Raw genomic sequence first — 56,447 nt, 5'->3', positions numbered from 1 at the left:
GAGAAAGTGAAAATGTGGCTTTGGGATCAAGCATTTGAGGAAGTGCAATAGGATATGGAATATGTGCAATGACTACTGGAATGGCCCCGGATTAGGATTGTGTATGGCGTGGTTTTTATAATGGATGTAATGTTTTTAACTGTTTTAATGTGTATTAATTTTAATCTTAATTTAAATGTTTATTTTAATTGTATGTTGTTAAGGCATTGAATAGTTGCCTATGTGTAACTATTGAGTCACCTTCGGGTTAAGAAGGTATAAATATAGTAAATAAATAAATATTCCTTCTGCTATGTATAAAACAGATCAGGGCTCTTTGAAAGGAAAATTTGGAAGTACACAGTGGTTTGTGGTTATGATTCACACACATAATGTGTGCCACTACAACACAGCTGCATATTTTCCTTGTGTTTGCACACATGCCTAGTTAGAATCATATTCCATGACATTTAAAAGCCCAGTGAGTATGAGAAAAAATTCCAAACTGGGATCTTGACAACTGTAATGCAAAAGAAGAATAAATTCAAGCTTCACCACCTTCAGTTCCTCTGCTGTCAAAGAAATTCGATCGCCTTTATAGAATCTACAAAAAGAAATTTTTGTCATCCTTTGGGCTAATGTAGTCATTATTAAGGCAGAGTAAAACATAGGAGAACAAACACTTTCTTCCTCAATTGCAAGTCTAGTTACCACATCAGTGTTTTAGAATTTTGAGCAATCTGAAAGGCTTTCATGAATTCCACATTTATCTAGAGCAGGTCTCTAAATAAACAGTTCAGGCCCAGACTATTTGCAGAACTGCATCTCTGTATACAAACTGGCTTGAGCATTGCGATCTACGGAGGTGGCTCTATTCTCGGTCCCATCCGCGTCTCAAGCATAGCTGGTGGGAATGAGAGAGGGGGCCTTCTCCATTATCACTACCCCCCTCTGGAATTCCCTTCCAGAAGAACTAAAAACTGTCCCCACCCCCTCGCCTTCAAAAAGTTGCTAAAAACCCATCTATGTACTCTGGCATATGGAGAGGAAGGCCAATGCCTTGACTTACACATTCACCTAGATATGTTAAATCTTGTCTAGATACTGGAATTTATTTTAGCATATCATATTTTTCTATAAGCTTTTAGTTATTAGTTTGTAGATGTTTTTTATCTAGTAATAAATTTATATTATGTGTTTATGTTGATATGGGTCATTTAAGTTTTCATCTTTGGATATTTTTGTCTGTTATTAAGTTTAAAGTTAGGTTGCTTTTATATTGTGTGATGTGGTCTGTTTTGATGTAATTTGTTTGTATGTCTTTTCTTTTTGGCATTGAATATTTGTCATATATGTTGGAAACTGCCCTGAGTACCTTTGAAGGGATAGGTCGATCTACAATTAAAGTTATTATTATTATTATTATTATTATTATTATTATTACTATCTTTACAACCTGCGTTCCTCCAGATGGGAGTCCAACTTCCAGAAGCCCTAGCCAGCTTATCCAATGTTTAGGAATTCTGGGAGCTGAAGTCCAAAATACCTGGAGGGCCATGGGTTGTACAGGCCTGTTCCAGGGGATAGGGAAGTAATTGTTCACTATAGGCATCACACATTTTTAATTACTTCTTTCTCATCATTCTGCTGTTCAACATTTAATTTATAGCCATGTACCATGTTTTCAACCCTTCATTTGGTCTTTTGATCAGATGCTGGTTTTTTCCTCTCATTGGGCTTGGTACACTGGGGTTCTTTATTCCCTCTCAGCTTACTTGACCCCATCTAGTTTTCAGTCATGCATTTGCAAGATTTTTTTTAAAAAAGACAGGGTTCCATATTTCAACCATTTCTACTTTGGGACTGTCCCTAACCAGTCTAATAATTAGCAGATACCTGTACATTTCTTCACACCAAGAGCAACAAGTAATTTCAGCAATTTGCTTCCCACCATGGGAAAACCTATAAAAACAACACCGTTTTTTAAACTATTTGCAATTTGGAACTTATTTTGTGAAAAAGCCCACATGGTTGTTTTGCACAAAAATCGGCATTTTTTGCATCAAAAACAACCGTTTCTGCATGGAGAATAATATGTCAATGCAGAAATATTAATTTCTGCATTAAAGGGTATTTTCTGTGCAAGAATAAATATTTCAGCACCTGGGATTTGAGGGGGGGGAAGGGTAAGGAGAAGAAGAGCAAGGGTATATAATTTATTACTAGTGGCTCTTTTTTTCTAATTGCAGTAAATAGTAAATACAGTGGACCTCTGTATCCATGAATTCTGTATCTGTGGGATTCAATCATGCAGCTTGAACATATTTAAAAAATCCTAAAAGCAAATCTAGATTTTGCCATTTTATATAAAGAACACAATTTTACTACCCTATTTTATGTAATGGGAATTCCACAAATTTCACCATCGACAGGGGGTCCTGGAATTAAACCCTAGTGGATACCAAGAACCCACTGTATCTTCTATTCGACAAGAACTGTCTTCTCGGCTGGATGTTGCCACATTGAGTTTTCTTCTTAATCTTGCATAATAATTGATTGTACACAAATTTACATAGTTCTTACAACTGTTTTCAATATTCTTTTGCTTTGTAATTTATATGCAGCTTTTCCCTAATACAGCATTAATTATGTATATATATTCGTTGACAGAGAAAAACCAAATATGAACAGAAGAAGATCCATATCCGTGTGATGACTATATTATGCAAGCACTTCAGAGAACACTGGAAGCAATTTCACAGTTGTGACAAGATGAGATAAACAGTAATGCTTGGTTTTTCCCTCTCTCTTTTGTTAACTGAAGAAAGACTGAGGCAAACATTTTTCATTTGTAGCAAAATAGGTTATCATTTTGGACTGTGACCCTTGAGGGTCTCTGCTGCTGTAAAAATTGTTCATCTGGATCATTGGAATAAGAGGCATCTATTTCTTCATTTCCACCTTTTTCATCACCCCCTTTCCGGAATTCATGTGAATCACTGAAATGACTTTTTTAATGATTGAAAATAATTTTCACATCGGTACAGATATATATTATGCATGTTTAGTGAGAAATAAGTCCCACTGCATTCCGTGGGGCTTACTCTCTGGTAAGTGTGCATAAGATTGCATTCTTAGTAGAAATGTCTAGGGAAGTAGCTGTGTTAGCCTGTTACAGCAAAAACAATGAGTCTTATAGCACTTTTAAATATTAGCAAGTTTTATTAGGCATAAGTTCTTATGAACAGGAGCCATTTCATCAGATTCATGGAATTATGTCTGAATTGGTAGATTATTGTTAAAGATCTTGGTTGTGTTTGTAATCAGCGGGGCAAAAGGAAACAATGCAGAAAGTAGAATTCGTGAACATTTTTAACAGTGATCGTTAACAAACCCTGTTGGATGGCAACATATTTATAGCAAATAAAACTTGTTAGTTTTTAGGGTTCCAAACAGCACTTTGCTATCCTTAATGGATTGTTTTCAAATATTACTTTTGGTTTCTTCCAAAGCCATAGTATTATGAATTTGATCTTTTTTATCTTTGTGAGTCTTTGCGCGAAATGTGCTAGTAGGGGAATGTGAGGTATTAGTCATTAAACTAAAAATTATGCATGGACCTCTTACTGCTTATGTGGAGCTTTTTCAATAATATTGCAAGCCTGGTTATTTTCAATGTGAAGAGAGCAGTGCATTCTCACAAACAGCTGAATAATGCCATTTAACCTTTCTGAAAAAGCTCCGCATGCAGAAATAATCATTGAAGGAAATTGTGCATGTTACTGTAGTACCATTTTGTATGCATTTTCTGCCAGGGAGAAATACGTATTGGTAACCCAAGCTAGATGAGGTTATTTCACTTTAAATATAATGGTCACAAAAATCTATATAATGTGAATTATTTTAAGAATGTATTTTTAAAAGGTTTGTTGTATTTATTTCATTTTACATGCCATTCCATTTTCTTAGTAAGTTTGTTATGCTGATAAATGTGCCTTTAATAATAATATGTACAGAAAAATATTTCCAGTGGATGTTAGAATAGCAACCTGTTTTCACGGGAATATGAAATAAAGAGCATTTTACAGCAGAAAACAATTTGGGAAATTTATGTTATAAAGTTACTATGAAATCTAACTATTTTCTTACATTATAGATTTATGAGAAGATTATACTGTTGAAATATGGAAAATATGATAGCATAAATATGGAAAAATATATAGCGTAAATAGACACATGATTTTTAAAAAGCCATATTTATCCATGAGCCTTTAAATGAGAGCATTTTGAGTCAGAACTGGTGTTTCTCATTCCATGCTACTGAACTAAATCAAATCAAGCACTGTGCATTATCCTATCTGAGAATAGTAGTGACATTTATATGTAGATTCAATAAGGTTAATCAAAGTATGCTGACTTAAAATTATGTAATTATGGATATATTAAAGAATGTGCTTCCTAGCCTATTCCAACCATCTCATGTGGTATAAATACAACTTTGCAACTATGAACAGAGCTTCATGTGCTAAATTGGACTTTTCTGTTTTTTCCTTGCTGCACCTTCCTATGTTTTACAAAAGCAGTGCCCTTGAGAATTTGGGTTTACTAATCACTTTTTCGTATCAGTTTTGTTAATGGTGATGGGATGAGGAAAACATTGTGTACATTTAAGAAATAAAATTACTTTGTACAGGCAAAGACATAGAACTTTCAGATACTTTTTTTTCTTGTCTGGAAAGGCTCAAAGTAGACTTCTGGTCATTTCTGAGGTGCCTTTCTGACTGATTTTCAGAGAAAACCAGTCTTTGCTACAGTTTGCTTGTCCTTGTTATACAATCATAGGACACTGAGACTGATGTGCGAAATCAGAAAGCTCTTCTTCCACAGGGTCACTTCTACTTGCACTAGATCACTGTTGGATACCAGACAATGTTTTCTTTTGTGCTTTCTTAACTCAGTAGTAGGCAGCTTGTGACTTCCAGCTGTTGAACTGTAATCATTGCCAATACAAACAAAGGCTGGCAGGAGTTGCAGTTTGATAGAATCCCTGGATAGATGCATATTGCCCATCTACTTTAGACAGAAGAGTAAATCGGCCAAAAATACTTTAGTCATGTAGCACATGATATTATACAAATGTGTTTTGTTTAGCTAATGCCTGTAACACAAAACAGTTTTTAAATTGTGTTCAATTTTATTTTTATTTCAAATACTTAACAAAATGAATAATACTTGCCAGTCACTTAATATTATTGAAATTAACAATGTATAATGTCATTTAGCTGTTCATTACAGTGAAACCAAGTGAAGAAGTTATGAGCTTTGCAAGCCAAAAATTTTAGTAGATAGATGTCATTATTCTGGTAACCTGATTGGGTTATAATCAGACACATTTTTCTTCATATATTTGCTCTATGGATCAGATGACATACTCCATGAAAAAAAAATATTCCTACATGATGAAGTATATGCTTTCATGCACATAATACCACACAATTAGTAGCTTGGATGATCTCCCTCAGATTCGCATTTTTGAAAATATTAACATAGGCACAGAGCTACTGCTGTTCTTTCTGGATCATAAAGTACTCTAGTCCCCCTCCACATCCGAGGAACCAATATCTATGGTTTAATTTATTCATTTTTCACTTAGGGCCTCTTGTACAAATGATCCCCTCTCAACACCTCCAGTGTTAATTCTTATAATCCCAGTAGGGATTGCTTTTTGATGGCTAAAGGCCCAAAACAGCATACATAATTTCTTTGTGTGTGATTTCCCATTCCCATATTTCAGAATGGTTAGCTATTCTAAATAAGTCATTGTACTTTTAAAGAAGGATATGATATAATCAATGATTGAGGAGAGTTAGGTGTGTGGAGGTGACAGTGTATTTTCAAGTAATTTCTGAAATATGACAACCATTAAACAATCCTGTTCTGGTGTTTTCTTGGCGAGTTCCCCTGAGAATGCTTATCATTACTTTCTTCTGAAGCTGAGAATATAATGTGCCTGAAGTCACTCAGTGGATTTCCATACCGAAAAAGGATTTAAACCCTTGTTGCCACATTCCTAGACCAATATCCAAACTACTATTTATTTGTTTGTTTGTTTGTTTGTTTAGAACTTTTATATCCCGATCTTCTCACCTCCGTAGAGGGACTCAGACTGGCTTACAGCAAGGATTCAATGCTACTAATACAAGTTAAAACATCATACAACAATACAAGATTAAAGTACATATAGATATACCAAATTGCCAAGGTAAAATCATGTTCTTCTCAGTCCGCATATGTGGTCACTCACTTTGGTCTGTAATCAGTCTCAGCCATTATTCTGGGAATGCTTCGTTCCATAACCAGGATTTCACTAGCCTCCTGAAGGACAAGAGGGAGGGGGCAGATCTAATCTTGCTCGGGAGAGAGTTCCATAGCCGAGGGGCCACCAGAGAAGGCCCTGTCTCTCGTTCCCACCAAATGTGCTTGCGAAGGTAGTGGGACCGAGAGCAGGGCCTCTCCGGAAGATCTTAATCTCCTTGATGGTTCATAGGCAGGCTGGCCCTCAACATTTCTCTTTAACTGTTGAAAGCTTGTTTTTTTTTTGTGTGTGTTTCTTTTCAGAACTCAGCAGAGTTGTTCAATAGCATTTTCAGATTAAACAAGCCTGAGAAATCAGAATGGTTTAATCAACATAAAGAGTAAATCATGTATCATAGAAAAGATTCTAGTCCAGTCTTTTCCCTGGCATGCTGTTGTTCCTCACACAAGGAGTTGTGCATAACCAATCGTAAACAGTTCATAGCCCAAGTAGACTGGAGCAGAACCAGATCTTTGCAAAGAAAATATTCAAGTCAACCTTACACTCATTTACAAATGGTAGGAAAACAGCTTGTTTAAATTTCTGCTACTCACGATTTCTTAATTATTAGTCATAAGTGTTTTAGGATCAATATCAATAATTTTGCAGGGTTATATAAGAGTATATGGCAGTTTGTGTAAAACTACATCCAGCAATTTATTTATTACAGTCAGCAGCTCTTTTTTATTTTTACAGCAATGAGAATCAAATTATAAAACGTGCGGAAATGTTTTGAAGTTACAAGAAAACATTTCCTAACATTTAATGTAATTCAATGGAAATAATCATAAAGGCTAGTTGGATCCCACTTACTATCAGCTGATATGTAATACTGGCCCATTTAGCCATTCTTTTTCCTTCTAAGTTTACAAACAAGGAAAATAGAAACCAAAATAAAACCATGCATCTTCAGAGCATATACTTCTTTCCCTTTTTTCTTTGGTTCAATAAAGCCCTTTAGATGTTGAAGAAAGAATGGTGCCTGAATCTAAGAAACTGGGGTGTATACCTTATAACAATCCCAATTTGAAAGGGAAAGTACCAATTAATTGCTCAACCCATTTCTGCAACTGCTTTTAAATTGCCCTGCTTTCTCCTCCTACTCTCCCTTTTGGTTTTTAACTTGTTCCAGTTGCTCAGTCAGCTGAGTTTGAAGTTAGCTCAGCAAGGGAAATAGATGAGGGGGCTGGAATCTTACTCTTCCCTAAATTCTTAGGCCAATTGCAATATTTAAAATATTGTATAAAATTACCTTGACGCCATCTGCGTGAAGCATATAAGAAGCAAAATTGTTTTTTGTTTTTAGACCTGATATCTCATTATGTATATGTAAATTCAGGCATTCCAAAATCCAGGGGGAAAAAACTGAGCCCAAGAATTTTGAATAAGGAATGCTAAACGTGTATTTGGTCAAACAAAAAGGCACAAAATGTGTGCAAGTGTTATAAGGTAAGAATTGGAGCTAGCAAATTATGGTACCAAAAATCAATAAAACCTTAAATAAGATCATTGTGATTTTTTTTTTTTTTTTAGAGCAAGTTGAGGAAAAAGGTGGAGGAAAAGATTGCTCTACATGTCATCTTGAAACATAAAGAAGGGGAAGGATCTGTAGAGTCTAAAATGGGCTAACCAGGTGGAGTGATGTTATGTAGATCTGACATGACTAGCTGAGCAAAAATAGGAACAGCCAACCATTGATAGTGTTCAGAGTATACTAAAGAATGGCCTCTGGGATATAACCTAGAGAGCCTTGTCTGTAAAAGAGTGTGTTAAGACCAATCAGAAAGAATTAAGGCTATTAGAAAAAGAAGAACTGATAAGATCTGAAAAGAGGTTTCAGAACTGAGATTGTGGAAGGAGTTCAGGGAGATGGGTTTTTCAGGTTGAAAATGAGCTGTTGCTGTGTAGTATGTAGAAACAGCCTAATGCTAGTTGCTTATTTATCTATATAAATAAAAATGTAAATGTCAGTTTGTGAATGACCTCAAATCTCCCAAAATTCTTCACCGATTGCTTCAAAATTTGGATATAATGTAGCATTTGAACAGGTGAATGTTTTTATGTATCCACATACTTACTATTATATAGATGTCACACCTGTGTCAGGGAAAAACATGTATGACATTAAAAACAATGCCATCTGCTGGACGTCCAAGCAACACATTGTGAAGCGACCCTGTCAGGGCCAAAGCCGCCATTACAGATCCATGGCCTGGTTGCCCCCCACCAAGCCTGCCTGCCTCCCTCCCTCCTTCTGGAACAAAACTAGGAGGAGAAGAGTGGGAAAAGGGCAGTGGGGCAGGTAGGGAAATCCAGGCCAGAGGGAGGGGCAGGGGGAGGGCCCAGGGGGGAAGGGAAGGAGGTAGGCCCAGCCCAAGCCCTGGGCTCCCATAGCCTCACGCCCTGCCCGTCTTTGCCTCACGGCCGCGTCTCCAAGAAGACTGGAGGCTCAGAAGGAAGGAAGGATTGAATGGTAGACTTGGCACTTCTTAAAGCCATCTGTGCTTGGCGCTTGGCTCTCCTCCTCGCAGCCTCCATCCCCGGTTCTTTCTGCCCTGCCTCTGGGTCCAGCCAGAGCTACCATTTGGGATCCATTGCCTGGTCGCCTCCCACTGAGCCTTCCTACCTGCCTCCCTCCAGAACCGAGAAAAGATGAGCAAGCAAAGGGTGGCTGGGCAGGGAGGGAAATCCAGGCCAGGGAGAGGGGTGGGGAATGGGCTGAGGGGAGGGAGGGAAAGAGGTAGGCAAGGAGGTAGGCCCAGCCCAATCTCCTGGCTCCCATAGCCTCATGCCCTACCCGGCCTTGCCTGGCACCACCTCACGCCAGAGCCTACAGGAAGACTGGAGGCTCAGAAGGAAGGAGGGATTGAATGGTAGGTAGGAAGAACTAAATAGGTGGGATCCCATATAATAATGAAATGATACTGATCATTATTATATAGACCAGTATCATTGTTATTATTATCATTATTACATACACCAGTATTGTTGTTATATAGATTATATAGGCCAGTATTATTATTTACTCCATTGTTATTATTATTTCACAGACAATGGAACAACAAAAAATATTGCATACTTCCAAGCATTAAATTATATACATTAAAAACTAGCTCTTTCTCTTTTCTTTCTTTTCCATTTAACCAGACTGGGCCACAGCAACGTGTGGCCAAGTACAGCTAGTTATGTAAAAAACCTTTACTGTTTTTAATTTGTTCTGGATGTTTTAATATAATGATTAACAAGCTCAAATGGTCGCACTTTTATCACACTGAACCTGCTGATCAACATAGCCACTTGTACAGTATACAGGTCACCCTGATGCCCCCAAATGCTCTAAAATGTCCACTATGAGTGTAGAGTATATTTCTACCACATTTTGTGGAAACCCCGCCCCCAGAAGTGGCTTTGTTGTAATCACAAAAATGCCCCTAAAGCATCTAGACACTCCTTATTTATTTATTTATTTATTTATTTCGGGCATTCTACCCCACCCTTCTCAACCCCCTAGGGGGGACTCAGGGCGGCTTACAACCGGTACAATTCGATGCCAACAATTCAACAGATAAAATACATAACAACAATAACCACAATAGTTAAAAACATTCAATTAATGCAATAACAACTAAAAAGCCAATCTAGTGGCCAACGTTCACCGAGTTCTAAAATCCGTAAGTCCATTCAGCATTACCATAATCCTTTCCAAATTCTGGTCGTCATTACCATGTCAGTCTGCCAGATTACCCAAAGGCCTGGTCCCATATCCATGTTTTCAGCTTCCTTCTGAAGGAGAGGAGGGATGTTGATGACCATAGCTCTATATCAGTGTTTCTCAACCTGGGGGTCGGGACCCCTGGGGAGGTGTCGCGAGAGGGTGTCCGAGGGGTCGCCGAAGACCATCAGAAAACACAGTATTTTCTCTTGGTCACCTGGGTTACGTGTGGAAAGTTAGGTCCAATTCTATTGTTGGTGTGGTTCAGAATGCTCTTTGATTGTAGGTGAACTACAACTCCCAAATGCCAAGGTCTATTTCCTCCAAACTCCACTCATGTTCACATTTGGGCATATTGCGTATTTGTGCCAAATTTGGTCCTGATCCATCATTGGTTGAGTCCACAGATGTAGATGAACTACAACTCCCAAACTCAAGATCCATGCCCACCAAACCCTGCTAGTGTTTTCTGATGGTCATGGGAGTCCTGTGTGCCAAGATTGGTTCAGTTCCATCATTGGTGGAGATCAGAATGTTTTTTGATTGTAGATGAACTATAAATCCTAGCAAGTACAACTCTCAAATGATAAAATCAGTCGTCGTCGTCCCCCCCCCCAACCCCAATAGTATTCCAATTTGGGCATATTGGGTATTTGTGCCAAGCTTGGTCCAGTGAATGAAAATACATCCTGCATATCGGATATTTACATTACGATTCATAACAGTAGCAAAATTACATTTATGAAGTAACAATGAAAATAATTTTATGGTTGGGGGTCACCACAACATGAGGAACTGTATCAAGGGGTCGCCGCATTAGGAAGGTTGAGAACCACAGGGCCGTAGCCAGAAAAAAAATTCGGGAGGGGTTGACATTTTTGGGGAGGGGGGGTTGAAAATGTCACGGGGGGGGGGTTGAAACCTGCCTGCTAGCTCACGCTGAAGCCAAGAGCAGAGCAGGGGGCAGAGCAGCCTTCAATAGTCTGCAGCTCCGCCCCTGTCAACCACCTCCACCAAGTCTGGCCTCCTTACTGAGAGCATTCAAAACACACACCCCACAATGACAATAATAATAATAATAATAATAATAATCCTTTATTTGTACCCCGCTACCATCTCCCGGAGGACTCGGTGCGGCTTACAAGAGGCTGAGCCCAAATACAACAGTAAAAACAACAAAAACAATACAGCAAAATAACTTAAAAACAAGGCAATAACATTAACAACACACCATGACACAATTAAAATCTGTGGCAGGGCCAAATGTAATAATTAAAATTAAAAAGTGCTGGGCATGACCAGGTGAAAAGGGTAGGTGTTTGGAGGGGCATGGGCATGCAGTTATCCCGGCTGGGGCTTGCCTGATGTCCTTAGGGAGAGAGTTCCAGAGTCGAGGGGCCACCACCGAGAAAGCCCTATCCCTCGTCCCCACCAATTGCACTTGCGATGCAGGTGGGATCGTGAGTAGGGCCTCTCCAGATGAACGAAGAGATTGTGTGGGTTCGTACACAGAGATGCGGCCACACATGTAGGCGCGTCCCAAACAGTGTGAATAAATTGTCAATATTTGCCTGAGATAGTGCTTGCAGTTCTGGAAGGACTCTTAATTTTTTGCACCTCATAAACTTAGCATGGGGATTTGGTTAACCAGTTAAAATTCATGAGTAAACCAGGTTTTTTAAAAAAATAGAAACATTTCGGGGGGGGGGTTGAACCCCTAACCCCCCCCCCCCCCCCCGCTACAGGCCTGGCTCTATATTCTAGTATATGAAAGCAGAAAATACCACAATATGTGTTTTGAACTGTGTTATCTGAGTCCACACTCAGATAATGTGGGATTTTCTGCCTTGATCTTCTGGGATATAGGGCTGTGTGGAAGGGCCCACTGTCCACACTATCCCAGTTCAAAGCGGGTAATATGGGATTTTATTCAGCTGTGTGGAAAGGGCCTCAAACACCAAGAGGGGCAGAGAACTAGGGAGGGGGGTACCTTGGCGGGTAGCCAGACTCTCCCTCAATCATGCCCTGCTGTTATTGGGGAGAGGGGAGGGACCCTCCCTTGATTTCGTGAGGGATTCTGTTGGGTTCCCACCCGGAGCAACGACTCCTGAGGGCGGGCCCCGCCTGCGCGCCTCCCTCGCTCGCTCGCTCGCTCGCTCGCTCTCTCAGCGCCTCAGAATGTGGCTCTGGCAGCTTGGCGGCGCCAACGGGAAGCAGCCCCGGGCGGGACCGCGGCCCCTTCTCCTTCCCCCGCCTTCCCTGAAGCCGAGAGGCGGCTGAGGAGGAGGAGGAAGAGGAAGCGGCGGGGAGGAGGAGGAGAGGAGGAGGCGGAGGCGCGGGCCTGGCCCAGCGGTGGGGATGTGCGGCCTGAGCGAGGGGCCTGAGCCTGAGCCGAGCGCGGGAAGATGGCGGCGCCGGCCAAGCCCTCGGCCCCAGCGCCGGCTTCCACATCCGCGAGCAGCGGAGGCGGCGGCAGCAGCAGCAGTGGCGCGGCGGTACCACCAAGCCGAGGCCGCAGCCGGAGCCGGACGGGACGCGTGAGGCGGCGCTGCCAGTGGCTGGTCTCCTGGGTGCCTGTCTTCTTCATCGCCAGCATCCTGGCTTGGTCCTACTACGCCTACGTCGCCCAGCTCTGCATCCGTGAGTCCGCGGTTGGGGAGGGAGCGAGGGAGGGAAGGCATTCAGCTCGGAGGACGGGCCCTGGCATCCGGGCCACGTACCATTTGGGGAGGGAGGGGGTCCTTTGCCCAAAACTTGGCTGCCAAACAGGTAGGGAGGGAGGTAGAGATGGGGTCCTCTGAGAACTATACTGTATTCCTTCAGATGGATACATAAATACATATTGGGCGTCCTATAGGATCTATATATCTATACTGTCTTCCTTCACATAGATAGATAGATAGATAGATAGATAGATAGATAGATAGATAGATAGATAGATAGATTATTGGAGGTCCTCTGTGATCTATCTATACTGTATTCCTTCACATAGATACATAGCTATTGGAAACCTCTGGGATCTATCTGTTTATCTATCAATCTATCCATCTATCTATCCTGTCTTCCTTCATATAGGTACATAGATATTGGGCGTCCTCTGGGATCTATCTATATTGTATTCCTTCACATAGATGCATAGCTATTGGAAACCTCTGGGATCTATCTATCTATCTATCCTGTATTCCTTCATATAGATATGGGGGTCCTCTGGGATCTATCTATCTATCTATCTATCTATCCTGTATTCCTTCAGATAGATACATAGATATTGGGGGTCCTCTAGGATCTATCTATCTATACTGTATTCCTTCAGATAGATACATAACTATTGGAGGTTCTCTGGGATCTATCTATCTATCTATCTATCTATCCTGCCTTCCTTCAGATAGATACATAGATATTGGGGGTCCTCTGGGATCTATCTATCTATCCTATATTCCTTCACATAGATATATAGATGAATATTAGGGGTCCTGTGGGATCCATATATCTAGACTGTATTCCATCAGATGGCTACATAGATATTGGAAGTCCTCTGGGATAGATCTATCTATACTGTATTCCTTCAGATAGATACATAACTATTGGAGGTTCTCTGGGATCTATCTATCTGTCTATTATGTCTTGCTTCAGATAGATAGATAGATAGATAGATAGATAGATAGATAGATATTGGAGGTCCTCTGGGATGGATCTATCTATACTGCATTCCTTCACATAGATACATAGCAATTGGGGGTCCTCTGGGATCTATCTATCTATCTATCTATCTATCTATCCTGTCTTCCTTCAGATAGATACACAGATATTCGCAGTCCTTTGGGATCTATCTATCTATCTATCTATCTATCCTGTCTTCCTTCAGATAGATAGATAGATAGATAGATAGATAGATAGATATTGGAGTTCCTCTGGGATCTATCTATATTGAATTCCTTCACATAGATTCATAGATAGATTCTGAAGGAATCTATACAGTATTCCTTCAGATAGTATACCTACATACCTATTGATATGGAGAGGATCCACTGCCTAAAGCTTGGCTTCCAAACTGGGATAGAAAGGTAAGTAGGTAGGTAGGTAGGTAGATATGTAGACATCTACTGTATTCCTTCACCCATAGGAATAGGAATAGATAGGGGGACCTCTGCCAAATTGGAATGGATGGATAGATGCAAGGGTGGGGTCCTTTGGGATCTTTTCTCTATTTCTCTCTGCACACACACACACTGATTGGGGAGGGTCCTCTGCATAATGCTTGGGTGCCAAACTGGGATGGATCGATGGATAGATAGATTTGAGGAGGGGCGGGATCCTCTGGGATCTCTGTGTGTGTGTGTGTGTTTGTGTCTGAATAGATGGTTGGATAGATAGATAATTGGGGGGTGGGGGGTGGGGGATTCTCTGCATAAAGGTTGCCAAACTGGAAGGGAGCTCGTAGATTTCTCTTTATCTGGAAGCATACCCCATCCATCCCCTCAATCTAATGCACTTTTCACAGCAAACTTAAAAACCTGCCTCTCCCCCCAGCCCCCGCCCCAGATTTTCAGGTATACATTGAGTCTCCTCCTCCAAAATGCTTGAGACTAGAAGTGTTTTGGATTTCAGATTTAGGACAACCTGTATTTTCAGCTACAAACATAAGTTTAGAGTTGGGATTCAGGTCTAAACACAGTCTGATGGTTATTTATACCATATGTTTAAATACTTTCTGCAAAATTTGTGCATGTTCAACCATTCCACACCCTTTATCTGCAGTTTTAACAGGGTTGTGTTTTCTCCTTCCCTTGTTGGCTTGCAACAGCTAACACACCCTTTCAGAGATCAATCTTTGAGTCAGATGCTTTGAATTTGTGTTTTTTGATACCTTTTGACAAACACTGTTTAAATGGCTTGTATGTGGGATGGGGGCCCCTCTCTCTTTCCTCCATAGTTTATTCAAGAGGAAAGGGATGGAGAATCTCCATACAGTAAATCCCTTAGGAAAGTCACCCTTGACACTCAGCTGACAAGAATCCTTTCCAAGGCTGGAAGAAATAGGCATTGGAGACTTATATTGACAAGAGGGGAAAATCTGGTTTTCACACTCATTTTTGTTATTTTGTTGTAACTGACTCACGATAAGGATACTTAACCGTTGTAATCAGAATTTTAAAATGGTGTTTTGAAATATGGCTTTCTTTGTATGTTTTAATGCATGGTTAATATTCTAAACCATGTAAAAGATTGTGCCTTAATAATGTTTAGTTCTGGGTTATTTAATGCAAAGGAATATGATCCAGTTGTAGTTATGGGTGGTGAGAAACCATGGCATCACTTCTGCTTTGCCTTAGCTTAGGAAACATTGGCTGTGGTTTGTTGTTTACATGCTAAACGTTTCTTCAGTTGAGCCAAGTAGAATTTCTCTCTTTTCAATCCCACCCTTTTTCCATGTATGCAGCACAATATCATTCATATTAAAAACCTATTTTAACATAAAATATGTGTGAATAATGTGAGACTTAAAACGAGCACACATGTATACTCAGCTTGATTTCTCTTAGATCTTATTGTGAGTGTTTCTGTTTAATGTTTATATTTTCTAGCTGAGGGCATGCTGCTTATTACAAGTGGGCAGCTTCAAAAATCCTACCCTCTTGCCACTGTTTTGCAAATCCTCAAGATCGTTTTTTATTGCCGTAGTGTTGAAAGGAAATTGGGAGACTATTTGTAAAGATATCATGGTTTCAGTGGAATTGTAGCAGCCTAACGGAGAAGATAAAAGGTTGAGAGCTGCTTTGCCTTTTGAAAGGTAGATAATGTCTCCAGCGGAACTAAGCGTTAGCATGCTTTAATCTAAGTCCTAGTCATGACGCTAAAATAAATCTCCTTATGCATGCTGATTTAGTATAGTGGCAGTGGTGATTATCTGCAAGACAGTAAACAACTGACAGAGTGGCACACATTTTCCATAGTTCATCTGAAAATACGCTTTGAAATTTCAGTAAATAAAACCAAATTTAAAGTGAGATGGCTATAGATGTCAATCATTGCTATCTCCACCATATGTAAACTCGAATATGTTGTAAAAATCTGAAAAAAAGAATACAGGGCACTTTGTTTTTCCCTCTTTCTATAAACGGTGAGCAAGAAATCAAAATGCGGTTCATTATAGCTGCGTGGCTGCAGTTACACATACATAATTTAAAAAAACAACTTGAATGTGTCAGTTGCAGAGCTGCAGAATGATCTGAGTGTGCTCATGGCTGGCTGCCATTTAAATGGTTCCAGTAATAACATTTTAATATTCATGTTGATCGAAAGTGACCCATTTGAATGTAATGTTTCATTTTCAGTAGAGATAGTAAATTGAGTATTGGGGTACCATATGGCAAATGTTTAAAAGACTGAGAAGCCATATTAAATATTTCCTGTACAACTCCTGGCTGCTTTTTCAAAACAAGTGTCCTACAGATCAGATCTGTAGTAGTAGCACTGCTGTGATAACAATAGTTTTTTCCAGATCTCTGCCAATTTCAGCTTTGAGACCCACTTTAACACTCCATCTGCAGCAATGGGATCTACTTGTAATTTGTATCACGTCGTTAATGATGTTCTGTTTCTGTCGATCTTCTATTTCTCTCTTTCATATTTTCCTTCTATTAAATATGCAAAGTGTATGTTTACTTCAATACAAGAAAATGGCATACTTCCCCGCACCCCACCCTTGCAAACCTGTTTTGGGTCAGAATATGATCTGATTCCAGATCACAGCTATCACTTTGTAATCCCAGTGTACACTAGAATGCAAATTGTTTGGTTGGGTTGGTTTTGTTTCTTAGGCTAGAGAGTAGGAAAAAGCACAGTGTGAGTGCTATAGCCGTATTATTTATCAGTAAGTATTTGCTATTCAGTAATATACCTTATTTTAATAGGGATGTTGCATTTAGCAACTAATTTGCCCAGGGCTCTGCATATAAGTGTCCAATGCTGCATAGAGGGTGACAACCGCCTTGGAATAAAAATTCCAATAGCTGTCAGTGTATAGTAAAAAAAACAAAAAAAAACCACCACCATGATTGGAAAGGAGGAGCTGCTAAAAAACATATGCACCCATTGCCTATTTTTCTCACATCTGTTTTCCTTTTAAGAAAAAAAATGGTTGGATTGTTGATACATAAGGGAAGCTCTTTCTTTGCTTTTGTCTAATACTGATTGGGAAAGTAGAGCTACATTTGTTGCTACAGTTATAACCTCCCCAAACTAACCATAGTTTGTGCGCTCCTAAAACATATTTATAGTCATTGATAGATCTATCCTTCATGATAACTCCATATCCCATAAAATACATTTGTTGATATAAACATTCTTTTTCTTTTAGAATTTGTTTGAAGATACAGATTGACTAAAATAAATTCCTTTGACTCCTTTCTTTGGAAGAGTTAGTGTGTGCTTAATGTTAGCATGAGCATTGTTGTTGTGTACCTTCAGTTGAACTGACCCTCAGTTGAACCTGTTATGGATTTTTCTTGGAAAGATTTATTCAGATGGAGATTACTATCTTCTGAGGCTGAGAGAGTGTGGCTTTCCCAGGCTTGCCTAGTGGGATTCTATAGCAGACTGTGGATTTGAGGCCTAACCTATTAGTATGAGCATAACTCGCAGTATTTGTAAATATATGTTTGAATCAGAATCTGTTGTGATTGGAACATCAGTGAGATGGACCAGTGAGATTTGATTTAGACATTTCTAACTCTCTTGATTTGAGTAATTATGGCTAAATTTGACTCCAGTGTCTAGATTTTGAATGCTCAAATGTAAACTGAATTTCCTTGGCTATTAAATTGCTTTTTAAATATGATGGTCTTTATCCCTCCCCCCAAGCTATCTAATGTGGTTGACCAGTAATTATTTTTTCCCAATATACCTGGGACAAATACTGTATTTATGCTAATTGGCCACATTTATATGTTTCCTGGGAAAATCACCAGGGACTGTGAGTAGACATCAGTCCATGGACCACCACTTTGAATAGCACTGACACAGAGGATTTTAGGTTTAGCACATCATATTTAGGTTTGTTTGTGATGTTCTGTCAAATGCTCAAGACCCTACACAGCTTTTGTTTTATAGTATAAATCCCACGTGCTTATGTGATGCCCTCTTAAACGTTCCAAAACTGTGTGAGAAGAATTATGAAAGAAACTGAATATAATATTTTGAAGAACTTACTGGTTTGGTTTGGTTTGGAAGTATGGGTGTATGAGACAAGTGGTGGTAGGATACCACATGAAGGAACATGTGGAACTACATCTTAAAGACATCAACATATTGTGACTTTTGATGCAGTTGTACTTGAAGTTTGGATAAAAGATTTGGAGTAGCCCAAACCTTTGTGCAGTATTCAAATCCATTGAATGTTTGATTGTTTGTTTGTTTATTACATCAAATATAATTGGCATGGTACTGTTAGGCCTTATAGTTTACTGGGGGGGGGGGGGGGGGGGGGAATCTGTACAGATCTGTAATAATTTATACATAGTTTGGCTTTTGTGACAATTGTTGATAATATTTTTGTACCAATGAAACATTGGGGTGGACACTACTGTGGAGGTCCATAGGAAATGGTTTGGGACTAGGATGGCTTAGACATTAGCTTTGGCATTTCCATACCTCAGTTTTTATCGATTTGGCAATACATTGAACATTTTGGTATGTTCTTATAATCAAATGACACTGATTGAGGTTCTGTGGTTGAGTGTGATTTCAGTTGGACCAGAGCTTGTTGTAGGTGCATTATCCTAGCTCATTCACATTGACTGTTCACATGGGAGCTCTTGCTTGATAATAGTATTTATTCAAACAACTTCTTTATTTGAACACCTGGCTGTGTCATCTCATAGAAGTTTGAGAGGTCTGGTATACATTCTGAATAAGAACAAAGCTTAGTTTGCAGTACATGCTCTCAGGGTTTTTTATTAATATGTATATATTAATATACATATTAATAAAATATTTCAGCTATTGTTGGTTGGCCTATTGACAATATCCTTGACAGAATGTGGCACCCAAATTAGACATTTGGGTAGATTATAGTGCTATGACAAAAGTGAACAATGTGCAGTGGTTTGGGTATACATATCTCTCAGACCTTAGAGGACTAAATACCCTAACTTTTTTTTTAAAGGGAGGGACTTCATATCCTCCAAAGAGAATAGAGGATGGTTTTGCTATACCCCTCTCAGAATGGTCTCTTTTGAAGAAAAGAAATGTCAGATATCCCAGCTACTGTAGGAACGACAGAAGAAAACAGAGGGAAATAGTTTCATACCCTTTATAGTAAAGCAAAATAACCTAACTTCTAGTTAGTATATCTTGCATAACATAGCATAGCATGAATTCAACAGTGATGGAGAGCCACATGTTAGTCCTTCATTAAGTCATTGATTGCTCATAAGGTTGTGATTGTTGCACGGCCACCATTTTTTAAAATCTCTTTGGATGTAGACGTTTCTTCAAATGACATCTATCATTCACCTCATTAAGTAAGCATTTTTATCCTGGGCTCATGGAGTAAAAGACAGAATAACACATTTCTGGTTCCTCTGACTCAAAACTTTTTTAAAGAAAATTTAGTAGCTAGTCTTCACACTTTCCAGTACACAGTTTTAGACTTAAGTGCTTGACTCATGAGGAGTCTGAACAAAGCTATATTTTAGACCTTTAGCAAGCTGTGTACATTGTCACAGCCATAGTGCTATTACATTTGTTTAATGTAGACCTTAAGCATATATTTTAGACCTTTAGCTTGCTGTGCACAGTGTTACAGCCATTGTGCTGTTACATATTTTTAGTTTTACTGCATCTTTCTGGGAAATTGGCCCTATACATTTTTTCTAACTTTTCTTCACAAAACAGTGCCTTTTTGTTTTTATCAACAGTGGTTTTTTTGTTTTCCTGTTTTGGGGGCTTTTTTGTTGCTGAAGAATAAAACATTGGCCTGTCATTTTTAATAATAGTTCTATTAAGCTGCTTAAATGCTCTCTCTTTCTCAGCTTCAATTCTTCTGTCATTTACTATACTGCTTCTGTGTCATTTACTATACTGCTTGCTTCTGAGGACAAGGAAGAACTTTAATGTCAAGTGCAAGCATGGTGTGACCGGCTGGAGCAATTTGGTCTTCACCTCAACTTCAAAAAGATGGAGTACTTGGCGATCAATGAGGAAGAGACTGGTACCATCCAGGTGAATGGGGTGGATCTCCCAAAAGTCAATACCTTCAAGTATCTCACATCAACAATAACTTCAGATGGCAACCTTTTTGACCAAGTCACCACACGGACTAACATGGTTTAGATGAAATGACACTTGGTAGCAGGTGTATTTTGCAACAAGAAAATGACTGATCATCTAAAATCTAAAATCTATTGAACTGTCGTAAGGTCTTCCCAATATATGGATCTGAATGTTGGCCGGTGTCGAAGGAAGCAGAACGCCACCTCGGTGTTATGGAGATGAGGATGCTGCGATTTACAGCTGGCATCACACGCCTTGACCACATCTACAATGATGACATTTGGCAACGCTTTGCATTGCTCCAATTGCTGACAAACTACAAGAATCACACCTCAAATGGTATGGTCATACTCTCCGAGGTGAAGACAAGTCCATCTGCAAAATTGGTCTTGATTTAGAAGTGCCTGGAAAGAGACCAAAGGGACAACCAAAGCAATGGTGGCTCGACACATTGCACTATGGCCTGAAGACTGCTGGGATACACCCTGATCAGGCTCACGACTGATGAAATGGGGTTAACAAACCAGTAAAGTGGACTCTGACATCAAGCAGGATAAATGCTGAGGAAGATTTACTATACTGCCTAAAGAACTATCTGTTTACCCGTGTATTTACAACAGTTGTACCCCAACCCTTTATCCAAGGATTTCAATTTAACATTCAGTTAATGCACTCTTTTATCTTTACTACAGTTCTGGCAAGTTGGTTAGGGTGGATTTCTTCATGAGTCTCTTGGTTCCTTCTTTAGCACTCTATACGAGACCATCTCAATCTAGTTTTACATTACATCTCCTCTCACTGTTGTCCACAATGATCATATTGGTTGAGAATTATGGGAGTTGTTGACTCCTTTAGCCATTACATTACATCATTCTTTATTATTTCCCAATTCAAATTTATATATATATATATGCATATGCGTATGTGTATATGTATATGTATGTCCTGGATAGTAAAGGTACTTAGCTAAAAGGGAGAAAAGTGTGCTGACAGATAGGGAAGTGCCTGGGAAAATGTGAACGTACTCACACGAACTGGAGTCCTCCCCCTCTTCTCTTTCTTCCATCCAATTTATGGCAGTGGTAGAAGAAGGACTCTTTGACACAAAAAAAACCTCAGTAGGTGCTGGCTAATGGCAAAAGGTTTTATTTTAGGGGTGTTTCAGATTTCCAGGTAAGAGAGGTGCAAACCTGGTTTAAATAAAATTTGTTGTTGGGGTGCGGGGACAGGAGGTCGTACAAAAAGGTAACAAAGGAGATATAGGCTGGATCTACATTGCCATATACAGACAGTCCCCAAGTTAGGGGACTTCCTGTAGGTTTGTTCTTAAGTTGAATTTGTTACAAACAAGATGGGTTCTATAGGTTTGTTCTGTGCCCTTGTTCAGATTTCACCTCACTTTCTCTCCCTGTGGTAATTGGATTAGAAAATTGGCTTGCCATAGAAACAAGGATAGGTCAGAAAACTTCAGTGGAGACACCTTTTTCTCATGATAACTCTTTCAGGAGTGAATTTTCCTGCCGAGGGGTAGATTCACTCGTTTCCTGTTGTCTCACCCCCATTTGTAACTGTGAGTTGTTTGTAAATCGGATATTTGTAACTGTAATCCAGTTCAAAGCAGATAATCTGGATTCAGAAACTGGATTATGTGGCAGTATAGATGGGGCGATCGTGACAAAAGTTTGTCAGATTTTCTGCACATTCACCCAGATATGCACTCACATCATGTTCACACACATTTCCAATTTTTCAGGGAAGCTATTTCTCTGGAAGTAATTTCTCTGTAGCTATCTGCCTGTCAAAAAGCATTAGTCTTCTTACCATCCACTTCTAGGGACAGAGTTGAGTGTTATAACATCTGATGATTATGCTAAAGAGTACTAAAAGGACTGCTAAGCAATTTAAGAGATTCCTTATAGAAATCCCTGTCCCAAGCACCAAAGCACTTAATTTTCTAGGAATATCATGCTCTTGAAAGCTCTTCTGGTTCAGATAATTTAGATGGGCTTTGAATACAGCTGATAACGTCTGTCCAGATACTATCAGTACAACTGTCTTTATGGACTTCTTTTTTGGGAACCAGAGCTAAAACACTTGGGAAAAATTGTCAATCCCCTGGGCATTTATTGACCTTTCAAATACCTTTATTATTATGTCCTCTCTACCGTCTACATCCCCCCTAGTGATCAAGGATGTCTATCTTCTTAGAAGTATTCCTTTAGTACTTGCATCTGTGTTTCCCCATTCCACAGCATTTTAATCCATCCCCAAACAGGAGGCAACAAAGTGGATGCTACTTTTTCTTGGGAAGATTTAGAAAGAATCCCAGTGTGAGAGAAACATGAGAAAGATCATGCATTTTATTTTGAACACATCTCAAACTCTGGACGATAGCAACATCTTCAAATGCCAGTTGCCTAACTCTGGATTAGTCTATAAATTGTGATTGACTATATGTATTTTTTGTAAATAATAATAATAATAAAGCCTGAAATGGGCACTCATCTTTTTTTCAGGTGGAAAAGGTATCATCATAGGAAGAGGAGGAGGGACAAATTAGTGATGAGGAGGGATAGGTTGGTAAAAAAGAGTTTTCCCATTTCATATTGAAATTACCATGGGTACAATAGCATGAGAAAGGAAAACTACAGATAAAATAAATCACCAAAGTTGAGGTGTTAAACGAGACTCTTAAAATGTCACTTGAAGATGTATGTGTTCAAAATGATTTTCATCCGTCTGTTTAGAGAAAAAGTCCCCAAGAGATCAATATATGAGGTCAATAACTAAGAAGATGAGCTCTCCCTGTAGGCTTACAGTCAAACTGAAATATCACTGCTTCAGGTCACACAGTTCTCACAATAGTCACATTTAACGAAACAGTTCAGTAAGAAGAGGATCCAGGTAAAGCTGATGTTCCATCAGATCTTACAGTGGAGGTGCTGCTTATTATCTATTCAAGTGAAATCATTTAAACTAGTATAATTAGCAAAATCAAATATAATAATATCCATCTACTTCTTTATCACCAATACAACATAGTTCATACATGCTTAAATATAATAGTTTGTCCCAATCATATTATACCTGTCGAATCAATGACAGATACAGAAATGTTGATTTACTAAATTCCCATTGATTTTGTCCTACTTTAGGTGGAGCTAACAAATAGATTAATACAGTTGAATTGGCTTATTCCATGAGAAAGTATGAAGTGAAATTGCAACATTGGTGGATGAATCTGGTGATGAACTATGAAAGCAGTTGTCTTCATTAGTGCAAGGCTACAATAATTGCAGTTGGGTGTTCCGACTCTCTCTGCCATTGATGTTCACTAGATACATCTCCAAAGCTTTTACTTCTCACCTAAGAACCAGGACAGCAAGAACTCCATCCATACCTCGATCACTCTTAGGCCCCTTCCACACAGCTGAATAAAATCCCACATGTTCTGCTTTGAGCTGGAATATATGGCAGTGTAGACTCAGATGACCCAGTTCAAAGCAGATATCGGCCATGGTGGTCCACGCCTTGGTTACATTTAGACTGAATTACTGCAACATACTCTACGTTTGCCTTTGCCTCTTTTCTTTCAGAAAGAGATGAAGCAAAGAGCCAGCAGTTTATTGCCATCTTTTCCTCTTGTGTCTGGCAGTTGCTTAGAAACCTTGCAAATCCAGCACCAATATTATCACAAGTTTTATTCAAAGGAGATAAGTGATGTATGAACATTGCAGTTTATAAAATATTTAATAGTATTTTTCACTTTGTTTCTCTCTCTTTCTTTCTCTCATAGTAACCATGACAAATATTGGAGAAAAGGGTAAGTATTTATTTAGTTGGTTTGGTAGCTCATTGTATTCTGTTTGAATCCTAGGCAGACATTCACTAGACCAGTGGTTCTCAACCTGTGGCTCCCCAGGTGTTTTGGCCTACTACTCCCAGAAATCCCAGCCAATTTACCAGCTGTTAGGATTTCTGGGAGTTGAAAGCCAAAATATCTAGGGACCCACAGGTTGAGAACCACTGGACTAGACCAAGAAGGGCAGTTTCTTGTGGGCCACGGTCTGCAGTGCCCCTCCCCAGAGCAGTATGGCTGGCAATATTTGACATTGCCATTAGCCAAAGTTCAAAGAATTACAGTTGCCACTGATTGGCTGTATCTGCAAGATTAGTAGAAATATACTGTGGTTGAGGAGGGAGGGAGAGGAAGGGTGGGAAAAATATAATCTACACCAGTGTAAATTAGCATAATGTCTTTAATATTTGTTGAATTACTCAGGATTTTTATGTGTAACACTTGGAATTTGGCTTATTGATTTGTGTTTATAACATAATATAATATGTTTAAAAATACAGTTGCCACTGAGATTTATATAAACTGTTTTAGTTCTCTATGGTGCAGCAATACAGGAAAGAATAATATTTTTTAAAAAACTGTATTTGTACCCTGCCACCATCTCCCTGAAGGTACTCGTGGCAGGTCACAAAGGCAGTTCAAAGTGCTACACATAAAACTAACAATACATAAGCCTATAAAACAACAAAATAAATCTATAAACAATGAACACACATAAAACCCCATCTAATAAAATTATAAAATTCATAAAACGCAGTGGAACTTGCAAATAAAACTGGCTGTCTACAATTAACAATCCAAGGTGCTGGAATAAAGCAATAGCTGAGTCCTCAATTCTGACCATAAATTACACAAGGTCAAAGGCTTGTCTAAAAAGCCATGTTTTTAAATTAGCCCAAATCACTTGGAAAATGGGGGCTAACCTAATCTTTCTAGGGAGGGTATTCCAGACCCAGGGGACCACCACCGAGAAGGCCCTATTTCTCACCCCCACCAACTGTGCTTGAGACAGCGGTCGGACCGAGAGAAGGGCCTCCCAGGCAGATCTCAAAGCCCACGGCAGTTCATAGAAGGCGGTGCGGTCTCAAAGATAGGTTGGACCTGAAGCGTCTAAGTAAAGGTAGGATCTAACCAAGCAGAAAGAAAAGAAAAATCAAAAGACTGGAAATAAGTGATGCTGATATAAACAATTATAAACATTTTAAGTGAATAAATTAAAAAAAACAACAAATATATAGATACATCCAATTACAGAGATAACAATTTATCAAAAGAATTACTGTATATGGTTTGTTATAAATGCCAAATTTTTAAACACAATCCTGTGTATGTGAAGGTCTGCTTCAGAAAATGTCTGCACTTATTGGAGACTATTTTTTTTAATGTGGATGCATGTACGGTTTGAGAAATGTCAGACACGTTAAACCTTATCTAGTTGTCTTCAGCAGCTAATGTGGAAGTCCTCTATTTTGGGCAGTCTTGTGATTTTTTTTAATACATCAGAACCTGAAATAATAATTAAAATAATCAGTTTGACAAAAATACAGCTATTAAACAACTTCATTTCAAATCTCACCAAAACATCTATACTCTATTTTAACTGCCTTGTGCTTTCAACAGCTAAAGCCTTATGTCTTCTGTTTTTATAGTCTCCAACCATAAGTAGACTAAATGTTCTCATTAATTACAACATACAACATGATATAAAAGGTCCCCATTTGAGTCCAAAATCTTGCAAAGTCTTCTGTTTAGTGAGGAATTGAGCAGGCAGCCCCATATTGCGTAGGATCTGACAGGCACATTAGGGCCGAGAGCACATAATATTTATGCCCAATCTTCCAATAGCTAATTAAGGACCTTGATGTTCTGCTCTGCTGTTGCTCCTTTCTTCTTTTTTCCTCCTATTGGGAATAACGTTTTCCCTTCAGTATCTTTGGGTACATTTTTCTGCCTTCTGCAAATCCTATGATCAAGGGCGTTATTCCCCTTCAGGATATGTAAAGTTATCTAAGCAGTCGGCGCTGTCATTCAAGAAAGAAAGAATTAAGCCTTCCCTGGCTTCTTAAACTTTCACTTAAACTTAAACCCAGAACAACACGTCAGTAAATCCAACTGTCCAGTCTGCAGGTAGGGCTAAGAAAGAATCCTAGGTGAAAATTGGCTTTGTTGATGTCAGTGATTGTCAATAGTAGTGAACTGTGCAAAGACTGGAAATAAGGCCGCTCCATACGTTCTCCTATATCAGTTGTTACATTGAAATTTCCTCAGGACAGAGATCTATCTGTTGCTTTCTATGTGACCTTGATTACATCAGACTCATGCAGCTAGGGACTCAAATATGGATGTTCTGGATAGAGGTCATGGATTCTAATCCATAAAATCGATTAGAACACTTTCTGATAGTGCTTACACAACCTCTTCAATTGCTTATGCTTTATTTTATAGTTCCGTTGATGTCTTGATAGCATTGTTTCTTATTGTGAAGACCTTAAGAATGTTTGGCTGTTTTATGGGTTGTGTGTCTATCTGTCACACTACTACACAATTTCTGCCATTTGTCTAATAAATTAATTTATCTTGTTGTTGTTTTTGTTTTAGTGATGTGCCTGATAACATACCATATATTTATCGCGATGTTTTTGTGGTCTTACTGGAAAACAATCTTTACGTTACCAATGAATCCTTCCAAAGAAGTAAGTTATTATTGATATAAGAAAAGAAACTGCTAGTATTTCACATACTTAGTGCCTTTTCTCTATATACTGCCTTCTTCTAATCCATAAGAGTGACATATACAAGAAAAATCAAACTTTTATGAGATAATGTGTTGCCGAAGGCTTTCATGGACAGAATCACTGGGTTGCTGTTAGTTTTCCAGGCTGTATGGCCATGTTCCAGAAGCATTCTCTCCTGACATTCACCCACATCTATGGCAGGCATCTTCAGATCTTGAAGGATCTGTTGGAGACTAGGCAAGTGTGTTTTATATATCTGTGGTATGTCCAGGGTAGGAGAAAGAACTCTTGTCTGCTTGAGGCAAGTGTGAATGTTCCAGTTGGCCACCTGGATTAGCATTTCATGGTCTTGCAACTTCAAAGCCTGGCTGATTGCTGCCTGGGGAAATCTTTTGTTTGGAGGTGTTAGCTGTCTCTGATTGATTCTTGTCTGGAATTCCCCTGCTTTTTGGGTGTTGTTTTTTATTTACTGTCCTGATTTTAGAGTTCTTTAATACTGGTAGCCAGATTTTGTTCATTTTCATGGTTTCCATTTTCATGTTGAAATTGTCTACATGCTTGTGGATTTCAGTGGCTTTTCTGTGTAGTCTGACAGTTGTTAGAGTGGTCCACGATTTCTGTGTTCTAAAATAATATGTTGTGACCAGGTGCTCTGCTATGGCTGACTTCTCATGTTGAATTAGTCTGCAGTGCCTTTCATGTTCCTTGATTCATGTTTGGGCAATGCTGCATTTGATGGTCCCTATGGAGACTTGTCCACCATGCATGGTATACGGTGGACTCCTGCAGAGGTGAGAGGATCCCTCTTGTCCTTTGCTGAACGTAGCATTTGTTGGATTTTCTTAGTGGGTCTGTAGATAGTTTGTACATTGTGTTTCTTCATCAGCTTCTCTATACAGTCAGTGGTTTTCTTGATGTATGGTAAAAACACCTTTCCTCTGGGTGGATCTATGAGATGATTTGGATTGTGCCATTGAGTAACCCCTATGGTTAGCTGATTTTGCTCTCTGAATGAATATGTGCAGTTTAATGGTAACATTTTTCTATCTTGATTTACTAAGAGCAAGAACCATGAGATGACCACAAATCTTAAAGAAAATACATTTTAAAAAAAATCCTCCCAAAAACGTTGTTCTCATTGTTAAGTTTCTCTGGAAAAATTAGCTGCAGACGTCATTTCCCAAGCTGTAATCACAGTCAGGTTGCTGACAGAGTACAAAGTAGGTGTTTGAGGTCATATTCAGTTGTTCTTGATCGGCAATTAAGATATTGTAAATCCATTTTATGATATTGTGACTGCTCAACAGGATACCTGCCAATATTTCTTTAAGGGATAGCCGTCAACTTTCTAGTTAATTTTATTTAACAGTAAGGAAACAATTAGCTATTTTCTTGAAATTGTGCAAGCATTGAAAGCCTGTCTGGTAAAAAACATAACTAGTATGAAATTGCACAATTTGGTACGGGCAGTCCCCAAGTAAGAATAAGATAGGTTCTGTTCGCTTGTCATGGTGATAAAGCTTCAGTGGAGACACTGCTTCCCCATGATAACTCTTTTAAGAGTGAATTTCCCTTCCTAGGGGTGAATTTCTCTCACTTCCTCTTGCCCATTCTTAACCACGAGTCCTTTGTAAGTCAGATGTTTGTAACTCGGGGACTTCCAGTATATTGTATTTTTAAAAATCTGTGATTTGTCTTTGTGGTCTCTGAAACTCACACATATAGGTGCATTGCTGATAAGATGTTTCTAGAGTAGTTTTCCCCAAGCTCTGGTCTTGCAGATGTTTTGAACTTTAGGTCCCAGAATCCTTGTTAATTGCCTAAACCAGCTAAGACTTTGGGGAGTTGAAGTCTAAAATCGAGTTTGAGAATTACTGTAAGAGTTAGCTTTAGTATTCTGATGGAAACTTAGCCTCCACATAGCCAGCTTCCCACGTTCTCAGGGCCCTTCTACACTACTCTGTATCCCAGAATCTGATCCCAGATTATCTATCCCAGATTATCTGGCAGTGGAGACCCTTATAATCCAGTTTAAAGCAGATAATCTGGAATCAAATCCTGGGATATAAGGACAGTGTAGAAGAGGCCTCAGATCCCTTCTGCTCACTTAATCAGACTCATCTTATGAAGGAATCTCTGACTTTCGTTCTAGTGTTAACAGTTTTTGTTCAGAGTTCAATTTTTTTTGTCATGCCCCTTCATTATTTCATTATTTCTTTGGTTCTCTTCATCATCCAGTCTTCTTCGTCATTCATTCTCATTTTTCATCAGTTGCGTTTTTGTTTTTCCATTGGCATTTATAGCCTCTAGGTAATAATTTTCAAAGAGTGTTATCTGTGGTCATGTACAGAGAGTTCCACTGCTTAATATGAATCCTGTCTTGTTAGAAAGGGGTGATGCATCTCAAGGCCTTTATGCTGAAGAACTGTGATAGGAAAGCCATTATTTCCTATTGATTCTGCTGTTATTGTGATTTATTGGTACTTACTCATGTAAATGATAGAGAAATATTAAATGTGTGAGGTTGATTTCAGGTTCATAGCATAGCATAAGCAAAACAAGAAATAAGAGGATAATCCAACCAAGCCCCACTGCTGAAGAAATGAATAAGCTTGATCCTGGTTTCTCAGACATGTAATCTGAAGGCCCTTCCAGACAGACCCTATATCCCAGCATCTGATCCCAGGTTTCTGCTTTAAACTAGATCATATGAGTCTGCACTATCAGATAATCTTGGATTAACAGAAAACCTGGGATCATCAGATCCAGGAATATAGGCCTGTCTGGAAGGGCCCTCAGATATCATTTAAGGATAGCAGGAAACATGGCTAAGAAGCAAGACCATGGCAGTTTGGACTTCTCAGTGCCTTCTCTTTCCAGAAGTAAAGTTATGATATCACTGGAGAAGAAACACATACATTAGATAGTACAATGTCCAGCTGCATAACATGGATGCTAGCAATATCTTCCTGATTTTGCTTTCTTTAAGAGGTGGAGGGTTGGCTTTCTCTTTACTTTGTATGTTACTATTGTGTCAGCTTATCTCCCTACCTGTGGCTTATGGCTGTTTTCCATGCAATTAGCATTTTTGTTGGGTGTTACCTTAGAGCAGGAGTCCTCAAACTTTTTAAACAGAGGGCCAGGTCATAGCCCCTCATACTGTTGGAGGGCTAGATTATAATTTGGGGGGGGGGGGGGGGGGAGAGAGAATGAATTCCTATGCGCACTGCACATATCTTATTTGTAGTGCAAAAAAAGCACTTAAAAACAATACAATAATTAAAATGAAGAACAGTTTTAACAAATATAAAATTAGCATTTCAATAGGAAGTGTGGGCCTGTTTTTGGCTGATGAGATAGGATAGTTGTTGTTGTTATGTGCTTTCAAGTCATTTCCGATTTAGGTTGACTCTGAGCGAGGGCCGGGTAAATGACTTTGGAGGGCCGTATCTCGCCCTTGGGCCTTAGTTTGAGGACCCCTGCCTTAGAGAGTGGAACAGACTGTCTTTGTGCTTTAAGATGTAGGCCACTCTTATTCTTTGTATGTCAAGCCTAGAAAGTGAATGATATTATGCAGATTTTTGATATTTTCCATTCTGCAGTAACATCTTTACCTCCTCTTGTGAGTGCTGCTTGCTCATCTCCCCATATGTGTAAGACACAGAGACCACAAAGCAGAAGAGGTTGTTTCGTTGGATGGTCATCTGGAAGAAAAACAAACCTTCCTTCCTCTGCGAAGGATATTTTATTTATGAGAATTTCCTGGTTCTTCTGTCACTGAGGTTATTGAGGAACTGAGAGCTTTTAGGGGGAGCCTGGTTTTGCAAGTGCACAGCGTAACAGAGCTCTTGCCAAAACACTAAAACTGTTTCTAGAAGATGCACAGGCCCAGAAAGTCCTATGTCTGTGAGTTCAAGATGACTACCTAAAGAATCACAGTTACATATAAACAACCTGCTCCTTCTGGGTTTCAGTATAAAACATAATCTTTAATCAAAAGCTTAAAACACAAAAGAGTGTTTATGTCTCCATTGTTGTCTTAATAAATACCTATGATTCAGGTGAGATTATAAATCTAATCTCATAGACCTAAATCTAACTGCTCATTCTAATCACAATACACCCTTTTAACTGTTTACAGAATAGTAAACCAGAGTTTGTGTGAACCCCATTGTTTCAATGGGCCTATTTTACTCAGAATTAAAATTTGCATTTAGGACATTAATTTCATGCTGGATTTGGTGAGCACACATCTAAATGATATCTCCCTATGGAAGGCTATTGAAAATCATTCCTCTTTGGCAGTGCACTATTTTGGTGCAATACCTACTAGCTGTGTAACAATGATCAACCTATATACAGTATCTCCATAGCAGATTTCTGTAAACGGCTAGTGTGAAGAGGTTAAATAGCCTGATACATAAATTATGAAGCTGCTAATAATTTAGAGAAGAACATGACCTTGGAGTGGTGCCTGTTGATAGTTTTTGTATCAGCCTCAGAGGTTTAAAAAGACTAACACTAGTCCTCCAGTAGATTTAAATATGTACCCCTTTTGCTTACAGTTAAAGTCGGCTGTGTCTATGTCACTTTGTTGAGTCATTTAGTATAGTTTGCAAAGTCGCTGCCACCAAGGGACTGTTCTGTCTTCTATTCCAGTATCACTTTCTTTACACTGTGAAACTATTGACTACATTCTTGTGGGTGTTCATTGATTTAACACTGTTAAAACTGACACCAAACTAGAAAAATGCATAGTCATGTGGGACCTCTTTCCGTTTGCTCAGTGTTTAATATATGAGTAAAGTATATCAAAACCTTTAAGGTGAAAGTAATAACTTTGGCAATTCATTAACAAGTACATTTATTTCATAGTTCCACCTGACCTATGCACAGAAAGAGTTCTTAAACAAAGAACCTAGAAGTGAAATCCACCAAGAAATTCTGAGAAGAGCAGCCAAGGACCTTCCCATCTATACTCGAACAATGTCTGGAGGTAAATGCTTATGAAGAGTGATATTCTGCTCTATCTTACCATCTTTTGATGATAGCTAATTGATGTTGACATACAGGGCCTGTCCAGGCAGCTCCTTTATTGCAGAGACTTCCTCAATAAAAAGGAGGCTGTCCAGACAACATTCTGAGCAGTCCCGCATTAATTCGCTACAAACAAGGAAAACTCTGGTTTGTAGCCAATTAATTTGTTAGTGCATTTATTCTGTGACTTCTTGGAAGGCGCAGGATAAATTCACTATTTCCGGTGTCTGTACTATAGTCCAGACACCATTCCCACAGTTAAATAAGCCTGGTAAACTGTGGGAATACCCACCCCCTCCCCCCAAGCCACTAGATCCCTTATAAAACTAAGGAAAACTTACGTGCTCTCCAGTAGAAGCCCCAGCGAGCTCTCCCGGAGCGTAGAAATGAAGTGCCAGGAGAGCGGGGGAGGGGGAGCAATATTTCTCCCTCCTTCCCCCCGCTCCCCTGCCGGGTCATTTCCACCTGCCGGGAGAGCTCGCCGGGGCTTCTACGGAAAAGCATATACTTTTTTCTTAGTTTTCTAAGGGATCTGGAGGCTTCGGGGGAGGGGTTGGGCCTTATTGCGTTCTCTCAGGCTAGTCCCAAGAGAACGTCTGAACACCCAAACACTTTCTGGGGTGGGTGTGGATAGGCCCCTGGGAAAATCCGCGTTTTTCAGATAAGGGTTCTCCCTGGGTTAGGGCCTGTCTGGATCTGGCCTCAGTTATTAAGATGAATCTGTAGTTTAGGGATGTAAACTTACTCTGAGTTTAGAAATATATTTTTCTCATTAGGATTCGTTCTGTTTTTGTTTTCTATTTGAACCCAGTACATAGTCGATAATGAGTAGATTGAGGGTAATACATTGGAAATCCCAAAGCTTAGAAAGGTTATTTTTAGATTGTAGGCCCCAGAATCCGTCTCCCAGCATCATCACTACCCATGCTAAGTTAAGAGGTTCCGGAAACTTTAATCTAAAGATAATTTTTCTCTCCTGAAGCCAGACATAATCATCTCAATCCAATTAAAGTCAATATACGTACAGTTGGAAACTTTAAAGGATACAGTCCTAGCTTGCTTGAAATTATGGCCCCAAATTTGCTGGTGCAAATTTCCTGGATTGATAAGTAGTTAAGGGTTGTATGAACACAGTCACGACAGATAATTTGTGATAGCTTTGAACTGCTGCTGCAGAGACAGTTCAAGCAGTGTTCAGAAGAAACAAAGGAGAGCCCAAAAAATTGAGTGACCTTCCATATTGGGCCTTTGAGGTGGAATGGAGTAATAGTGACCATTTCTAATAAGGACTTATTTCGGTGAGTCTCTCTGCAGAAAGAATGTGACAATTATCTTTAATAGAGGCAGGCAGATTTTTACATTGAGTAAGCGCCTAATTAAAAATGGCCACTGCAGTATCCCTACAGAGAGACTTATACAACGGTCTATTAAAAATGGCTGCCATCATTCTGCTCCATCTCATTTTCCGAAAATGGTAGGCACACCACATTCATCAGGTTCCTTTATGTTGCTGCTGAATGGGTATGAAAACTGGGTGTGAAAGGAGGGAAGGCTGCCTTTCTTCAGTGGGGTAATGCAGAGGTAATAAAGTGAGAGCTTCCTACTCTCTTCTCTTGGGGAGATAGGCTGCTTTCCATGCTCTATTCTCCACTTTTTATTAGCCTGAGGCACCGTTTGGACATCCCAGGTTCCAGATCCCAGGCTGATCTGGAACCTATCACGGGGTTTGGGCCTGTCTGGAAGGGCCCTCGGAGAGACTTAACACTGAGTAGATGTGGAATAAACTGCAAACAAATCCTTTTCAATTGAAAAAGAAACATAAGACTCTTTGAAAAAACAATTCAATGTGATTTTTGCTTCTGTATGTGTGATATTGACATTAAGAACAGGATGTGTACAAGTTCACATGAATGTTAAACAAAAGTCTTTTTCTGTTCTTACAGCAATCAGATACTGTGACAGATGTCAACTTGTAAAACCAGACCGTTGTCATCATTGTTCTGTCTGTGATAAGTAAGGCTAAGTAACATTTTATCATATTACTGAAGAAAGTAAATAATAAATATATATGCATAAAATCTATAGAAATAAAAACGTATTGTTCATTTGTGAGATTAACGTAACTCAAAAACCACTGGATGAATTGACACCAAATTTGGACACAGTACACCTATCAGGCCAACAAGTGACCATTACTCATAAAAACACTGAAAAACAGCTGAAGAGACTTTAAAGCCAAAAACAAAAAAAATACATTACAACCCATGTGCTAAACCACATATATACACAAACACACACATATACACAAATATATACACTCACATCTATGGATATATATGCACACAAACACATATACATAGACTGAGCCACAGCAACGTGTGGCAGGGGGCAGCTAGTACTATATAAATTATGTACTTACAAATACTTTAATGCATTTATTATAGCAATTGTATAATTATGTATATATTTAGTAAAAATAATTATTTCCGTTTAAAGCAGTGAATATTCTTTCAGGATGCATTCTTGTCACTATTAACATTTGAATAACCAAATGATCTCAGTGAGACTTTTGCTAGATTAAGTTATTGATTAATTATTTCTTTACTACATGATGTCCAAAAATGAATCCCTATATTGGAAGAAAAGCGGGATAAAAATAACGCAAATCAATCAATAAATTGAATATATATATATATATATATATATATATATATATATATCTCCTTAATAGAATGAAAATGCACGCAAAATTACAAGAAGGAACCTTTAAGTAACTTTGTGTCAACAATGTGAGCAGTTCAATGCTGTACGGGGGTGATAGTTTGAACCCTTCACATAAGATTGTAATTTAAGATGAAATTTCTAACTGATTAAATAATTATTATAATATTTATTCTTTGATATAAATTTATCTCATGATTCATCTAGATTTTACTGCAAGCAAGAGCCACAAACCCATGTGCTTCAAATATTTCAGCCAAAGTAGAGGTCCAGATATATGATCCCGTAAAAAGCTTGATGTACTGGTTTGAGTATTGGACTACATATCTGAAGAACAGGATTCAGATCCTCACTTGAGTTGATTTCCATGGCCAAGTGAGGATCTGAATCCTGTTCTTCAGATATGTAGTCCAACACTCAGACCAGTACATCAAGCTTTTTACAGGATCATATATCTGGACCTCTACTTTGGCTGAAATATTTGAAGCGCATGGGTTTGTGGCTCTTGCTTGCAGTAAAATCTAGATGAATCATGAGCTAAGATCTCACTGCAAGATAACGGGAATGAATCCCTTTAAGGAACATGCAGCAGAAAGAAATAGTGTAATGTGAGTCACGTCTGTGCCTAACTAAAAAGTAAGAATTAAGCTACTACCTTAAATGACAAAGGAATTTTGAGAGGGTGATCTCATGACACTGATTTGATTTTGAGGAAGTTTTATTTTAAAGTTGTGATTAAATTCCTACATTGATTTTACACTTTGAATAACTTGGTCTAAATCCACCCCATGTTTGTTACTCGTATATCTGTTTTCTATAACTACTTCACTTTAGTATTCAAAAATTATTTCTGTTGAACATCCAGCAGAATAAATGATGTTGTTGTTTTTTCTTTCAGGTGCATTTTGAAAATGGACCATCATTGCCCTTGGTAAGCAATATGTTAACTTATATCAATTTGGAATAGATAATATGCTAAGGAAGTAAGGCTCTTTCTGGGTGATGAAAAAACTATAATAAAGGCCAAGATTGATGTTGGTTCCATGTGTAAATCACAACAGTTGTAGTCAAATATTTTTAATAGTGTTGTAAGAGGTAACACTGGTACAGATCTATTTTGGTAGTATTTTGTGGTGGTTGATGTGCAGTTACAGTGGTGGCTTGACTTGAGCCCGGATCTGTTTTTAGCCATTTCCTTTGGCTTACTTCAAGTGTCCGTAATGGCAAGGGCCCAGCCGTCACGAATTCCTGTCCATAACAGGATCACGTGGCAGGCGATCTCGGCTCCTCCTCTCCTATTTGGCATCACAGTTTAATCTTTTTTACTTTCCTTTATTTTCTTGATTCTTTTTATTTAGTGGGACTGACTGGGAGTTGGGGGTGGGTGGGTGGGATGGGAGAGTCACCTTTTTAGCTTTGTTTCTCCTTCCCTTCCTCTCCTTCAAGAGAGGAAGGGAAGGAGATTGTTGTTGTTGTTGTTGTTGTTATTATTAATCCCAGCAAATAAAAATAAAACCGCCATTATCTGAAAACTACTACCACCTAGTTACCTCTCCTCTAGAGTAGAAAGTAGAAACAGCTTTAAGGAAGCATTAAACCCAAAGCAGAAAGCAGCCTGCAGTAGAGAAAAAAAGAGATATTTTAAAGGAAACTTAAGAAGGTAGCTCCAAGTCATCGCTCTTAGAATCATAGAGTTGGAAGAGACCTTGTGGACTATCCAGTCCAATCCTCAGCCAAGAAGCAGGAAAATCGCATTCAAAGCACCCCGGACAAATGGCCATCCAGCCTCTGTTTACAAGCCTCAAAAGAAAGAGTCTCCACCACACTCTGGGGCAGAGGCTCTCCCTTCCTTCCCTGGGCCTCCTTAAAATGCTTTAGAAAGCTGTGTGACGTGCTAAAGGGACAGAAAGTGCATGCCTGCAGCGACTCTCCTCTAGAGTAAAAAACAGCTTTAGCAAGGCATTGAACCCTGTCTCCTCTACAGACAGAAGGGAAAAGACTGCAGAAAGAGTGGTATCTTTAAGGCTTTTAATCCAGGTCTTAATGAAGGATATGGTAGTCTCCCCCATAATGGACCAGACAGGGTGCTTTCTTAACCCCGTTGCTGACACCAGGCTCCCTTAAAAGAAAAAAGGAAAAGGGTCCCAGGAATGGAAAGGGGAGCCTCGTAAGTTCCCCATTGCCACTAGTGGGCCGGATCTAGCCACATTTTTCGGCTACAGAACGAAAACTGCTATCTGGCTACCCACCCGTTTTCAGGAGGTGTGCGAAAACGGATATGGGGGTCTACTGGTATCCAGCCAGCAGAGACGAATCAAGATACAGCTGAAATTCACAAGCCTAATGGTGACTGTACTGGGGTGGAATCATCTGTTTGCTGTTTTCTCCCATTTTTTAAAAAAATAAACATTATTCAAGACAGATGTGTGTTATGTTAGAGAGGAGATACAGACAGACTAATACAGAGGAAGATACAGGCATCTTGGAAAATGACAGAGAATTGTTAGGGAATAGGAAAATAAACATATATGTGCTCTTAGTGTTCTATTTTCAACTTGAGACATCCTGCTGAAATGGTTCTACAAAAACCACTCAGGAACTTCAAAGGACAAGAGATGTTTCAAAAACTGTCATTATTAATCGCATTCTGAGATATTTTAGTTTGGAGTAATTAGGGGCGTAAGGAGTTGGACCTGCTGATCGTGATGGAAGAAATATGACAAATAAGAATGCATTATTGCATGTGTGTATTTTTTGTGCTTTATTCTTTCTTTCTTTCTCCTAGGGTGAACAATTGTGTTGGGTTTTCCAATTACAAGTTTTTCCTTCTTTTTCTGGCATACTCTCTGCTATACTGCCTTTTCATTGCTGCAACTGATTTACATTATTTTATCAGATTCTGGACAGTAAGTCTTTCAAAAGTTTAAATCTGTAACTGTAAATGTTTTGACTATTATCTTTAGGCTATAATCCTAAATAGAAATACAGGTGTGCAAGCTGAATAAAGTTATAATGTTAATTTGCATGATTATCCAATGATTTCTAGACTGCATTTAGAGAGAGCAAAAATCCTAGTTATGCAAGGGTTTTTTTCATGTTGTGTTTGTACATGGTTATGGTCAGTGATTGTGTCTTTGGACAAGGAGGGAGATATATCCATCAACCTATTATTACATTAATAGCCGTCAACTCATTATTACAGTAACGATCAACTAATTAATTACATTTTCACAATCAGCTTATTATTACAGTTGCATTATCATTTTCAGAAGCTGACAGTAATTGTAAAAAATATGTTTAATGAATGAACAACAAAAAGGTGAAAATACTAAGATTTGAGTGCACCTTAGGGAGCTAGTGCAGCCCCGGCCTCTTAAAATTACCCACTTTGACATAAAGTGGACAGGGGAGGAACAAATGTGGATATTGTTTCTTAATTGCTCTGGCATCCACTCTGGAGAAAGAATCTCCTAAATGTTCTCTGAATACAGTACTTTGGAGAAAAATAACTTCTTTGTCTTATTTTTGCTTTGATAGCTGCCTTGTGCTGGTCAGTGACCATAATAAAGTTTTGTATTGCATTGCATTGCATTGATAGCTGCCTTTTAGCAGCAGGAACATTGCTGAAATAACTCTGTTGGAGTCTGTCAATTTTGTGTTTGTAATACCTCTTGATTTTTCTGCCTATCAGTACTTTGCATTGCCCCCCCCCCCCCCCCCCATTTTTCTGATCTTTTTCTAATCCTTCCACACCTTACATATTTTTTTTTTATTTAATTGAGGGAGTGAACACGTCTTGAAGTAGGAAATTACACACACTCCATCTTTTTGGCCCTAGTTTTTAAAGTTACTTTTGCTATCATTTTTCAGTGTTGTTCATTTATTTTATATACTCATGTATAAGTCTAGAAGTTTTTTGTCAAGAAAAATCACTCCAAAAACCTGGATCCACTTACCTACATGGAGAGCAATCCCCTTCTCTGAGTAGAGTGGCAAAAAGTCACTTAGTCCATCCTGGGGGAACGTAAACGAAGCATCAAGTCTACTCTCTCCCCTTTGGCACCGCTTTTGGCCTTTTTTAATGCCTCCATAAGGAAATGTTGGAGGTAGCCAGGGACAGCTGACCTCCTGACGTTGCATTGGTGCTTTCCCTTCACCATGGTATAACCCTCAACTTATCCATGGATCACACCAAAATCCATAATTTTGGTCCCAAAAACTTTCCTTGACTTATATTAGGATAGACTTATACACAAGTATATACAATGCTTCATTTTAAAACGTTTTCCCTCATTTCTGCCTGTACTGTATGCAGACTGCATTCAAATACACAGACACAAAGTACTGGTGATTCTTAGTTCATCAGTCACAACCACTACATTCAGGTCACAGGCACTACATTACAAATGAAAAGCAGCAAACGTATTAGCACAATTTAGGCATTAAAAAGTAAACTTTAAAGGTATCCACAAAATCCCTCAACTTATCTATGTAGAGGTTTAAATCCCTTATCAAAGATTCAGTGTACTAAAGTGACGAAACAATGCAGTTATTATGTCCACTGTTTCCCATGCAAATCAGTGAGTTACAACGATTCAGATTTCCAAAGTTTGTTTGGATTCAGATCCAAATAATGTCTGAAAATATCTAAACTGAATTAAAACCTTGCCTGAATCACAAAGGACTTGCACAGTGTTAAAATTCAAGTAGCTATTATGTAGGTAGGTACTTCATGTATCTGATAATTGCCTAGAAATCTCACAAACATTAAAATTGCATGTATTTCATCACTCTCCTAGGTGTTCAGTTGTTCCAGCTGACTTCTACGATTAATAACTACCGGTTTCAATTAATGGAGAGTGTATTTGTGTGTAGGAAATGCAGATGGGATTGGTTTCTCCACTGAAATATTTAGAAAAGCATTTTCAGGATAGGGGAAATCACTGGTGCTTCTTTATCTGAAGAGATAGCTAGACTAGTTCTGTGGAATTCATTTTAGAGATATTTGTATCAGTCTTTCTGGATCAACTACTCTGTAGCTGATCAACTTTGTTAGAAGAGTATGCTGGCTTGACGGTTTTTGTAAAAGCTGCCTACATTTATGTTTAATTAGTACTTGATTAATTTATTGTGATTTATGTGCTACCCTTTCACCACAAAATGATGCTCAAGACAGCCAATAATCATAAAAGCTATTATAAAATTATATTTATATATTGATATGTAGGCCCTCTGAAAAGACCTGCCTTAGAATATCTCCATGACTTTGTTCTAGTGCCCTCTTGTGATTGTTTGTCAACACTGCAGTATGAAGATCATTAGTTGGCAATGTAGATCATTTTAAAAGTGGATTTCTGAATTTGTCACCCTGCCAATCTTGTACCAACAGGTACATTTTTTAGTCTAATTCCAGCCAAATAGATATAATTGAGATAAGACTTATATTATATTTGCTTTGTTTAGCATAGAGAAGGGTTAACACCCCTGTGGTGTTTGTTTTGCTGTCTGTGCCCCTGTTCAGAAGATATAGCTTGACTTTCTCTCCCTATAATAACTGGATTTTGAAAAAATTGATTTGTTGTGGAAACAAGGATTGATGATAAAGCTTCAGTGGAGACAACTTTTCCCCATGATAAATCTTTCAGGAGTGAGTTTTCCTTCCTAAGAGTAGATTTCTCTCACTTCTTGTTGTCTCACCCCCGATCTTAACTTTGAGTCATTACACATGTAAGTCGGATGTTTGTAATTCGGGGACTGCCTGTATAGAAGAGTTCTAAACAACTCCAATATGAAGTCTTCAGTGTCAGTAACTTCAAACTCCAGTAAGTCAGTGAACTGTTTTAATAATATCAAACCAAAATCCTTTAGCAAACAAGTACATTCAACATCGGTAAAAAAAAACTCTTTCTAATGTTTTTGAAAAGGTGTGTAGATTCCAGTTAAAGAAATGTTTAGAAATTGTATGCCATCATGTCAGAGTTCAATCAACTGTTTTGAGTACATGTATATCCAAAGATCATGTCAACAATTCTTGTTTTCTTCCTTTCTTTTTTTCTAGAATGGCCTTCCTGATACACAAGCCAAGTTCCATATCATGTTTTTATTCTTTGCTGCAGCCATGTTTTCTGTCAGTTTGTCTTCTCTCTTTGGCTATCACTGTTGGCTAGTCAGCAAAAACAAATCAACATTAGGTAAATAATTAAACATTGATTTTGTTTGGGTTCCACCATTTCTGTTAAAGTATATGCAGGCTTAAACGTGTTAACAAACATGAACATACTTCATTTTTAGAGGCATTCCGAGCGCCTATTTTTCGACATGGAATAGACAAGAATGCCTTTAGCTTGGGTTTCACCAAAAATCTAAGACAAGTCTTTGGAGATGAGAAAAAACTTTGGTTGTTGCCTATTTTTTCTAGGTAAGTGATATTTAAAAGATAATTATTTCCATACTTGATAGTGTAAACCAAATTATGTTTTGAAACTAATTGTTTTGAAGAGTTTTTAATATTGCTATTTTTTACTTTCAGCCAAGGAGATGGGTGTTCCTTTCCAACCTGTCTTGTTAACCAGGATCCAGAACAAGCTGTATCTCCATCAGGACGTGGTAATCTAAACAAAAAGTAAGCCTGCATGTATTACTCATCATACTTGCTCCTTACTTCATTTGCTGTATATTGGTTGTGGCTTGGGTAGCAGTCATATATTTTTAAATGTACATTGGTATATGAATGGGATTATTACTTAGTTTCACGGTATCCAAATCATTATTATCTGCAGTCTCTACAGACAAGATAGATAACTGTAGATAGCATTCGTCAGCATTAGTTTAAAACAGACCTGCACAACTTGACAGTAGTAAGGGGCCAAAATTAAAATAGACTAAAACTCTTTGGGATGCAGATAGGTTTTTAGTGCCTCACTCAGGGATTACGAGGGAGCACCTTTCCATCAGAGGAAGCAGCAAAGCAGATTAGCCTCATTTTGTCAACCTCCCCTTGGGGTGATGGCAGACTGTAGTCCTTTCCTGAGGGAAAGAAGAAGTGCCTCAGCTCTTGCCTCCACTGCTTCTCCTTTCTCTTTGCCTCTCGGTTGCCTCTGTCATATCCTTTTCCTATGGAGGGAAAAACTGCCACCTCTACACCATTTATTTCCTTCACTTGTTAGAGAGAAACGTAACTTCACTATGAAGACCCCTCAGCAACTTCATGGTGAAGCTATAGTTCTTCCTCAAGGGTGATGGCAATGAACGTCAGGAAGTTTCTGGTTTTTCCCACCAGAGGAGGAGACGACGAAGGCAACCCAGAAGCAAAGAAAAAGGACCAGCGGTATAGTCACGTTTCTCTCTCACAAGTGAATGGTGCAGAGATGACAGTTATGCCGCTGGATTATTTATTTATTTATTTATTTATTTTTATCCTGCTTTTCTCCCATGAGTGGGACTCAAAGTGGCAAATAAATTGAAACCGACAGAAATTACATGACACAAATTAAAATAACTGATAAACAGATAACACAATTACATAAGCCATAGACAACAAAGTTAATAAATATTCCGCTAAAATTCCCTGGACCTCAAGCCATTGAGGTCATTCATTAAAAAATTATATTAAAAATCCTAAGGCTCTGTATATTTCATGCTCTCAGACATCCATGTGGACAAATTTGGATTTCTGGGTCGGGGATGCTCAACCTGTAAAAATGCTTCTGTAGCCAAGTGTATGAAAGGTCACACTATACTTCTGCTATACAATAACTTCAAAAATAAACAAAGAAATAAATTATGTTCTTTATGGCCCAGATGCTCATCCCTGACTTTGTCACTGTCCCTTCATCTGCTGCTCTGGAAGGCCATTTAGAGGCCCTCTGGATTCAGATTTAGCCATAGCTATATCGCAACCTAAAATGTAGACAGTCTCACTTCTCTCCTGGATGAAAGGAGATGACAGAAGCAAAGAGAAAGAAAGGGTGGTAGAAGGAAGAACAATGGCCCTGCTTCTTTTCCACCTCCTCCTCTCTCTAAAATGACCAATCTAATGTTCAATTGTAACATAACCAGGAGTTCAAGATTCCAGTCTCCCATTATTTAGTTATTTCAAATATTTGTACCCCGCCCTTCTCAACCTCCCGGGGGGGGGGGGGGGCTCAGGGCAACAGATACTTCTTCAAATTTCATCCCCATTCCCCATTATTCCAACTTGGGTCCAACAGCTTCCCCAGGCCATATTTCCAAAGAAGACCAGCACTTCCAGCATCCTGACTAGAGAACTCATCAGATGTGCCGCCAGAATTGCCACACGAATCCCGCAAGGGGCAGGGGAAACTCGTTGCCTCACGCCTCGCATTGCCCAGCTTCCCCCCAATCTCCCCACGAGGGGAAGGATCCACCACTCAACTTCCCCCTGTTTACTCCTATTGAACATGGGAAGCCTCCCGTGTTGCCATGGCGGTGTCATGAGTCGGTTCCTCAATAGTTTTATGATGGTGCCCCACCGGAAGTAGTTTTACATCATGGGAGGGAGTTGGCTGCCTCCATCATAAAACTATCGAGGAACCATTGCATGCTGCCGAAAACTACCCTGTCTGATGAGGTCATGGATTTATCGGTAGTGGTGTTCCCTTTGTCGCTGGCTAGTTTGGTAACGTTTCGTGCATACAGTAAGGAAACGTATAAAGGTAGAACACTTGGAGGAGGAAATGGCGGGTTCTGATTGCTACTCTGCTGTCACGCTGTGTGTGACCTTCTTCTCTAAGGCTTAGCTCAGAGCCTTTGCAGGCCACATAAAATCCTTGTGTGGGCCACATCCAGTCCCCAGGTTGTATGTTGTGCAGGTCTGGTTTAAAACAAACACACACAATTTGTCTTTTTATCAATGGAGGACAGCATTGGTTATGCAGTTGCACAGGCAATGTGGTGTGGTTTGACTCTGGAGACAACAGTTGAATCTTCACTTGGCCATGGAAGCCTTGGGTGACCTCGGGCAAGTTACACTTTCTCAGCCACAGACGAAGGCACACAATAAAATCCACTCCAAACAAATCTGACCAAGAAAAAACCTGTCACAGAGTCACCATAAATCGGAAATGATTTGAAGGCACACAACAACAAACCTCAATACAGAGAAAAGGATGCTAATTATGATTTTGAAAAGGCATACTATATGAACATTATATGCACATTTATTTATTTATTTATTTATTTATGACATTTATATGTTGCCCTTCTCACCCTGAAGGGGACTCAGAACGGCTTACAAGATATATATGCATACACTATATTATGTTATTAGCATGGTATAATATCAGTATTAAATATTACTATATTGTACTATACCATTATATTGTCGTATTATTAGTAATATTACATGTAATATAAATATATAATTATAATATATTATCATTAGTATTATATTGCATTACATTATAATATTATCAATATTATATGTATATACAATATATTATATTACATTATATTATAATATATTATTATAACTGGCTTTTCGATTCTTACTTTCAGCCAAGGAGATGGGCGTTTCTTTCCAACCTGTTTTGTTAACCAAGATCCTTAAATCTTACTCAAAGTTGTAACATGCTTTTCCCTTATTCTTCCCATTTTACTAATGTAAAGCAGAATCCTTGTCCAGTGTTTTCCTTAATCAAGCACTATCTTGCCAGCTGGCAGGACAATTGATAGAATTAAACCTAATCAAAGCACTGTTTCATTACCTTATTAGGTGTCAACAGACATAAAAGTAATGTTAGGTTTGAGCAACAAAATATGGATAGAGAGGGTTTTGTATTATTTTTTCCAGCCATGTTATAAAGTACTAATTCAGTAGCAAGAGAGCAAAATGGGTTTATTGGTATCCATTTAGGATTTCTTTTCTCACAATGGCCAGTAATTGCTATCACAAGGTACACTCTCTTATGAAAGCCACTGTTCATGGAATAGAGCTGTATAGAGTCTGCAAAGTTTTGAGCCCTTGAGGTATGAGCTTAAATAGAAAAAGAAGAAATAGGGTCTTTTTAAAGAACCATCTTAAGACTTGTCATGTGCAAAAAAATGTAAATATTCTGTATCTCATATTTACTTACAGCCAGATGTCTTCATTCATTCCCAGTAAACAGAGACATATTTATGTAAAGATTAACATCTGTTTTTCCAGATATTTAAAGAGATTAACACTAATAATATGAGGCTAAGAATTCCTTTGCTTTCCTATATTAACGATGGAAAATACAATCCCAGCTCTTATAAGAATTTTTAAAAATAATGTATGTATAACTATATCTGCTTATATGTAAATGATTAGCACTCCAAAGCTGTTGTTCAATATTTATGTAGAGCTTGTTTTCAAGAGGTCCTATATCGATCTAAACAAATTTTACAGAAATTAGGAGGGAAATGGGCTGAGATTATGCATTCTGTTGTCAAAGGCTTTCATGGCCAGAATCACTGGGTTCCTGTGAGTTTTCCGGGCTGTATGGCCATGTTCCAGAAGCATTCTCTCCTGACATTTTGCCTACATCTATGGCAGGCATCCTCAGAGGTTATGAGGTCTGTTGGAAACTAGGCAAGTGAGGATTGTATATCTGTGGAATGTCCAGGGTGAGAGAAAAGTGACCAATTGCAGCATTCACACCTGCCTCATGTAGACAAGAGTTCTTTCTCCCACCGTAGACATTCCACAGATGTACAAGCTTCACTTACCTAGTTTCCAACAGGCCTCAGAATCTCTGAGGATGCCTGCCATAGATGTGGGTGAGATGTCAGGAGAGAATGCTTCTGAAACATGGCCATACAGCTTGGAAAACTCAGAGAAACCTAGAAATTCATTCTTTTGCTATAAAATGCAATTTTCCAAGTCATGTACTGAAATGATTGTTGCATTTTGATCGTTTTGATCTGAAGATATTCTACTCCTTTCCAACAATGTGCTGCTACCTAATTAATGAAAATGTCATTCATTTTCATTAATTATTTTGAATTAAGTACTTTTTGAAACCAAACTCCACATATTTTTAAGTATGTATGTATATATTCACTTAGTTTATACCCTGCCTTTGTCTTGGCAAGCACTTACAAACATTTAAAACAAATTCTAGTTACAATTGTATTTAGAAAAATTAAAAAAAAACAATATATGAATTTATATATTTTCAAAATGCAGAAACAAAGCACATAGACCTTTACATAATTTTGCCATTGCATTAGCAGCTGCATGGTTTTTGGGTTAAAGAGCAAGCATTGTATCTAATCATTTATGCAAAATACAGTTGGTTATGTCAATCGGATGATCAATCATTTGCATAAATGGTTACAACTTGTTATATGGCTGCTTTGCATGACCACTGGCACAGTCATTATTCCAGTGAAATTATACTGTCCTAGCTGTACTAGGTTTAAATTAGATATTTGCCCCTGTTTCATAAGTAATGGCGTTCCATGCAGTCATGCTGGTCACATGACCTTGGAGGTGTCTACGGACAACGCCGGCTCTTTGGTTTAGAAATGGAGATGAGCACCATCCCCCAGAGTTGGACACAGCTAGACTTAATGTCAAGGAGAAACCTTTCATAATTAAATTATTACTGAGCTGGAATATTTATAGAACCAAGAGTGACATGTCTGTAATTAAATTTCTCACCTTACCTGAAACAGTACAGCATTTTAATAATGCAGCTATATCATTACTCCTCCTTTAACATCCTGTCATTTATTAACAGTGAGAATAATCCTCATTTTCCTTCTAAACCATTGCGAGATTCCCAAAGCCACCTTCTTACTGATAGCCAGTCTTGGACAGAAACCGGTGCAAATGCTGAAAAGAACAAACTTGGTAAGACAGTAATTTTTTTTGTATACTAGGTGGCTTGCAAAACTGAGTGTTAATGAAAGAAAATGATGTGTACAGAACATAAGAACAAAATTAATGGGGAACATTAAGAATGATAATCTCCCGGGGTAAACTGTTAGATAGTTGATCAATGTTTTATGTTACATGGTTTATATATAATTACTCTATATTTAGCAGAACTTGTTAATTACATTTAACTATCTCTTTATGTTGAATTTAAAATATTAAGCAAACAAATATTTCTTTATTCAGTTACGTGCACCTCCAGTCCAGACCTTGCTTCCAAGTCACACAATAATTTGAACGATATTTGGAAGAAGTAGATCCTCAGTATTGGCCAAGATACCCTGCTGTTATCTCCTATCAGAATGATGTTCTCTCTGGTCAGATATAACAGCAGGACTCCCCTTTGTGTGTCACACATTGTCCCAACCAGGATGGCAAGGAGCTCACAAAACAAGCCTTTGGGGTGGGGGGGGGGGGTATTCATTTTCTTTACTCAGGTAATCACAGAGAAAGCACAAATAAGTGTAGAAAATAGTCCATGATGATGTAAAGAAAATATTTGAATTTGGCTTCCAATATTTGAATTTGGCTTCCAAAGGTAAATTGTTTGGCCCCGTAGTTTTAGATAACTCAGGGGAGTGCTAGACAACTTTAATCTGGGAGCAATCATGTTTTAAAAACACAGTTGTTCCCAGGTTCTAGTCCAATCCCTCCCTCAGAAAACATGTGCTTTTCTGGGGGGGGGGGGGTCCACATGCCCTCTGGGCTTTCCAGCAGGGCAGCCCTTTAAAAAGCCTTTAAAAAGGAAAATAAGTCGACCCCCATTTTCTCTTCTCTGGAGTTCTCCTGGATTGTATCAATGACACACCAAGAGAAGAGGGGGCCAGGAATGATTTCTTCATCCCCCCTTCTCTTGCTGCATCATTGGTACGACCCAGAACTCCGGAGAAGGGAAAATGGCAGCTGGATGAGTTATTTTCCTTTTTTTAAAAGACTTTTTAAGGGGTTTTGGGAGGGCGTGGAGGCTGTCTTGGGTTTCTTGGGCTTCAGCAGCCCAAGCAAACAGACAGATGTGTAGATGGGCACTGGAAGCAGACGGATGTGTAGATGGGCACACCCGATCCTTGGTCCCATCTACACAGCCCCCGCACCTGGAAGGACCCGGGTCTTCTGAAAGACTGGGCTCTTTCTAGCAGACAAATTATCTTGGCACAAAACAGGGTTTTCTTGCTTTGTGCCGAAAGCATTTTCCCCAAAGTGTCATCTGGATGCCCAGGGGAAAACATGGGAGGGCACGCACTATTGGTGCTATCTGGATGCGCCCTCAGATATCTTCTATCTTCTAAGTTCCGTAAGTGTTTATATTTAATCAGAAGTCTTTTTCCCCATTGCTGTACAACCAAGAAAGGTGCTCAATCCTAAATTGTTTGATTCCATGATGTGTTCCTTGGTCCAGGTCTGACATAAAAGTAAACCATAGTTTAATGTTACTTCTATTTTCTATTACTAAACAATTTGTTTCTGTTTTATTATTATTCTATATATCACAAAAAAAGATTGATGTCTTGATTTTTAGGACAGTTCCTGGGGTGGTTTGGGGGATTGATTCAGAAAATTGCATTGGATGGACCACATCTGCTCTAGCTTCTTAAATACGGCTATTATGATAGGGGAGAACCGATGCCATTTTTGGAATCAGCAGGTCAAGTATGCCCAGAAACAGGTCCAACATTAGAGGCACCAAAATATGTGTTGGACAATGTTGTTATTGTTCAAATCTTCCTGATTGCTTTATTGAAAAAAAAAGCTGCCTTTCAAATCATGGATTGGTCAATTAAACACAGTTTAGCTTTTGCTTGTGAAATGGAAATAGAAACTACTGGACTTAATGTAGCTACACACCAAAGCATCATATAATGTTGTGTGAGAGACCTAGCTCTGTCTGTTGACTGTACCATCTTTAGACCATTATGGAATCAATGTGATATTGGAATATGTTATTGGGTTTAGACACATATGTGTCAAGACTTTTACCATGATTTTTGTTTTGGTTAATATACGTTTAAGTTTTCATAGCAGCTGATAGAATATCTAGCAAGCGATTATTGGTTAAATACAGGGTGAGGCATAAAGATCTCCCATATTTCGAGGGGGGATTATGTGAACTGTAGTGAGGGTAGAGATTAAGTCTAATTTGGTAGGTTAGGCTCTGTAATTTTCCGTACCCATCATAACTTGAACTGGTGAACATTGGGACCACTATATGATAATGACATGGAGAGTGTTCTGGACATGTTTTGAGTTTGGCTGACATATATCAGGACAGAAGACAATTTTGCTATAGATTTCTAATCTTCAGGCAACTGGTTCCACACTGAAAAGAAAATCCCTGGCAGACCTAGAACCCCATCAGAACCCCAGAAATGTGGAAGCAATAAATGCATTCAGTCAGCAGTTGCCAAGGGTTATAAGCATGGCATGGTCCTGGGGATATCAAGTCAGACTTGGAAGAGGATTCTGCATGCTGATTTAAAACTGCATTTTTACGCAATGATTTGTCTGATTTTTCAAACTCAAAACAAAACTGTGTTATGTACATTTCAGAAATATATATATATTTCTTCATTTTTATACCCCTTCAAAATGTGGGATATCTTTATACCCCAACTTGTCCTCTCTTTATTTTTGGCTGCATACTGTGCTGTTTGTATAACCAGTTTTTGGAGATTAGGCATCAACTAAACAATGACTTCAGCAGTTGTTCCTGAAGAGACATAGAAATATATTGATGATGCTGATCAATACAAAAAACAAAGACTCGCTATTGAAAAGTATTATTTTTTTTCCCAAAGGTACAAGCAATCCTGCACTAACAATAGAAAATGAAACTTAGTCTTGCAAGTAAAAACAAGAAATCCTGGATTTTCCAAGTAAGTTTCCAAAAAAATCCTTTATTGACTTTTCCTTAATCAATTAAATTTAATTTTTGTAACTTGTGTAGATCTTGATACACACGTCGTTCAAGTTGCATACCTTGTCTTTGTTTTTCAAACAAGTCTCCTTCCATCCTTTGTTGTAGTTCAGAATTGTTGATGAGAGGACGTAGGATTCCTCCATAACATCAGCATCCATCCAACAGCTGTTCCCATCCACTGTTGAGTGGATCTGCTGCGAAGATAAATTCAAGACCTAATGTCGCTGTGTCCGTATCATCGCTTGAAATATAAGATGTGTTGCCATCTCTACTGTGTATCAAAGAATGTTTTGGTCAATGCAAAATAATGTTAAAATCCAAAAATGGGGAAGGCTTGAAAATTGCATGTCAGGAAAGCAGGATGTCTTTAAGACATACAGGACAATAATCTTTTGCAAACAAGGACAGGTTTTGTATTGCTGTTGATAGCTCAGGTGACTGTAAACATTTTACATAAAACCTGAAAATGCTCTTGCGACCGTTCTTGAATCTTTAAATCATATCTATGATTTCTGCTTGCAAATGACTTGTCTCCCTAGGAATATATTCCCAATTTTGGTTACTTGACTGGGAAGCCTGCTGGTAGTTCAGGCATAATGATTGAACTACATTCTTCTTCCTGTCTTCAGTTGAGTTAACAATGCAGTTTTATGCAATTGCAGATAGGTCATCTTTTCCTCAGACCCTTTATAAGCAAATCACTTATTTACTGCTAAGCTATCATTTATCTTTAATTCGTAATAGAGAGGCAGTACAAAATTTCACACTTAATTTATGTGCCTGGGACATGCATTTAAACATGCTCAGGAATTATTTTTTTGTGAAACTGTAAATATAAGATACAGCTCACTATTTGGTTATTCAACCTTAATAGAAACATGGTTAATAATATCAGATTTTAAGAGCTTAACTTACGTTCATACCTGTAAGTGGCTGTTTAAATTACACTATGCGTTTTTCCATTTGGATTTAACATTTCTGAATGGTTGCATTCCTCATCGTTTTTCTCCTGACGATGTATATACGAAGCCATGTTGCACTCATGCTTTTACACTACAGTCTGTATTAAATGAACAGCCAAGTGGGCTTTGCAGAGGCACATCATGAATGAAACTAACAGTCCTCTAAGATTTGGGGATAGGGTTGTTTTTTTGTAGGATCATTTTTAAAAAAAGCAGCTTTAAGATTTCAGAAAATGTCTGAAGCCAAGGAAATTGCAGTTTCACAAATACGCTTTTATCAGTGCCTTTGCATACACACATCCAGTGAAATTGTATACATTTAATGTGTTACATAAGACATTGCTGTTTACATGAAATCAGTGATCCTATTTAACTCTGAAATAGTATATGGCAAGTGATTAATACCTAAGAAACTAACTGAGGAAATTGTGGAACTCATTCAGTGTCACAGCTGAAGAAGAGAAACTGCCGCTTTCAAAATCAATACGGATTTTTGTAATAGGCACGGGACAAGGCAGATTTGTCTCCTTGGCTGTAATGTTTCAGAAAACCATTATTTACTCTTTGTAGCCAAGTAAATAGAATCTGATTTATTTCAGAATTATTCTTCGGGGTGATAGGGTTCTTTTAAAATGAGATGGTATGATATCTCTCTAATGATATGTGTGTGACCTTGAAAGACTTGTGTCCCCTAACATTTTCATCCCCATGAAAAACCTTTGCAGGCTCAATCACCAAAAGTGCCAGAATAGGACTCTCAAGAGTTGGAATATCTGAGAACAAAACAGGGTGTGCTATAGCAGTGTTTACACAGCATACATTATGCATTTTGCTGTCATTCGTATCCATAGCATCGTCTTCTCACTCATTCATTTTTGTGTTTGGATTTGGATGTAGTCACAATAGGAAACTCCACAGCCAAGTTAAAGTAATATACTGTGATGCATTTCCAGTTGTGCAGAGCTGTATTTAATAGTTACTAGAACTCATTCTTTAAAAGGGTCCAAGATGATGGAAGAATTGGGAATTCCTTGTTTCATAAATACGTTTCATTAAAATTCAGCTAACGGAGAACTGTATAAATATTGCATTCAGCACTGCTTCATATAAAAGGAGGCTGACAGCATTTTGCCATCTGTATTTTCTAAGAAAGCAGATTTCATAGATAGACAATATTCATACAAAATATAGCCCTGTAGTGGAGATGGCTCATTATGTAGTGATGCACTTTTCCCAAGGTATTACTTGTCAGAATGAGAAGATAGTGAATGTAGCCTAGCAACAGGAACGGCTCTCATACATTTCTGTTATTGCCTGGAAGTCAATTTCATTGCCATCTTTGAGCAGTGGAACGTCCAATTACGTGTAGGCTACTGTGGAGTTATGAATTAAAGAAATAGTCATGACAGTAAGTAGGTGTGGTGGGGGTTCCCCTTCTGGGGCTTTAAAAAATTACTATATAATGTCTTACTGGTGCAGAAGCAGACAGCAAGTTTTCCCTGAAGTAGATGAAAAAGAAATACATTCACTTACTGCATCAACTTTGGTTGTACAAGGGCACTTTGGGAGACTACATTTTGGATTAACTGAACAGGAGGACAGTCATCCCACTAAGGAAACCTTAATTCTATTCAATCAGTCTCTTGGCTAAGTTTGGATATTGGGCAAATGCAACAAGGATATGTTTAAGATGATGCATTGTTGTAGGGGTTTTCCTTCCTAGGCAAGAGAAAAGATCCAGTTTGCCACCTGCCGGTTTTGTAAGTACTTGTGCATATATATATATAAAGATTACTGGCCTCTTCACCAGGAGCATGTCTGATGAGACACACGAAGGATTGAACTCAGTGGATCTCAGCAGGATAGCATTGTAGAATATCGAGTCTTTGTTTGAAACCATTTATTGAGATTGGAGTAGTCCAGTTTTGCAGCCCTGTTCTGCGGTTCCCCCAATACAGCCAACCTCCAAAAGGTGCCTCTGTGCCTATTCCTTATTTGTGGAGGAAGAAAGGGATAGGCAGTTCAGAGGAGGAAAGTTCAGAGGGGAATAAAAGAAAGACTGCTTCCTTCCCCTTGGAATACAGACCAAGATGTAGGGAGATTTCTACCAGGCCATACCCATGATCTTCAATTGCACTTGTGAAAGCAGTAACAAATCTGTTGTCAAAAACAGTTGGCATGATTGGATATGTAACAGTGATTCAACCTCAGAGTTATTTAACCATAGGTAAGCAGATACTATAATACTAGTATTATCCCCTCAGTCTTGCAGTAATTAATGTGCCAGCAAAAAAAGTAGGATGCAACATCTGCTCAAGGTATTATTCCTTTCAGTTCATTTGTAACTGCCAGGCTTGTAACTACCAGATGGCCTTACAATTCCTACAGATTTTTTAAAATTCGAAGACAGATTAATAAGCGGTTTCTCAATATTTTAGCAGTATTAACGTCTCAACTTCCAATATTGAAAACAAAGCAAGCATTAATGCTGTAGGTACATTCCTGCTGCCATTCTAGGAAAATCATAGTCTTCTGATTTTGTTTTCTTGTTAAGGAGGTGAATAAATCAGTAATTTTCTATATTGGCACCCTTTCCCAACAGTTGTTTTCATATGCATGTGCAGGAAATTTCCACCTCTCCACCCAAAATTGATTGCAACAGAAGGGATATTTCCAAGACACCCCGAACAGCTAGCCTGACCCTTTGCATTTTCATTTATGACATGCTTTAGCCAATTAAGACTCAAATTGAGACACCAGCAAATTTGTCAGACCATAAAGGTAGACAATGGAAAATGGGGGAGTTAGTCCTTATAAATTTTTCTATGACACTGGTGAAAAAACTAAGCCTTTATGTTGAAAAATTTCAGGGATTTCAATAATTCCTCTATATTTAGGAGGAAATAAAGCTGAGTAGTGAAAGCAGAAATCTCAACTGCTGTAATAAACCTATTACTGGTATGATTTTTTTTAAGATTAAGATTTTTGTGTATCGTTCCAAATACCTTTTGCTATTTTCATGGAAGGAACTCCTCTTTGATTTTGTGGCAATTTGAACTAGTTAAAATGCAGTCTGAGGTAGGAATGTGTTTTTTCCCCTATCTCAGAGTTGTCAGAGTGCCAAAACTGCCAGTATGGAAAGTTAGGAATTGTTGATTAATAGATCTGAATAGTAATGTGGAGTGGAGTCATGTGATTCACACAAAAATATAATATATATTTTTAGGGTGTAGTTCTGATGTTTTAAAAAAGATCTTGCAAAGATGACAGCAAGCCATAATAATGTATGACTTGAGAAGGAACCAGCACTGGAGATCAAATGTACACAGCTGAAATTATGCATTAGGTAGGCAAAACATTTAAAAGTGAGCATCCTGAGAAGCACTATATTTGAATGAGCTCAGGATAAAATCATCTTACTTTGAAGGAACAGCAGTTTCCACTTTCATAGCAAGTCTCATTCGTTGGTGGGTGAAGGTGGAAGGAGGAAAGCGAAATGCGGTTTGCTCCACAGCAGCTAGCGCAAGTTATTTAAGTGGCTCTATTAATAATGCTTTATGTGAATACTAGGTGCATGTTTGTGTGTAGAATGGCTTTTGAAGACCAATATTGTACTGAGTGAATACTGCAAATTAACCTTGTGGGATACTCAGGATATTATGAGTGGAGAAGCTTCCCTTCACACCTCCAAAGAATCCGTTCTTGAGGACACAGATGACATTTTTGCACCGCTCCTCGTTTTGTTTGCTGCTCCTCTCCTTTGATTTCTTCACTAACGGTGGCGGGATCCCCGAACCAGAATGAAGAGTCCTAGCTTCCAAGTATTCTGCTCCAAAATGGCTTTGCATTGTCATTCCTATAAAGAAAAACATTCCCAACACTTGCCTGAGTACGTGTAACATCGTACATAATAGCTACAGTGTTTGCACAGAGTGGGATGCTTCTTGCTTCGCTTTTCTTTTGTACTTTGTAAAGCGGTATATGTATTTTTGTATCATATAACTTGCTGGAAAACAAATTAAAACCTTTAAAACAAATTACCTAAAGCAGTCAGAGTTTGAATATATGCAATAGAAAACTTCTGTCCAACAGAGCTAACAGAAGATGCTGCAATAATCCAGTCAACATACAGAATAATATGCATTACACAGGTGTCTGCACATAATTTGTTGGTTTTCTTAATGTACAGAACTTTGAATCGACTCATTGACTGGGAACTCCCAGGGCCAAATCTAGACCTCAGGAAAAGCCATTTTTCAGAATATTGCCACCTTCCTTGTCCAAATCAAGATTTGTGTGGATGGAGGGATGATTCTGGCAATCCACACCAAGGATAGGACTTTGGCTTAAACTATAATGGCCCTCCCATAAAATAAATTCAAGACTAGGAACCTAGAAATGCAGCTTAGATCTATTACATTATGAAACAGGTAACACTATGTAACATGATTTTTGTTTCTAGGTTATAAACATCATTTCCTAATTGGTTCGAACATAAAAACATGGGAAAGGTTTATTAAATTGCAACAGCTTTGATTTTATGGGATATCCTGCTGCACATTTTCAATTAGTATCTCATAGAGTCCCAACCAATTCAACACAATTTGTGGCAGCCACAAAAACCTAGTTTCTGGAGTGTAACACCAATTTTCAATTAAATAGGAAATAACACTTTCAAACTAGGAACAGAACAATTTTCAAATTTTGTTACATAATGTATAAAAACACAATACAATATAAAAGTACAGGTAAAGGTTCCTTGACATTAAGCCTAGTTGAGTCCAATTCTGGGGGGTGGTTCTTATCTCCATTTCTAAGCCGAAGAGCCGATATTGTCCAGAGACACCTAGATCATGTGGCTGGCATGATTGCACGGAGTGTCGTTACCTCCCTGCCAGAACGGAAACTATTTTATCTACTCACATTGACATGTTTTCAAACTGCTAAGTTGGCAGAAGCCGGGGCTATCAATGGGAGCTCACCCCATCCCATGGATTCAAACTGACACCCTTCTGGTCAGCAACTTCAGCAGCTCAGTGGTTTAACCCACTGCACCACCGCTGCCCCATGATGCAACATAATGCATGTTTAAAAACCTATCAAACTGTCTGAAGCATGTTGATCCAATACAATTTCCACTGTGCTAAGTAATAATAATACAACACTTAGGATAAGATGGATCCTTTATAATGCAGTTATATGTATGGGAATTTTTTGGCCACCAGCCATAACGACTGCTTTTTGATGGAGATTTAAATGGCTGCATCAAATTCAAAGGTGTGGAGGGGGGGTCCTACTCAAAACTAGCTAGCCATGAAGGGAGCAAATACAACTGCAGTTGTGTTCAAATTCCTCTGAGATAGTAATTTTGCTGAAAAGTGTCCATGCAATGGCACAAAAGTCTTAACTTGTTCTGTTAAGAGCCATTTTATACAAGAACATAAAAAACTGAGTGAAAAAAAAAAGTCATATATTTAAGGCACAGTCTGTTTTGAAATATTTTGGGTCATGTTCTGACATAAATGCACATAAATCTATACTTATGGATGATGTATAGGGTAAAAGCCAACAATTTACACCAACTGAAAAAATACTTAGATGACACAGGCCAAGAGTGTATATGAAGCAACTAGAGTGTTAAGCCTCTACACATGCGGCTCCATATTCTTTACCTGCCCTGATAAAGGCTGCTGCTTACTAGGCCAAGAGGCAGAATAATTCAAATCTATATAAATAAAAATGTAATGTTCGTTTGTGGGATTAACATAACTCAAAAACCACTGGACAAATTGACACCAAATTTGGACACAAGACACCTATCACACCAATGAGTGACCATCACTCATAAAAACACTGAAAAACACAACAGAAGGGACTTCAAAAGCCAAAAAATAAAGAAAATATGTTACAACACATGCACAATACCACATATATACACAAATAGATACACAAAACATATACACAGACTGGGCCAC

At 38.6% G+C, this 56,447-nt stretch overlaps 1 protein-coding gene across 1 annotated transcript; it reads left to right on the top strand.

Moving 5' to 3' along the window:
* The first annotated feature begins 12,197 nt into the window (after nucleotides 1-12,197).
* Nucleotides 12,198-54,512, top strand: ZDHHC2 (zinc finger DHHC-type palmitoyltransferase 2). The gene is made up of 13 exons (XM_060778562.2): nucleotides 12,198-12,686; nucleotides 24,118-24,144; nucleotides 26,779-26,873; nucleotides 31,791-31,911; nucleotides 33,896-33,965; nucleotides 35,572-35,604; nucleotides 37,459-37,579; nucleotides 40,732-40,864; nucleotides 40,965-41,091; nucleotides 41,203-41,295; nucleotides 46,400-46,512; nucleotides 49,389-49,466; nucleotides 49,616-54,512. The coding sequence occupies exons 1-12, from the start codon at nucleotides 12,452-12,454 to the stop codon at nucleotides 49,427-49,429; spliced, it is 1,209 nt and encodes a 402-aa protein (XP_060634545.2). The 5' UTR covers nucleotides 12,198-12,451; the 3' UTR covers nucleotides 49,430-49,466; nucleotides 49,616-54,512.
* The last annotated feature ends 1,935 nt before the right edge of the window (nucleotides 54,513-56,447 follow it).

This window comes from Anolis sagrei, chromosome 5, assembly GCF_037176765.1.
Source record: "Anolis sagrei isolate rAnoSag1 chromosome 5, rAnoSag1.mat, whole genome shotgun sequence".
Classification (NCBI taxonomy): Eukaryota; Metazoa; Chordata; class Lepidosauria; order Squamata; family Dactyloidae; genus Anolis; species Anolis sagrei.
This window is presented reverse-complemented; position numbering and strand designations above follow the sequence as displayed.

Coding starts and splice junctions, on each gene's coding strand:
- ZDHHC2 (XM_060778562.2), top strand. CDS start 12,452: ATGGCGGCGCCGGCCAAGCCCTCGGCCCCAGCGCCGGCTTCCACATCC. Junction 12,687..24,117: donor CGTCGCCCAGCTCTGCATCC/GTGAGTCCGCGG, acceptor TTTCTCTCATAG/TAACCATGACAAATATTGGA. Junction 33,966..35,571: donor CATTGTTCTGTCTGTGATAA/GTAAGGCTAAGT, acceptor TTTTTCTTTCAG/GTGCATTTTGAAAATGGACC.